This window comes from Cricetulus griseus, chromosome 2, assembly GCF_003668045.3.
Source record: "Cricetulus griseus strain 17A/GY chromosome 2, alternate assembly CriGri-PICRH-1.0, whole genome shotgun sequence".
In the NCBI taxonomy this organism is placed as follows: domain Eukaryota; kingdom Metazoa; phylum Chordata; class Mammalia; order Rodentia; family Cricetidae; genus Cricetulus; species Cricetulus griseus.
The window spans coordinates 155,086,452-155,158,540 of NC_048595.1; positions in this window are offsets into that span (position 1 = coordinate 155,086,452).

Genomic DNA, 72,089 nt, shown 5'->3' on the forward strand with positions numbered 1-72,089 from the left:
GCATCATCGGGGTTCACTTTTTTTCCTAAACCTGAAGTGAAGCAGTGTTCACTTTCTGAAGTCAACGTGTATAGAATGTGGCAATAAATATAAATCCTACTGACAGCAATGTCCTTGTTGCTGGGCCTGGAAAACAAGCTGACTTCACAAATGAAAGGTTTATGTATGAAGGGTTCTCACCAGTCATCATTCATTCTTTTGAACTGCAAGTATTTATTTTTTAGCATCTAAGTGTGCAAGGCATTGATTTATAAGAATATGAGATAGACTCTCTGAACAATAAAATAATTTTTTCTCATTACAACTCAAAATAAATAGATAGGGGAATACTTCATAAAATGGCATTTAAAGGTAACAAATTATTTTGTTTTATTTTTGAGATTGTAATTGCATCATTTTCTAAAATTCATCTGGAACCACAAAAGAACCCAGATAGTCAAAACAATCCTAAGCAAAAAGAACGGTGCTGGAAAGATTACAATTCCAGATCTTAAGATTTGTTACACAGCCATAATAATAAAAACAATATGATTCTGGCACAAAAACAGACATGTAGACCATTGGAACAAATCAAAGACCCAAACATGTGCATGCTTAAACTCAGGCATTTAATATTTGCCTAAGACACCAAAAACTTACGTTGGAGAAAATAAAGCATCCTCAACAAGTGATATTGGGAAAACTGGATGTGTGTATGCAGAAGAATGAAATTAGTTCTGTATCTATTTCCTTGTACAAATGCTCACTGAAAATAGATCAAAGATCTAAATGATAACCTTTATAAAAATAGATACTGTAGACTAAGAGGAAGGAAGCACAGGAGCCTATGTACTGCTGTGATGAGGGAATATGTGTTTTTCTTATTGGTTGATAAATAAAACACTGTGGCCAATAGAGGCAGGGCACTAGGCGGGACTAGGAGATGAGGAGAATTCTGGGAAATGTAGGCAGACACAGTCACCATGTGAGACCACTGCACTGCTGTGTGGAAGGAAGACGTTTCAGTGTGTTATCTTTTGAGGAAATAAAAGAGATAATCTCATGGTGATGTCTCTCCAAGGGGAGGATCATATGCACAGGCCCCATGGAAGGCAGGTACTGAAATTATCTGTGATAGAGTAAGAAATGGATTGCAGTTGGTGCCCATGAGGAAAAGAAGTGAACGTCTGGAGATGAGCCAGTAATCAGGCAGAGATAAGAATATACAAGGCTATGTAAGATGTTTGGGCATTGGCATAATGCTTAATAAGAAATTAAAAGTGATTTTGTTTTCATATGTTGACAACTCTTACAGTTCATGACATGAATTTAACATTCAGTTTTAGAAGATGCATTATCTCAGTTTTTTAAAATTTTTTTTAAGATTTCATATCTCTAACACTTACAAATACTCAAGAAAGGTGCAAGAAATTGAAATTCCACCAAATGATTTCTTTCCAAGTTTCATTACAACTTCTGTCTTCTACCACTGGGCTAGGGTATGAATGAGCACTCTCTAAGAAGAGCAATAGCCATTGGGTTTGCAGTACTATAGCTGGATTGGCATACAGCAGGAAAATACATGAACCAATTCAGTTGAATGTACTTGATGCTAAAATCACTGTTCAGTCAAGTAAACATGTAACAGACCACAGAGCAAGGAGGTTATTGACTTTTTTTCTTCCTTTTTTTCGGGGGGGGGGGGAGAGGTAGATTTGCTACAAATTTAGATTTACAGAAATATGAAATTTAATCAGAAATACTTTGCCTAAATTCACCCCTCCTTTTGAAAATGACAATTAAAAACATTTTAAAGTGTTTTTTCCTCTTTTTATTTGGCAAGGGGATAGTGCTTTATAACACATATGGACCTCACATTAGCCTAAAACAGGAAGCTTTCAGTATAGATCAAACAGCCCCATTTACTCAGCATATTGTTGGGAAATATTGATGGAGAGAGGGATTTGAAGACAAAAGTATCAATTTGTACAAAATATTCATTTTATAAAGCCTCAAGTAATCACCTTTTCCTGTTGTTGTGCATAGCTAGTTGCTCATCCTGGCCCTTCTCTCTACAAGTGTCTCTGAAATGTTCAGTTCTACCCTAGGGCAGAAGGAAATACCCAGCAGTTAGTAGTCTATGACTTATAGCCATTACTCCAGCATACCCACACCCTGTTTGTGCCCAGGCATGCCTAATAGAGGAGACATTGTGGTCTAAACTGTCTTCTTTTTATAGAGTATAAGTGACATGCCTTGAAAGAAAGAGTGAAGCTGCACAGCTGCCTGACAAAGCAAGGGCAGCCTAGGTAACACTTGCAATGGGTATGGTATGAGTTTGTGGTGAGAGACATAGTAGAGCATGGGGTCCAGAGAGGTTGTAAGCAGGATGATAATCTCAGATAGACTGAACATCTAGAAGATTTCACATAATTTCTACAAATGAGAAGGGGATAGATATCAGGTTCAAATTCTGGCAGTTAGACAAAAGCTAGCATTCCTCAAGAAGCTGATTCTCTTCTACCAAAGAGGAAGGGACAAATGACTATCTGTGGTGACTATTTGCCAAAGCATACACTGGCCTCCAGGCTCCCTCAGTATTGAAAGTACTTATTACATGTTTCAGAGTCCAAGGCTCTTCTCACCTAATCTCCACCTCACCCCTACCACACTTTGTCCAGCTCAGAAGCATCGCTGCCCCATTTCTCATTCTTATAGCCCTGCTAGTTCAGCTATGCCTTCTCTTGATCCTCTCTCTATCTGACTCTCTCGCTCTGCCCTCTACCACTCCACTCATGGCCAGGTAGTCTACTGGCCATGTTTAGTTGACTACTTTCTGTCTTTGCTCTGGACTCTTCCAGATGTCTCTGGCTGTTCTTTCCCTCATATCTACAATTATATCTTTACCTTCACTGTCAACCCTACCTTGAATGGGTCATGTCCTATGATTTTACATCTAGTGCTAAAACTTTCAGTTTATACATTAAGGTATTCCCCCAAAATAATGGACAACACTAATAGGGCAGGCTCAGCACTACTCAGAAATAGAAAAACACATGATCAGCTGTAAAACTTCAGTTACCAGAAAGAGAGCTGGGGGTGACTGACATGTTGGCTAGAGTGAGGCCAGATGGGTAAGGCTTGATGTAAGAGGCACAACTCAGCAGTCAAGGAGCAAAAGGAGAGGCATTGGTGGCAGGTTCCAGGCAGATGTTTAGTACCTTTTGTCAAAGATATGAAACCATGCCCTTTCTCTTGGAAATCTCATCAGATAAAACTAACAGTGAGACTCATTGATGCATATCAAAAGCTATTGTGTCCTTCTCAAGCTGCAGTGCCCATCACTACATAGTGTGGATAATTTTCACTCTGTAACCCTGTCTCTCAGCATTTATTATTGCTGCTCCCTAAGACATTTATCTGAAGAGTTAATCCCTATCCCTATCCCATCTGAGTTATGTGCATTTCACTCAGGCACTGTTGGAAACAACTCACTGTGCCACACGATTGCACTGGTGGAATTTCATGAGCCAGTAGGCCAGAGAAAGGAAAAGAGAAGAAATTCCACTGGGAGATGATAAAATTAGTTGTCAAAATCTCCAAATCACCGCAACTTCATCCTGATCATTGAAAGTCACTAAAAAAGTAACTAAAGCTAAACCTGATCATTGAAAGTCACTGTAGAAAGTCCTTCCACTCCATGCTTGGCAACAGAAACGTTGGTTCTTTGCATTCTGTATATCCATTGACTGCTATAGTATGTGTTTCAAGACTGAATCCCAAAAAAGCAGCTGTACAACCCATCAGTATTTGTAACTCTGACATTTGGCAAGGAATTCTGAGTCTGCCCAAGTGAGAAGCAATAAAACTCCCTTTATGACAAATTGCTTTGGTATTGAGGGTCACTGCTGGGATGTGAGCATAATAAAACTCAGTCAAGTAGGTAACTAAGGAGGCTGGAATGCATTCCTAATGGCTATGCTTTCAGGGCAAGCTAACTTATTATCTAAAAATCAACTTATCACTTCTGATCTATCCTGATGAAGCCTGAGGGTACACACAAGGTGCAGCTTATTAATAAACTATGGTTTTATCAGTCATTTCTTTAGTGTGTTTTAATGATAAAGACATTAAAACATTTCCTATCAAATACATGAAAATTCAGATTGCACTTATTTCTTTATAGACTTAACTGAAAACTTAAAATGCATAGGTGGGATAGGATCCAAAGACATGTAATGCACCCTCAGGGATTCTGGCTTAACAATGGAGTTCAATATTAAACAGAACAAGAAAAGGGAGGGCCAGTATAAAGCAACTGGAAACAAGATTACATTTTAAGTGATCTAGGAAGAAGAATATTCTTTGCATCTAGAATGATGAGGAAGAATTATAGAGGAGGACATAAGGGACAATGGGGTTTTCAAAAGATGTTTTAAGAATGATAAGACTTTAGAAGACAGAATGTGGCCTTTGAACTGAATATGGCATGTGGCACTCAGGACTGTTGAAGGATGATCTTTGAGGTTTCTCCCATCTTCCCTTTCTTCTGGAGTTCTTAGCGTGAAAACCATGCCACTGCAGCCCACTTGTTTTCTTCAGATTCCACTGGGAAATTTCAATGACAGATAGAGGTTTTTTTGTCATTCCTCCAAGGCACAGAATTTGCCAAACTCTCTCAGATGGCAACATACTGCCCCTGAGGGTCTCAGTGTTTTTACTTTACCAGTTGAATTTCTCCTTTCTTGTTTGTGTTGTTATTTATGCATGGCAGATACGTGTTCTCCTTCATCGGATAACCCTTTGCTGTTTGACCATTCTGTTCTTAGAGCAGGGTGAGACAAGAACCTGAGATGGGTAAGCAGACCATGTCAGAATCATTCAATACCGCTTCCTGCCTCCAGTTTTAGAGATACCTCTGTGTTATGTATCTATGGGCTCCCTGCATCACCATGTCCTTTTTAGAGATCCCTCTGTGTTATATATTTAAGGGACCCTGCACCACCATGTCCTTTTCTCACTCAGTACCATTTTTGTTTACTCTCAGGATGGGCAAAAAGACACGGTTGTTATTATCTTAGCATTACCCTGTCCTGCCATCTGTCTCAGTCATTGTTCAAAGTGCTCATTATATTATTTAGTATTATCCCTGAGGTATACCTGGTAATCATTAATACAACTTTATGTAACCAGTTTTAATTAGGACTAAGTGAATTCCTAAAATTTGAGTGACAGATATTCATAACACTACCAGGAATTTTCAAAGGAAATCTCATAAAGCTGTTTTCTATTTTTCATTCTTATACAAACATTTAAAACAAAAAGAACCTGAGGTATGCTGTCTTGAAGGTGAAGCCTTGAGGCTTGCCCTACTTTATTGGGGTGAAGAAGGTGAGTCACCTCATCAAGTATGGGGTGCACTAATGTTTTATTAGAGTTGATACTTGTGCTTATACCCCTAAACCCTTGGAATGAATATATATACATATATATATATATATATATATATATATATATATGTATATATATATACAGCTTGCTCACTGTCCACAGATGTGACCATTCATCAAAAAACTCTCTCTCAAACTCCTCCCCTACTGGGCCACATAGCAATGGAGCCATCTCATATCAAGGTAATAATTTGTATTGAGAAATAGTTTCCTAAAATCATTCCTCTTTTGTCTCTATAGGTCAAACAATTGTGTGTGCGTTCATGTGTGCATTCATGAGTTCATGTTTGTGTGTGTGTAAGTGTGTGTATATATATATTTAAGTGTGTGCATATGTGTGTTGGTGTGTATGTGTGTGCGCATGTGTGTTATACATATGTGTTTGTGTGTGTGCATATGTGTATATACATGTGCATGTATGCTTGTTTTTGTGTGTGCATACATGTATGAGAATGTGTATATATGTTTGTGCATGTATGTGTGTGCATATGTGTATATACGTGTGTGTTCACACATGTATTTATGACAGAGCTAAGTGCTCAAACAGAGAACAAGGGGACATACTGAGTACCTTTCTTTATCACTCTAACCTTATTCCCTTCAGATAGAGGCTCCTGTGAACCTAAAACAAGGCTGGCAGATCACAAGTCCCAGAGATACACCTGTCTCCCCCACCACATCTCTGCATTTACAAGAATGTGGGACTATCCCCAGCTTTGGTGTGGGTTTATGGTTTTGAACTCAGGTCCTCATGCTTCCTGAGCAAGTGCTCTTAGCAGCGGAGCCACCTACCCAGAACTGTTTTAATTGTTTGAGCTCTGGTGTTCATCATCATCTCCAGTTGGTTTTAAATGAACAACAAATCCTGTACTCCCTCACACCTTTGTAAATTATTTTCATTGACCTGCTTGGGTAAGCTGCTTGTTCATTTCAAACCCTGCATGAGGGGTATGTAGCTGAAGCCAACTAGGGTAGCATGACTCTTGCCAGCTTGTTGGCTTGATTTCATTCACAGAAGCAAGCCTTCTCATTCAAAGTGAATCTTCAGCAATATGGACTACTTCACCTTTGCAAATTCTGCATCAAATCTGTCCTCTGCTTATTGGGCTTGATAGAGCTCTGTATACTAAGCAAAAAGATGGTTTGGACTTTGCTTTTCCACCCAAGTCCATACCCTTTTCCTATTCTTCTTTTGCAGTAGTTGATTCAGTCTTGTTCCCATTTTGCATCTCTTTTAAGATAACCTATATAGTTTCAGACCTCCTAGAACTGAAGAAATGACAGTGGACGGAGCTGCCTACTGGGAATGATTGACTCACACACTGTTCCCAACTAGCCCTTGAATGAGGAGCACCCTCATAATTATTAATGAATCTTTGGGCTTGAGAGTATTCTGAGTCACTGGTGGCATGATATCAGAGTAGCAAGAACAAAGATTTGGCATAGAAAAGTTTTCCAGTTAGTGGCTCTTTGCTTCTCTATCACTAATTAGTTAAGGCCACATCCTGGTTGCCCTCTAGCCAATGGTTTCATCTATCTAAAGGCACCTTTAAAGTATTGAGGACCATAGGATAAAAAAACTGATCTATTTCCCAGTAGTTCTTACTTCAGAATTTTCTGCAACTCTATTCTCACTGGTCCAGCAGTAGTGAATGTTTCTGGATTAACTTATAAGTTTTAACTTTCAAATGGAAATTTTGTATCTGGTAACTGGACAAAATATTGAGTAAAGTGGTGTCTAAATACCCTGAGTTTTGAGTGTAAAACTTGGATTCATAAAGGATCTGAGAATTTTAGTGAGTCAGTAAGACTAATCATGAAGCATCTCAAAGTGCTGGCACTGTTTTGGCTAGGCAAAACCAGAGGACAGGGGATAGTAGAAGTCTTCTGGAAAATGGAGGACCTTAACCTATAAAGCAAGCCGTGCATAGAATAGACAACAGTGAGGATCTCTCTGGGCTCTAAGACAGAATCTTCATGTTTCCCTAAGAGAATATGAGATATATAAGATAACTATGGCAAATATCCTTTGGAAAATGTTTGGGCTATAATAAATTTGAAGAAGTTGCAAGAATCTTACACTGGGGAAGAGAGAACCCAATGATGAATAAACAGATATTTCAGCATTTCTCACCATGAAAGGACAGCAACAATACAGATAGTGCTGATATCAGACATTACATGTGATTTTGTGGGATGTATACATGTGTTGATCAATAGGCAGGTGCTTCATCATACTTTGTCCCACCCTCCTTGCTAGTGTGCTCTTAACTCCATGGTAGTTTGAATGAGAGTGTTCTACATAGGCTCATATGTTTCAATAATTGCTTGGGGGAAGGATTAGGAATTGTGGCCTTGTTGGAGGTGTGTCATGTGGTGAGCTTTGAGGTTTCAGAAGACTCATGCCTTTCTCAGTGTGCCCTTCCTCTGCCCCCTGCTTGTGGTTAGAGGAGTGAGCTCTCAACTTTTCCTGCTTTCATGCCTTTACTCTTGGACTCTAACTCTCTGAAATCACAAGTCCAATGAAACAATGTTTTTATGAATTGCCTTGGTCACAGTGCTTTGCAACAGCAATAGAAAGTAGCTAACACAGACAGAATTGCTCACAGGGAGTGGGGTATTGCTGTGAAGATCCTGAAGAATTTTTTTTTTTGAAGGATTGTGGAAGAGCTTGGACTTTAGGACAGGAATGTTCCCGAATACTTCAAGGTTGAAAATCAGCAGTTCTGAGAACAATGTGGACTGTGTCAGCCCAGCTGAAGAAATTTGGGAAGATTAATATCAGCAACAGGGGCAGAGACCATTCTTGTGGTATTTTTGCAAAGAATGTAGCTGCCTTTTGCCCTGTCCTAAGAATCTGCTTGAGGCTAAATCGAAAAGTAAGGGACTAGCAGATTCTTTGGTGGAGAAGATATTAAGATAGCCTAATATTGGCTCTGTCATCTGACTATTAATAATTACTCTTCTGCAGGTCTACAATGAAAATAAATGAGCAGGGAAAAAAGAAGTGTAAACTGTGCAGTGAGAAAAGAACATGACAACAGGGAAATTTAATACTTGAGCTAAGGTTTGTGCTGAAAAAGATAGGGAGATTAATAAAACTACCAATCTGCAACTGATAGAGGGAAGTATGCCCCTGGCTAAGCTTCCAGCTTGTGAGAAAAAAAAGCCTACTTACTTGTTTGTTGTCTATTTTTACTCTATGGGTCCTTTGCAGATATATTATGGCTTCTAGTTCAGTATTTTTATGGAATTCTAAAGTGTAGGAATGTGAAGTCTTTGTTTCTTGCGCCCTTTCTTGGCATCTTTTCCTTCTGTTTTGATGTTATTTTGTGCATTTCTAGTATATTAGATTTTGTTCCATCTTATATTTAATTCCATCATATTTGGTGGCTGTCTCCTAGAAGCCTGTTCTTTTCAAATGAGAGACATTCAGGGGCTGGATCTGTCTAGGTGGTGAAGAGGAACTGGGAGGAGAATGGGTATAAGGGGACCATAGTCAGCACATATTATGTGATAAAAAACGTATTTTCAATAAAAAGAGTGAGAAAAAATGGAAATAGTGAAAACATGCTGTTGAGTATGTATGACATTATGAAGAAAGGTATGCCATTTTCCATTATTTTTGAGCATTTATGAGAATGAATTGAGTTCACATCTTTGTATCAGAATACTTATTATTCTGATTAATTCATTAAGTTAAGCTTTTAAATGTTAAATGGAACTCAAAAAAAATAAAACAACCTATCTTATCTGAGGACATGAGGAGTACACAGATGGGATCTCTGTGAATACCAGGCCAACCAGGTTGCTGTGTGAAAACAAACAAGCATTCAATACATAGAATTGTATCTAATCTATTAGATTAGATAGATAGATAGATAGATAGATTAGATAGATAGATAAATAGATAGATAGATAGATAGATAGAATCCCCAAGCTCTAAAAAAGATTATCAAAGGAACAGTTCAGCAAATGTGATTCAAGGGGGCAGGTTCCATCTGAAATTGGCAGTGTCATCCAGGTGGTTCTGGCTTTAAAGGCATTAGGATATAATATTAAAGGGATTGTGGAATCTTCTTCCACAGTGAAGTGAGCAACTGATGGCAGGCAACATGTGGCAGGGAAGTCAAGGCACGAAGGCACTGAGAGGGCAATAGGCCTTGAGGGGTCATTTGTTGATGCCTGGATTGGATTACAGCCCCAAAACCCATGGGTTATTTGCCAAGGAGAGCTGCACACAGGGAATGGAATCATCCCAAGAGAGAGAGATATGTGTTGCAGGCTTGAGAACTGGAGGGACAAAGCCAGCTGAACCCTCTGACTTTGGAGTTTGCCCAGCTTTGTTTCTGTCTTGTTTTGTCCAGCATTTCCTCACTATACCCTTTCCTCCCCTTTGGAATAGTAACATATACTATGTGCACATTGGAAGTACATGAAAGATCATTTTTGTTCTAATTTTATAGTGGTCACAATTAGGAGACTGCCTTGAGTCCCAGAAGAGACACTGGACTTTTTTTTTGAGCTAGGGTTTCTCTGTGTAGCTTTGGAGCCTATCCTGGCACTTGCTCTGGAGACCAAGCTGGCTTTGAAATCATAGAGATCCACCTGCCTCTGCCTCCGGAGTGCTGGGATTAAAGGTGTGAGCCACAATGCCTGGCTAAGACACTGGACTTTTAAACAGTGTCAGAGTATAGAACAGCATGGGGATTTTGAAGTTGGTGTCAATGCATTTTTCTGCTTGGAGAAGTGGGGAAGGGAAAGACTTTGTTTATGCTTCCACATCACAGTCCATGATTGAAGGCACTCAGGGCAAGAACCTGGAGGCCGGAACTGAAAAGTGATGGAGGAGTGTTGATTACTGACTCACTCTGCATGACTTGCTTAGTAGGCTTTCTTTTTTTTTCTGTCAATCATCAAGCTTTTATTTTATTTTAAGGATTTACTATTGTTATTATTTATATTCTTTTGTAATTGAAATCTATGTTTTCACATAATATGTTCTGGTCATGGTTTCCCCTTCCCAAATTCCTCTCAGACCTCCCACCTTCTCATCCACCTAAATCCATACTCTTTGTATCTCTCATTAGAAAACAAATAGGCAGCTGGCAACAACAACAAAAACAGAATAGGAAAAAATAACAACAGAATAAAAGAGCCAGACAAAAGGCACACGAAACACCTACAAACACAGAGACACACAATCGTCCCATATAGAAATTTCATAAAAACAGAAACTATAATATATAAGCAAAAAATATGCAAGACCCAAAAATAGCCAGACAAAGCATTATGAGACAAAAATCCTCCAACATACCATGGTGTCTGTTTTATGCTGGCCTTCTACTTCTGGGCATGGGGCCTGCCCCTAAGTGTGGTTTGTATACCCAGTGGGACTCTTTTAAAGAAAGTCGACTATGAAGATAGCATCTTTGTTTGAGATGGGGGCTTTTGTCCACTTCCTCTCCCAATGCTAGAACCCCATCTGACTTAGACCTGTCCAGACCCTGTACATGTTGGCTGTGAGTTCATGTGTGCCAGCCCTGTTGTGTATAGAAGGCCTCATTTTCTTACTGTCTTCCATTCCCACTGTCTTTTACAGTGTTTTGTCTTCCTCTTCCACAGATTGCCCTAATCCTTGAGGGGAGGAATTTAGTCTCATTTACAACTGAGTGTTCCAAGGTCTCTCCCTCTCTTCACATTGTTCATTTGTGGGCTTCTATATTCGTTTCCATCTACAAAAGGAAGAGTGTGAAGAGTGTTTTCTCATACTACGAACTCTAGCATGTAGGGGTGAAGGCTCTAGATAGGAATCAGCTCAACTTCTCCACATTTAATGAGTTATCCAGTTGTTGTCTTCAGGATTTGAACCTTACTATTGCTTTGTGGAAAACTACTGATAGCCTTGGCAACAGCTTGGGTTATTTAGGGATTTCCAGTTGTCCCCTTTGGCCAAAATACCAAATAGATGTATATTTCCCTGGCATTAGAGGTTTCATTTGATGGTGAGAGATGTATATTTGGGGCTTTGTCTCTTCCATCATTTGGTGGTTCCATACGACCCATATGACCTCTCAAGTGGCTTTTAGTTTTATCTGTCACACCCTATATTCCTTGTATTACCCCATCTTCCCTCCTCCTCTCCATTTAATCCTCTCATTCCAGACTCCCTCCACACCTCTTCCATCCATAGTTATTTGTTCTATTTTTGCTTCATCCTGAGATTCTTCTTGTAGCTGCATTTTTCATTGGGACTGTTGGTTCATCAATAATGATACAGAGATTCATTATTAATTATGAAAGCTCAGCCAATAGCTTTGGTTTGCTTCTAACTAGCTCTTATAACTTCAATTAACCCATTTCTATTAATTTACTTTCTGTCTGTTGGCTTTATTACCTCATCTCTGTATTGTCCATCCTACTTGGTCTGTGTTTCCTAGTTTCTCTGCCCTTCTTCTTCCAAGTACCCTCTGTGATGGAAATCCTGTCTAGCTATTGGCCATTCAACTTTTTATCAAACCAATCAGAGTGATATACATCTTCACAGTGCACAAAAAGATTATTCCACAACACCTTCCCCTTGGCACCTTGTCTAATTCTAACTCTGTATCTAACCAATTGGTTATATGTATTATAGCCTGCTTATCAATGACTCAAAAACTAGAATCCACATATAAATTATTATATGCCATAATTGTTTTTGTTTTTGTTTGCTTGCTTTGAGGGGATTTACCAAAGAGTTGTATAGCTGGATCTTGAGGTATATCTATGTGGCAGACTTAATAGAAATGGCCCCCATAGGGCTCTTATATTTGAATGCTTGATCATTAGGGTGTGGTGCTACTTCAGAGGGATTAAGAGGTGTGGCCATGTTGGAGGAAGTGTGTCATTGGGGATGGACTTTGAGATTTTAAGAGCCCAAGCCAAGCCTAGTGTCTCTCAATCTTCTTCCTCCATGTAGATATGGATTTAAGCCTTTTGGATCCCTTCTCTAGCACCAAGTCTGCTCACATGTCACTGTGTTTCCCACCAATAGAAAAGTAAATCTCTGAGACTGTAAGCAGGCCTTGGTCATGATGTCTCTGTACAACAGTAGAACAATAAGTAAGACAATCTATCCTAATTGGGCTTGCTGAGGAAATGCCATACTGATTTCCATAGTGTCTGTACAAGTTTATACTCCCACTGACAATGGATAAGTATTCCCTTAACAGCATGAGGTATCATTTGTTTTATGATCTTGGGCATTCTGACTGGTATGAGATGAAATTCCAAACTTATTTTAATTTGTGTTCTCTAATGTCTAAGGATGTTGAACATTCTCAGATACTTGTGTTTCATCTTTCAAGAACTCTCTGTTTAGATCTCAATCATATTTTTAAATGAGTTATTTACTTTCTTGATTTCCAGGTTTTTGACTTTTATATATTTTATGTATTAGCCATTACTTAGATGTGTAGTTGGTAAAAATCTTTTCCCATTCTGCAGCTTTCCTTTGTCTTTCTTGGTAGAAGCTTTTTCATGCCATGAGTCTTCTCAATTAATTATTGATCTTAGTGCCTGTGCTAATGGTGTTCTGTTAAGAAAAGCTTCTCCTGTGTGAACACGTTCCATACTATTTAGCACTCTCGTTTTATCCTACCAGATTCAGGGTATCTGGTCTTACATTGAAGTCCTTAATGCACTTGGAGTTGAATTTTGTGAAGGGTAGTAAGAATGGATATATTTGCATTCTTCATGTACCCATCCAGTTTGACCAGTACCATTTATTGAAGATATTGTATTTTTTCCAGTGTGTATTTCTAGCTTCTTTGTAAAAATTAGGTGCTGGTAGGTATATGTACTTATGTCTGGGTCTTCAATACAATTCCACTGGCCAACGTGTTTGTTTTAATGTCCATAGCATGCTGTTTCATTGCTATAGCTCTGTAACAAAAATTTGAGATCAGAGATGATGATATTTCTAACAGTTCTTTTATTATTCAATATTGGTTTAGCTAGTGTGTGTGTGTGTGTGAGTGTGTGTGTGTGTGTGTGTGTGTGTGTGTGTTTGTGTGCGCACGTATATGTTTCCATATGAAGCTGAAAATTATCCTTTTAATTTCTGTGAAGAATTATGTTGTATTTTTGATGGGGTTTGCACTGAATCTGTAGATTGCTTTTGGTAGGGTCACCAATTTTAATATATTAATCTTACCAATACATGATCATGGGAGATCTTTTCATCTTCTGATATCTTCTTTAATTTCTTTCTTCAATGTCTTAAAGTTTTATTATAGAAGTCTTTTACATGCTTGGTTAGAGTTACCATAAGGTGTATTTTGGGGAGTATTATGAAAGTTATGACATCAATGATTTCTTTCTCAGTCCATTTGTCATTTAGTGTTTTAATTTTCTATATAGCTATGAATATATGGGGACTAGGGAGTATATTGCTTTAGTTGAATGAGAATAGTCTTCATAGATTTATGTGCTTCAATACTTGATCCCCACTTCATGAAATTTGGGGTGAAGATTTAGAGGTGTGTCTTTCTTGGGGAAAATGTGTCATTAGGAGTAGGGATTGAGATATCAAGACTCTTGCCATTCCCAGGGTGTGTCTGCCTCCTGCTCTCAATTTTGAGATGGGAGCTCTCAGTGAATTTTGCTCCCATTCATTTGTTCAGCCATGATGGACTCTAACCCTCTGGAACCATAAGCCCAAGTAAATGTTTTTTTCCATAAGTTGCCTTAGTCATGATGTTTTATGATAGCAAGAGAAAAGTAAATGATGTACCTCCCTTCCCTGAAAAACCTTACATCCTATCCTAGGATAGAAAAATTCTCTGCTGATGGCTAAAACACCAAGTTTAGCACAAATTTAATAAGAATTGATTCTCCTCCAGGAGTTTGAATTCATATGGTAGAGAAAGTAAATCATAGAAAATAATTCTTATTCCAGTATACCATGTTTGTAGTTAATTAAACAAGTGACAGATGATAATTCAATGAAATAATACACTTGTGAGATTGGAAAATTGAGTCATTACTTAAATACTTAATGATGAAGAAATATAAAAGTCATAATTTTGTTGACCATTCTGAGTAAACTCACACTTTCAAAATTATTCAGATATATTATTATAATTACAAATATGGTTTGTTTCTTATACATCTCTGGCACGAATTTGTATTCAGAGATCCAAAATGCTCTTTAGAACAAATTTCAGGGAGGAGAGTCTTCAGACAGAAACTCATTAATTGTTTAAAGCCATCGTGTAGGCTTTTTTCTCACTCAGATTGGTTACCTTGGGAACCAATTATGGCCCCTGAGATTTGAACTTGAATCCATCATGTGACTTTCAGGAATTTTCCTTTGCTGCTAATGAGACAGTCTACTTTTTTTCTATGATTTTTAACCATGTAAGCACAGGAGAGAATTTTGCCTGGATGTTCATCATGAAGAGTCTGTAGGCCTCAATAATCTGTTCCAACCAGAAAGGCTGATCCTGGCTGCAGAGTTTGTGATGAGGCGATTATATGATAACTTCAAAGCAATTTAAGTGGTCATATCTATCATTTGAATCTGAAATAATATGTTAATGATGTGTTCATGGCTGAAGATAGTTACTCTCAAGTGAAATCTATTCTGGTTAGAATTCTATTTTATGCAAGCCATTCTATGTAGTCTGATAACAACCTCAATGCCATAAGAGTTAGGATATTCCAAATCAAGAAATTTATGGTAAGAACTTTGAGCTTGTATCCTCAAAAATGATTAATATTTATACACAGAAAAACTGAAAACAAACTAACACACAAAACATGACTTAACCTTTTTGGAAGTCTAATCACACCCAGCCATATAATAGCAATTTCCCTATGTGCTCAAATAAGAATTTCTCACATTAGATATTAACAGGAAGATTTCAGAACCATGAAGCATAAGGGATCAGGTTTTAAACTTCATACTGGAACAAAATAAGTTACCTAGAAGGAAGCACCTCAGAAAATAGAGTTTTTAATTGAAAGATATTGTTAAGGATTTCCTGTCATCATTGCATCCTGCATTTTGAAAATAATGTCTATTCCCCAACTTCCTGATCAATTAACATTTTTCCATTAGGAAAATTATCTCTGTGGCATGTATTATTAAAGAACATTACTGTTTTCTCTCACTCACTATTCACAAAGTCCAGAGATGAGCCATAAGGGGAAAAGCACTAACTCCCTTAACTGCAGATGAAGCTGTAGTCCTATTGCTTCATTCTTAGTAACATTCCACAAGAAAACAAGAAAGCCATGGAGAAGGATGACACATATATACACAGGTGAAAATCCACAATCCTTGATTAATGATGGAATAAGATTTGACATCTTAATCATACAGGTAGAGATATATTGCTAATTCAAACTCACTGGTTCAACAATAGAGGATAAGTGCAATGACATTGTGTACAATCAGACTAATGGGAGAATAATTTTTTCTAACAAATACTCTCTACCATTTTCCAACTGTTGCGTTCCTAATGATGTCTCATAATTTGAAGCTTTGCCATCCAAAATGATCTAGCTAAATCAACTGCAGCTTGAGGCTTCTGTGAGAATTAAACTTAGAAGCATTCCTGTCCTCTCTGCATTGAGAACAATTCTGTGGATGTTCTGAAAGCAGGAAATCTTATAAAAGAGAAAGAACTGATAGTAACTGTGTATATATCAGGGATCCCAAAATCTGATTCTAAAGCTACAGCTGCTAAAAATAGAAAGTCTCTGGGTTATTCAGAATAATTGACATGCAGTCCCTTTGTGACACTTTTGTCTGATGAGAAATATTGTACAGATCACTCTGAGATTATGCATGGAGAAACTGTTTAATTACTTCTGTTGAACATTTCTACACTTTAATGTATTTCTTTATCCCAAGTTTCTTCCTCTGTTTCTAAGTAATTGACTGAGAGACTTCATACTATAATACATTCCTTTTGAATCCAAGAATTTAGGTACATGGGCAAGTATGAATAGTTTAAGAGCATATGTGAGTGAGAAAGATATTTTAGAAAGCATCAGAAATCCCTGGTGCTAGCTGGGTGTGTCTGAGTTCATCCGGTACCAAATGAATGTCCTTAAATATACCTTCTGTTCTCTCTAAGGGCTTCAGACACCTATCCTAATAGAAGTGATGTTTATACAAAACTCATGGTATTCTCATTTCAAATTTTGATAGCATTCAGCAAACAGTAAACAGTTTCAATATAGACTAGTCATTGTGTCAAAGGAACTATGATTGGTCACCAACTATGCCATCTAGTTTATGCCAACTTGACACAGGCTAGAGACATCTGAAAGGAGGGAACCTCAATTGAGAAAATACCTCCATAAAGTCCAGGTGCATGGGTTTTTCTTAATTAGTGATTGATATGGGAAGGCCCAGCCCCTGTGGTGGTACCATGCCTGGGCTGGTGGTTCTGGGTTCTATAAGAAATCAGGCTGAGCAAGACATGATAAGAAAGCCACTAACTAGAACCCCTTCCATGGCCTTGGCATCAGCTCCTGCCTCCAGGTTCCTGGCCTGCTTGAGCTCCTGCCCTTACTACTTGTCTTAGTTTGGATTTCTATTGCTGTGAAGAAACACCATGAGCATATAACTCTTATAATAGAAAACATTGAATTGGGGCTGGCTTACAGTTTCAGAGATTTAGTCCATGGTCACCATGGCAGGGCATGGTGCTGGAGAAGATGAGAGTTCTAAATCTTGATCAATAGAAAGCATGAATAGAATATTACACTGGGCCTGGTTTGAACATCTAAGACCTCAAAGTCCATCCCCAGTGACACATATCCTACAACAACAACATATCTACCTCAATAAGGCCACACCTTCTAATAATGCCATTTCCATGAAGGCCATTTTCTTTCAAACCACCACACTGTTTTTGATGATGAACTGTTATAAAAAGCTGTCAATGAATAAACTCATTCCTTCCCAAGTTGTTTTTGGTTGTGGTATTTCATCACAGAAACCGTAAGACACCAACTAAATCATAGAATTGGTGACTCATAAACCAGAAAACTGTATATACTTCATACAGCTACCTGGAACATCTTAGAAAGAAGTACTCTGCATTTTTAACCAAAGCAATGTTTAGACAATTTATGATCACACATCTCTGACTTAACTGCCTGCTGTTACTTTATTGACATGACTCTCAAAAGCACATCTGTTCACTCCAATACCATGTGCTATTTGGCTCTTATCTTCCTGTCTTTTTTATGCTCACACCAATGCTGCCATTATGAAAATTCATCAGCTACTGTTAGGCAATAATGAATCTAAAGAGTTATGCAAAAAGCTGTTTTACTCCATTGAAATAAATATTGAATATTCACCATATACTAATAAACATAGAGAAACATGTGTGCATGGCAAAATAAACATTAGTGTAAATCTAGTGCATATGTTCAATATGTTATATATTTTAAAATGAAGTATAAGGCCGATGCAAACTCTTCAAATAGTCAAAAGATTGTTAAGTATCAACAATCTTCACTTCCTACAATGGAATAAATTTATTGGATTTAGAACTGATAACTACAAAGTAGGATATCCTTTAGGGAAATGACATTCTTATTCATTCCTCTTCCCAAATGAAAACAGATTATTTTTGTCTAAATTAAGCATAACTGCTACTTAACCAGTCACTTTGTTCTAAAGTTTGTGATACACAAAGCATGAAACCATCCCATAAATGCAAATGCCCTTCTCCTTGATGTGACAGAATTGAATACTCTTGGCTGTCTTTCCTGGGGAACAAAAGAGAAGTACAATAGACTGAAAACAGGCTATCTATGGAGACTTGCCTATTTCCAAAGTTTAAAGGCACGAGAAATAACTAAGATTTAACTAAAAGTGATACTTCTCTTCAATGCCTGGGTCAATATTGTCAATAAGCTTCAAAAAATTCTCCAAATTGCTTTTTGTTTAGATTCATCAGTACTCTGCATTCAGGCCATCCCATTATTTAGAGATGCTAATAGACACACCCAAATAGTCACTAATGTTCCCTCAAAAATTAAAATGATCTTCTCTAAGCATGATATACGGGAATAACTAACTATGGATGAAGCAGCCCCATGTGTAATGATAGATGAGCTTTTTCTTTTCTTCGTGCTCATCAACATTCTCATCTAGACAGGAATGGAAGTACATGCTGGTAATACCAGTGCATGAGTTATCAGCCAGCCTAAGATCAACTGTCAGCTCCAGTCTAGCCAAAGCTACAGATACAGATATAGGTCAGATATAGACATTATCATCAGTAGTATTTAGGTATGAATATGATCTTTCAAAAATCACTTGACACTTAGTGTCATAGCAACAGAGTTCCATGTTAGGCAATCATGAGAATAGAATTTGAGCTTGAATGGAGTGACAGTGAAAGTGTTTGGAATTGCAGGTGGAGAAGAGAATGGAAACTGAGTCAAGCAGTAAGCAACATAGTTAAATACATTCAAATATCAAAAGCATCTATAGAGGGTTACCAAGACCTATTGAGGAAAGCAGAAGAGATAATTTGACCTTAGCACCACCTTTCTCATCTCTGTTCTGTTCTTATAAATACTGCATGTTTAATACATCACCCCATTGGTTTGCCCCTCTTTGTGTTCAGGCCCCCTGCAAATTACCAAGGTTTAAATTCTAAACCCAATCTCAATTTTCCCTCTTGCAATCTACAGTGATTCCTAGCTGCAATATATTTCACAGAAATTCAGAGCCTTTCACTGGTCTCAAGGAATAGAATAGTCCCGGCTCATTTCAAGTTGTATCCTCTGCATTCATGCAAGGATTTCTGATGGAGCTGCCTGAAGGAAACCTTTGTGGGAGTTAACCTGAGATGCTCTCTGCAGCAGCCATGTAGCTCCACTGGCTGTGAAATCCAGAGAAGAGTCCTTGTGATCTACATTTATCAAACTTTCTAGGTAAATTTTAGAGATGAACGTAAGAGTCATATTGGGTACTTTGCTGCCTTCACCCCAGTCTCTGCTCCTTAGTGTTTCTGGATTGTCCTATTAGATCTGGTGCTCTAAAATTAAGTTGTGGAGTGGATAAATTCTCAGTAAAGAATACTTCTCCATAGTACTGCTGAGAATGCTTCTCCATATAACTACAGTGAATGCTTCTCCACAGTACTGCAGAGAGTACTTCTCCATAGTACTGCAGAGAATGCTTCTCCACAGCACTGCATTGAATGCTTCTCCACATTACTGCAGTGAATGTCTCTCTATAGTACTGCAGTGAGTGAATGCTTCTCCACAGTACTGCAGAGAGTGTTTCTCCATAATACTGCAGAGAGTGTTTCTCCATAATACTGCAGAGAGTGTTTCTCCATAATACTGCAGAGAGTGCTTCTCCATAGTACTGCAGTGAATGCCTCTCCATAGTACTGCAGAGAATGCTTTCCCTTAGTACTACAGACAAGGCTTCTCCCATAGTATTGGAGGTGGAGAAGTCAGAATTGCTAACAGATTTGGTTTCTGGCAAAGACCCTTTCCCTTTGGAAGACATCTTCCTTGTCCTCACATGAAAGAGGCATAAACTACCTCCCTTCTCAATCTTGCTTTTACAATCCAGGCTCCAAGAACTTACTGCCATCATCTTGCTTCTTCCCATCAATTGTGCTGAAATTACGGGCATGTGCCATGAGGTCCAGTACTAAACTAGCTCCCTTGCATTTCTCTTTTAAAGGGACTGTCCTGAGCCCAAGAACAGAATCATAATGTCCCAGTCATCTCCTAAACATCCCATCCCTTGATATTTATGGACTGAGGTATGAATTCCAGCACATGAGTTTAAAGAGCTGTAAACCGACTCTCCTTACCTTCTCCCTGAAATGCCTCCCCACATCCCTATCTCACAATTAGTGCATTCATTTGTTCTGGACTTTCCCTGAAGTTCACTTCCAACTCCCACCTAGGCTTGTTCATTGTTTTGGAAAATTGGTTACAGACAGGACTCATATCATACCTGTGTGTGTATTCTCAATCCCAATCATGCTCTATTGTAATGAACAGATCATTGATCACTGCTTGTACAACTGAATTCTGAAAGGCAGTACATTCATGAATCACACAAGAGTCTGGGAATAATTTTCCCCCAGGGTGTGTGGCACTGTTTCATTGGCTGATGTTTATTTACAGTGCTTATGCTACACATGAAAAACTTCCTCCAGCTGTGACAAATAGTAACATTTCTTCAGGGTGAGAACAATGAGTGAGTGGGTAGACTTTAAGACCCCAGAGAATGGAAAGCCTTAATTGGACATAATGTTTCATATTTTCTATTTTATATATTGTGTGTGTTGACATGTACACATATGTGTGCCTGGTTGTATGTGCCAGTGAGTGTAGAGCCAAAATCCAAGGTTGAATATCTTCAATCACTCTTCACTTTACTTTTAAGAGGTGGGTGTCTCACTGAAACCAGAGTTCACTGATTTGATGATTAACTAGACTTGTTACTGGTGATCAAATTCTGGTCAGATATTCCAAGTTCTTGGTCACTTATCCAAAATATTGGAAATAAGGGCTCACAGAGATTTGCAAAGGAAGCAAGGTAACTTTATTTAAAATGAAGCAATAATACAGGTTTGAGATAGATACATTTTCAAGAACAGCAGCAGATCATATGAGTTTTTTGGGGGCTTAATTTTATAAGGTCAGGAGAAGGGGGAGTTTGGTTAGTTTCTTAGTCAGTGTTCTATTGCTGTGAAGAGATGCCATGGCCACAACAACTCTTAAAAAAGAAAGCAGTTAATTGGATCTTGCTTACATTCAGAGGCTTAGTCCATTATTGTCATGTCATGGCATGAAGCATGGTGGAAAGCATGGTGGTATGAAGACAGATATGGTGCTGGAGAAGTAGCTGAGAGTTCTACATACTGATTGGCAGGCAGAAGGAAGAGAGAGACACTGGACCTGCTTGATCATTTGAAACCCAAAACCCCCCTCAGTAACACATTTCCTCCAATTAATACCACACTACTTAATCCCTGTGAAGTAGGAATACTCTAATGACTAGGAATTCAAATATTTGAGCCTTTGGGGGCAATTCTTAATCAAACCACCAGTTACTAGGGGGGCATAGCATGAGAAGTTCTCTATTTTGATTGATAGATAGGTCACATAACCATCTTTTCTACTGCATGTCTCTTTTCATACTGCATCTAATTTTAATCATATGCATGACTAATTGTGCATAGGCATAAGATGGTAAGTAGAGGATTCTCTTTAGAAGTTTACTAGTAGATGCTTTTTTGCCTTATTGTAAATGCTTTTTAAACCAGTTCAATCTGGAGCATTCATTTTCATCATCCCGTGCCAGGATATATTGGGAATATAAATATAACAGGGATATTATATTGATTTGAGTGTTGTTAGGAGTAGAGAAATTTACACTGACATTCAGACAGTAGTGCTTCTGTAGTCTGATACAGGTGGGAGTCCAAGATGAGAAAAATGATCACAAAGTATATCCCAGTGTCTTAGTTAGGGTTCCTATTATGTGAAATGACACCATGACATGATGATGGCAACTCTTATAAAGGAAACATTTCATTTAGTCTGGCTTACAGCTTCAGAGGTTTAGTTGTGGAGGAGGAGCCCAGAGAGAGTTTTACATCTGGATTGAGAGGCAGCTTGAGGAAAGAGAGCCACGGAGCCTGGCTTGGGCATTTGAGATCCCAGAACTAACCCTTAGTGACACACCTCCTCAACACAGCCACACCTCCTAATGACACCCCATAAACATTCAGATATGAGTCTATGGGGTCATTCTTTTTAAACCACCACAGCAGGTCAAAGAGCTGGGCTGCCAAATATGTTTTAGAAGAAGGAGGTATATATCACCCAAATCCATCAGAGTCTCAGCTTACCTAACTATTTTCTATGCTCACTAGCGTTAACCTCAGACTGGATTGCTGGAAAGGTCCAAGGCTCTTCCCATCTCTGTCCCCAGCATCACTGAAGCCATGCCAGATCTAGATTAATGTCCTGATGCTTGAGCAGAAGGCACTTTGATGATTCAGACATCTCCTCTGGCCCAATATCTTGATTTGTAATCCAAGCATCCTTTCATTTTTTGATTAAAATTCTCCCTCCCCCTCTCTCTCTTTCTCTCTCTCTTTCTCTCTCTCTTTCTCTCTCTCTCTCTCTCTCTCTCTCTCTCTCTCTCTCTCTCTCTCTCACTGTGTGTGTGTGTGTGCAGATATATGCTTTATAAATGTTCTAAAGATTATTCTGTAAATTTGGACTGAATTGGCCTTTGAAGGAGGACCTTAAAAGACAGAAACTTTAATTATGCAGCCGAACGAAGTAAAGGACACAATGCATAGAACTGATGCAAGAGTTAGCCCATGCATGAGGGAACTGACTGTTAGTAAGGGAGTTTGTGACTTCTGTGTGCATTGCCAGTGAGGGTAAAACTGTGTTGCCTTTGTAATGAGATTTTCCTCAGCCACTTAGAGATCGAAGGTGACCAGAAATCCAGCTGGCCGGTTGTGGTCACACTTTAGGCTGCCTTTTTGAGGTGGTGTTGAGTATAGATTTGGAAGAAACATTAAATCCCATTTTCATTTTAATCATATCCACAACAGAAAAGAGGGATTTATCCCCACAATTTCCTATAGATTTTAAGAAGACATTTTAAAAATTTTATGGGGAAAAATGTTATTCCACCAAAAGATGTCTTCTTCTGAATTCCCTCTAATCACAACCAAGGGTGGACAAAGCTGTCCATGTTTATCTTTGTCATAGAAGAAAGGGAAAGATAAAGCTTGTGTTCCCAAATGAGAACTGAATGAATAGAGTAACAATGGTACCACCCTCTTCATTGATTGTCCACATGCAGGGTGAACCCTTTCCTAGAATAGATGAAATCTTTTTTGAATTTATTCCACTACAATTATATGCACTAAATGCAAAAGCATGTATGTCCCCAAGGGTGAGAAGATTACGGGGGGGGGGCAATTTGCTTATGCATGCTCCTCAGGGAGCGATCTGCTGGAGCTAGCCAAGGCCTGCCAAGACTGGCTTTTTTTGTTTCTCTCAGAGCCCTGTCTTCCTTCTTATCTCATTAGGTGGGATATCTCATAGCTTAGCTTAGCTCAAATCCTCTTCTTTACCATCCCAAAGTTTCCAACCTCTCCATTTCTACCCTGACAACATTTGTTTTAATCCTAGCAAACTCCACATCCTTACTTTAGGTAGTTTTAAAACTCCTATACTAGAAAAAATAAGTCATGTTGATGTATAAGAAAATAAAATAAAAGCAGTTATTTTTTTTTTCTGAGACAGGGTTTCTCTGTGTAGCTTTGTAGACCAAGTTGGCTTCCAACTCAGAGAGATCCATCTGCCTCTGCCTCTGCCTCTGGAGTACTGGGATTAAAGGCATGCCCCCACCACAGCCCATCTGAAAGCAGTTATTCTTAAATGTTTCATTGTATTGCTCAAGCTAGATTCATCTGAAGAGGAAACCTATGAGAACTTTCAGGTGAAGAGAGTATTCCTTTAATTCCCTTATTTTAAAATAGCCATGGTTTCTATGACAACTGTGTGCAAAAGCATTTTAATTAAATACATGTCATATTTGTTTTGTAACAAAATACAGGTGGTATAAAGAGAAAGTAGATACAAATTAGTATCACATTTGAAATTGCTAAATGTTATAAAGAAAATTTCTACAGGTAGAAAAAACCAATAATTGATTTTAAGGATGGGTCTCCCTATCTATCTCAAGCTGGCCTGGAACTGGCAATTCTCCTGCCTACACATCTTGGGTGTTAGATTATAGATTGTGGCCTAATTGCTAAAAGCTTCTGTTGGTTTTCCTTCTAGTGTATGAGGTGAGCTCTCCTTTTCTACCACCTTTTCTAAACTTCTTCTCATGAGCAATTAATGATATAAAATGATACATTTAATTTATGTTAATGTAATTTTTGTAATCACTGGCTACCTGCCTATGCTGCTGTGATTGGATGGTTCATTTTGAACAGGGTTTCACTGTGTAGGTCTCACTGGTCTTTAACTTGTAGCAATTCTCCTGCATCAGGCTCTCAAGTTCTGGAATTATAGATATGAATTATTGCATTTAACTTACATGATTGGTACTTAGGAACTAAAAGGCATTTATAAAAAATAATATTGTTTTTGAGCAATTCTGTTTCATTAGCAACCCCTAAAACTTCCTCCAGCAAACTACTTGATAGTTTCTGTCCATGTCTTTCTCTTAAAACCTACATCAGATCGTGTCATCCTTGTAGGTCTCTGGAAATGGTGGAGAGGATAACCTAAAAGCCCTCCCCCTAAAATGAGATTGATGACTACTCTTTATGCCATCCTAGAGCCCTCATCCAGTGGCTGATGGAAGCAGAGACAGACATCCACAGATATACACTGAGCTGAAATCTGGAATTTAGTTGAAGAGAGGGAGGAATGAAGATTGAAGGGGTCTGTACCAGGTTGGAGAAACCCACAGAAACAGTTGGCCTGAACAAGGGGAGCACATCGACCCCAGATGCTGTCTGGGAGGCCAGTACAAGACTGATCCAGACCCCTGAACATGGATGTCAATAAGGAGGCCTGTGCACTCCAGGAAGCCTCTGGTAGTGGATTAGCATTTTTCCCTGGTGTTAGAAGGGACTTTGAGAGCCCATCCCATGTGAAGGGATACACTCTGTCCCTGGACACATGGGCAAGGGCCCAGGCCCAGCACAGGAAAATTTGGTGGACTATGCAGAGCCCCCATTGAGGGCCTTACTCTGCTTGGGGAGTGGAGGGTGGATGGGGTGGGGGGTAGGTTGGGGATGGGAGAGGAGGGATGGGGGTGAGAGGAGGGAGAGGGAGAGGGAGAAGGGAATTACATATGAAACAAGCTTGTTCCCTAACTTGAACTAGTAAAAAAATACTACATCAGTGTTTAAATTAAGAAATAGTATATTTTGTTACTCAAAAACATTTACAAGAAACTTGTGACCAGGATGGATTCAGTTGGAGTAATTTCCTGACTCTGTTTCTTCAATGAATGGTTAATATGTTTTCTAGCACTTATTTTGTGCACAGTCATAGCAGCAAACACCACTGCGTCCACAGTCTACCAAGGGAAAACTTATCAAGTTCATTGTGAAAGTACATGATATGTATAACCAGAGAAGTGTGTGTATAGAAGAGCTTTCACAGCGTGGTTTTCAGCATTCTGCTGCTTCTTTCATGGCTGGTTGGGCAAGTAGGACATTTTTATTTTAAGCTACTGATAAATGAATAAAATATTTTGTGATTTAAAAGAGTACAGTTTGGAAGTATCAACAATATGGAAGACTCTGTGAAGACTTTTGATGTACTGAGGGCTCCTATCAGTCAGGTTTCTTAAACTACTAACAAGATACTTCTACGTAATACAGTGCTGAATTATGTATACTCATGAAAGGATCTATTTTAAGAAATACTGAAGTCACACACACACACACACACACACACACACACACACACACACATATGATTCCATATATATGGAGTCAATTTAATTGTGTGATTGAACAATTTTATCAAATAGAGTTGTTTCTTGATGTCTGAGAGTGATTTCTCCTAGGAAAGCAGATGTCCAAGTCCCTTGTATGGAATGGCACATTGCTTTCATACAACCTGTTGGCAGATACCTGAATACTTGGATTATCTCTTGTAATTGAATTACACAATGTAACTTGCAATATATAATGCAATGGGAATGCCCTTCATATAGTTGTTACCCTGTGTTGTTTAGGGGATGATGGCATAGAAAGGATACTACACAGTCAGTAAAGATGCATTGATTTTTCATTCTGGGTAATTGCTAGTACTGACATAAAAGGCAATTGGTTATACTTTCCTGATAAATTACCTTTTTATTTTATGACAATCTACTATTTCCCTAATAATACTTGCTTTCCATTGGTTCACTTATGTAATATCAGTGTAGTCATGATTGCTTTCCTAAGCTTGAATGTGTTAATCTTTTCTTCAATGTTGATTTTAATGATTTCTTTCTATTTAATTTGTCACTCATAGAATGTACAAGTCATGCTTTTAAATAAGTTTTTACAATCTCTATTATATGATGGGTGTCTTATATCAGTGATTTTTAAATTATTGTTGATATGGTTGAAATTAATATATCTCCTTTCTATTTAGTCCCTAACTGTCTCTTGTTTTTGCTGTGGATGTATTGCTTTACTGCACTTGGAAAGTTAAGTATGTTCTAATAACCCAATTTAATCCTCTGTTTATTTACATTTTGTTTGTTTGTTGCACTAGTATTAAAGAGAGAATCATGACTCATCAAAGTCAAGACCACACTGTGTTCTGCTGACACTTCACAAAGAATTACGTAAAATTTATACTCATCTATCCCTTTGTGCTTTCCCAACACACAAAAAAATTGTGTAACTTCAACATTTGTTGTACAAATTCTCCATGCTCTGAGTGTCCATTGACCTTGATGATGGTGATGATGTGGATGATGATAATAATGGTGATAGTGATGGTGATGATGATGGTGGTAGTGATGAAGTTGAAGATGATGCTGATGCTGATGGTGATGATAATAAGGTTGATGAGGATGGTGATGATGATAGTGATGAGGATAATGATGATAATGATGGCTATGATGAGCATGAGGAGGAGGAGGATGATAATGGTGAAGATGAGGATTATGAAAAGGATAATGATGATGATGGTGATGATGTGGATGATAATAAGGAAGATGATGGTGATGATCATGATGATGAGGATGATATCTTGAAATCTTTCTAAATGCTGTTTTTCTGTTTTAAATAGATAATGGTCTTATAAAGAAATTTTGAGATGAAAAATAAATCCTCGTATACATGTATCTTCCTGCATGTTGTCTTCTTGTTGTGAAATCTTGTAACTTTTAGTTGGTATCTTGTCTAATTACTTATAAGGCTGAAAAGTAGCCTCATTTGTAGATTACTGATAACAAGTTCTCTTAACTTCTGCTTACATAAAAATTTTAAAATTTCATCTATGGGTTTTTAGCTGTGCTTTTTAAATGTATTAATATAACATCATACTTTCATTATGGTTTGTTTTTATATATGTAAGCTTTTATACTATGTCCTCACCTGTTCATGTCCCCATATAGTCTCTTCCCATAGATCTCAAACCCTTCTGGATTTTCTGCCTTTTCCCCCATGTTTCAAACTATGACCATCTTTTTCATATCAGATAATAATATAAAGAACACAATAATGGAATTGTTATCTGAAGTGCATTAGATTACTTCTTAGGGTTTCTCTAAGAACCAAAGGTAAAATTGAAAGCCCATTTTAAGTATTAACTTTATGCTGTGTTAATAGATATTTAAAGACAACCACTGTTCAATACATGATTGATGTTGCTTAGTTCTTAGAGATAGGGAGCCCATTGTTTGTCTTTCCAAAGAAAAAGAAGTGGGATTATGTATTTGGTTACTCTTTGTATTCCCCATTAATTTTAAAATACCCCCTCTATTCTCATTAGCCACTTTCTAGGTCATAACCTATAAACACACACACATACATGTGGGGGACCAAATAATTCTGTTATGGAATATTTTGGAGCCCAGTCTCTAGCTCCAGTAAACATGGAGCACCAAAAGCTCCGGCCTCACCATTGTATTGTTAATGCCAGTAGGGCTACTATTGTTTACCATGGCCTCAGGGTAATATGCCTCCTAATTTGTATCTCTATGTTCCTAAGCATCTGAATAGGCCCTCACCTGGGCAGAGGTGCTAGAGGTATATGAGTAACTTGTGAGGAGGGAAGGTTAGGAGTGAGGGGCGAGCAACCAGAGAGCAGAGACAACAAAGAAAGTTGATTCCCTCGTGGTATTAGCAGGATGGTTAAGAAACACCAGAAAAGATGGCTGATAAAGAAATGACTCTAGTTCTACAACATGGAACTGAGAGCTCTCTAAAGGTGACAAGATGCCTGTGTTTGGTCTTTATCGCCATTGGGTTGCTCAGAGCTTCCAGGTCCTCACACCCCACTCAGGTAGAACCTCATGGACTAAGGCTAAGACATGCTGGGTCATAACAAAATGGTGCCCAACGTGGGGCCTGAGAATGGGGGAAGAAGCCATGGACACCACGAAGAAACGGACAAGGCAGAGGCTTGAACAATTCGAAGAGATAGTCATCGTGGCGAACCGGTTGGAGAAGAAGCACGTGCAAAAAAAGGAAGAAAGAAGTGGCCGAATGTGGTGAGTGAACAACGTTAAGTCAGGAATAAAACTGTATATAATTGTAGAAATAGGAAACAGATATATGTAATATAAAATAAGAAGATGTCAGCCAGCAGCTGACAAAAAAAAAGATAAATTGGGTTATTTAACCCTTAAAGCAGAAATGTGCACAAAATATAAGACAAAAATGTCAGCCAGCAGCTGACAAGGAAGGTAAAGCGGGTTATTTAACCCTTAAAGTAATGGAAGATGGGCAAATGAGAAAATGTCAGCCAGCAGCTGATGAAAATAGGTAAATCAGGTTATTTAACCCTTAAAATAAGAGAAAATTGTACAAAGAAGATATGAGACTGAAATGTCAGTCAGGTGATAAAATAGTAAAATGTAATATGTTAAAGTCCAGAATAAAAAATACAGGTAATTGTAAATATGAATCAGGAATATTAGCCAGAGGTAAAGAGAAATAAATTAGCCTTGAAAGTAAAAATGTATATAGTTAGAGAAATCAGGCAGGTAATTGTTAGTCAGACGATTGTATATTTGTTTACTTGGGTATAGTTTAATAGCTAGGAGACTAAAACAAAGTGAAAGCAAGTACAGGAGATTTTAGAGTTTAAGAGTTTTAAAAGGATCCTTCCCGCTTACAAAAGCCACCGCCATGATGCAGCATTTCGAGTTGTGCAGGGGCTTGGGAAGACATAGGTACGGCCTCACATACATACAGGCCCTTGGGAGATATCTAGAAATGTAATGGAAAACAGAAACCTCCACGCCTACTTAGGGGCGGCTGGATAGTAAAGAATACACAGGACCAATGATTGGGATCAGCAGGGAGAGACAATAAGTACCAAGATGGAGGGAGCCTTCACCTCCTTCTTTCATTTTAAACTGGAAATACAGAAAGGCAAATACTCAATGGTAAAATTCAGTGAGAGCTAAGAGAATTGGAAATTTTAGGGAAATTGCTTACAGGAGATAAGAAATTTACAGGTTTCCTTGGATCAGAGAGAATGGCTAGGGGAACATAGCAGGACGTATGTGCCCATACCATTCAAACAGCTCTAGGAACTAATAATGGCTTATGTCCAGTATGGACCAACAGAGGCTGATAGGGAATATTGCTGTAGAAACCTTACCCCTAGAAAATTGAAAGCAGATAACTGGTCAGGAAGAGTATATTTATTATAGAGAGCAGTCAGGGACCTAGGGAGTTAGTTAAGAATTGATTTCTAGGCCTGTATGGACATTATACAAAAAAGTTAGAGACACTGGTGTTGAAACTTTGATTGTGAAACAGCTAGCTTATGAGAAGGCTGGTACTGCATGCCAGGCCACGCTAAGGAGGGCCTCACAGAAAAAGGACTGATGTAGGCGAGTTCATTAAGAATTTTTCAGATAAGGACCTAGCTTACACTCAGGGATTAGCAATGGTGGCTGACTTATAGGAACTTCGGTTAAAAATAAGTTATTCCTACACAGAAAGCAAGGATAGGGAGGAAGAAATACATAGAGCCTTCTAGAGGTTGCTTTGGACATGTTCAGGAAGAGCACCAGGTCAGACAGAGTCCCAACAAAAGAGAAAATAAGGGATCAGGCTTATGCCCAAAATACAGCCTCAGATTTTTCAGCGGCCCAGAGAGCATAGTTGAGCTAAGGCCAAGGTCAGCCATGGCAATGGCCTCAGTCTGCCTGCCCTCAGCCAGCGGCTTCATGCCACTTGGTGCAGGCGTCTGTGGCAGGCTAAACAAAATGGCTGCCAGGACGGTGGACAGCCTGCCTCCTCGGGGTAACTTACAGCCTTGGGAGATGCCGCCATGGCTGATGCTAATCAATATATATAAATGCTATTGATACAGCCAGCCAGAAACTGTTTTTGAGACTTATAAAGAAGAAAGGGCAACATATTTCAAGGATTAGAAATTTCAATTAGGGATTTTCTTTTCAACAAACTGATCATAACCTAGTCAAAAGGAAAAATGTGAGACGTATACAAGTTATGAATGAACGATATGGCCATACCTGGATGCATAATATGATTATGAATTTATGAATGTGGATGAATGGAAATGCCTAAATTGCCTTGGATATGATTAGAGAGATATTTACACTGCCTCGGATATAGTTTTAAAAATATCAAAATCACTTTAATATGGTTAAAAAGAGCATCCAGTCAGTCAGTCAATGTCTTAACAGGAAAAATTATGATTTGAGCCCTAGGAGATAGTCAATTAAAAGGTTAGCAAAAGCCAGAGACATGAAGAATCTATGGATGATTCTATAAAATTTGGCAGATGAGAGGATACAAGTCTTACTAAATTTTTATGGTTAAAAAAGGAAATCTAAAAAATAAAAGTTGATACATGATTTTAAAAAGGGTTTATAAAAAGCCACAGGAGAGAGCCATCCTGTTAGATTCACAGCTTGAATACGTCTTTACAAATGCAAATTAAGGCAGGTCAGCTAAGATGCAAATGAGTTCTTATCAGCTTGTCAGCTTCGAAGGTTAGATTAGAAAAGGCTACTCAGAAACGTTAAATAAATGTAAAAAATTGTTAAAGATATATGTTATATTCTAAAGAAATTAAGACTTAATAGATAGCAGTTAAAAAGATAGTTTAAAATCTTTAAATAAGTTTTTTAGAAATTGTTATTGAAAGACCCCCGAAGAGGTACTTTCGTAGAAGGAGACCCGTACCCAGGAATCAGCGAGACCACGAACTTGGATGCAAAAGCAAGAGGCTTTATTGAAAACACGGGTACCCGGGCGACTTAGCTTCTGTTAGGCCAAGCGCGCCGAGCCAAGGGAAAGGGGTCCTTATATAGGGAAAAAGGCGCAAGCTAGAAGCAGGGATTCTATTGGATAATTCTAATGAGGCATTGTACAGAGCTATTCCCATTGGTCAATGTAAATGAGGCGCTATACAGGGTTATTCAAATGAGGCGAAGTATAGAGTCATTCAAATGAGGTGAAACACAGAGTCTTTCAAATGAGGCGAAATACAGAATCATTTCTATTGGATGGTTCAAATGAGACACAGAGCCATTCCAGACCAGCATATTCTCAAGGTCTGGTGTCTGGTACAACAGACTCAATTTCCCCCCCCCTCCGCGTCCAGATGGCTGACCTTAGGGGCGGAGACCTTGGGACGGAGTGTTTCTCATCGGGCGGGGGCTAGGCCGGCTCACTTGGTGTTTGCTCTCGTGCCGGCCCACCTGGTGCTCGTTGCTCGGGCCTCCTCGCGGGCTCCTTGCTCGGCCCCAGCCCCAAGGCGCGGTGCCAGGCGGGGCGGGCCGTGGGCGCGAGCCCTGCCGGGGTGAAGGCTTGGGAGGACCCGGCAGCTCCGCGGCCCCTGTGTCCTTGGCCTTGGAGGCGGCTCCCCGCTCGCAGCTCCTGGACAAGCAGCACCGCTGCTCTCCCAGCTCAAGTTCCCCTTCCAGGCGCCGCCCGCGCTGCATTCTCCAGCCCCTGGCCGAACCCTGGCCCTGCCCTGCTCAGTCCCCGCCGCGCTGCCCTCGGTCAACTGCTCCTCCCGCCTGCTCCAGAGAGAACACCCAGCACCGGCACAGGCGGGGAAGACAGAGGGGCAGGGGGCATGCAGAAGCATTCCGAGCGGGTCTTTCATTATAAAATATTCATTGGTTAAGTACCTTTTTTGGGACATCAAATGAGGATTTAAATCCTTTTAGTAAGATTCTATACGGAGATAATGATCCAGATGTACCCAGACAGCTAACTAAGAAGGTAGACAAGTTCTATAATTAGAGGAGGCGATTCAGCATCATCAGATATATTGACTATGCAAAACCATGGGAAACTTATGTGCTCCCCACAAAGCATAGTCCAACTTCTGTTCTATGGCAGAAGGAACCATTACTATGTTTGCGCCTACCCATTTCACCAGCCTAAATATTTTAAACCCTTATTTTAAAGCATTAGCCTACATAGTACAGAAATGCCATATAGATTCTAGAAAGTATTTTAGGAGAAAACCAAGTATGATACATGTCCCCTACTTTAAGCAACAGTTTAATTGGTTATTTCAGAACAATGAGTCATGGGTGACTGCCTTTGCTCAGTTTTCAGGAAGAATTGATAATCAGTTTCTAGCTCATGGACTGCTACAATTTGCACTAATGCATCATTTTGTATTTCCAAAATTGTAAAAAACAATCCTATAAAAATATACTATGTTAGTTTTTACCAATGGTTCTATTGGGAGAGTCACTTACATAGGTTATTAATAGAAAGAAATAGATAGAACAGACAGCTCTGGCTTCAGCTCAAATAATCAAACTGCAAGCTGTTGCAATGGTCTTTCAAATCCCTGGTAAATCATTCAATTTGTATACTGACAGTCACTATGTCTTTAAGGCTCTTGAGGTAATAGAGACAATTTCATCCATAGGATCCAATATTAGATTGAAATATTATTTGAGCAAATTCAAAATGTTATTCATCTAAGAGAATTACCATGTTTATGGTTCTGGATATACTAGCAAAGCTTTCCAGCAATTTTGTGTTTAATGGAAAATTTGATCAAAAAACATGTATTCCTTATATATCCCCAAGGCAAAGGAATAAGAGAGTGGGCCCATAGTGCCCTAAAAACACAGTTTGTAAGATAAAAAGGAGGGAGCTGTGCCCCCAGTCTCCAGATGGTGCATTAAAGAATACACTGTTTATCTTAAACTTTTTCAATATGGATGCCAATGAGCAATCTGATGCAGACAGATTCTGGCATGAAGGAACTCAAGCAAATTTTGCTCAGGTCAAATGGAGAGATGAATAGAGGGGACCAGACACCATAATTATTTGGGGGTTGAGGGCATGTCTGTGTTTTCTTGCAGGAGGAGAACAAAGTGCGCTGGCTACTGGAAGGATTGGCGAGATGCGTGGAACAGAGAAAAACGGGACCTGGGCCCACAGGAGACCATCTGAAACAGCTGGAGTGAAACCTCCAGGAGAATAGCATCTCAGCTCTCGTGGCTGCAAACCTTCTCCTGCAAATGAAGACATGTAAAGGTTTAAAATGGCCTTTTAAAATCTCTGTGGCAATGCCTCTAGTGCCTCTGATACAGACCTTATTAAAGTTTGCTCCCTAAAACATACTTCTATCCTAAAGCTTGTAAACTGCATGTTACATTCCTGTAAGAATGAACTCTGACTTCTAGTTTCTAATAACATTTGCATAACACATATAGCAATATCACAGATATTAACAATTCCATCATGAACATACATTAGGGTGAGTTACAAAGCAATCAAAAGACAATAAGATATTCTCACAATCTGTGGGGTGTGAACAATTTCACAATTCTAAACCCTCTTTTCTTTATTCCCTGCCTGGGACCCAATGCCCCTTGAGCCTTCCTATTTCTTGCTCAAAGTCCGAAGTTCTAACATCAGGTTTGTAATATCAGTCTTTGAAAGTTAACTAAAAAGTCTTTTGTCCATGTCTTGTTTAAGCATTGTGAAGGAGCTTCTGCCACTCTGGTTTATGTCAGTATCTGACTGTCCTAAATGGGTCTTTTTTCCCAACGGGAAAACTGGCAAAACAGTTTTGTGTGTCTGTTTGTGGCAAGAAAGCAAGCTGTTTGTTGTCAAGTTCTTAGCCTGCTCTGGAATGAGCACTCATGGATTCAGAAAGGTGAATGTAGTCCATCTGTAGGGAAGCTAGAACTCTAGAAAGCATCTCGAAACTGGAACTGGGTGTGTCTCCTTACTTCCTCTGGCTGTAAGTCAGATGTACTCAAAGTTCAGGAACATAGGTTCAGTGTTTTATTCCAGCTGGTTCAGATGGTCTCCTGCGGGCCCAGGCCTAATTCCTATCTGCTCCATGCATCTCATCAACTGCTCCAGCTGCCAGCATACCTCGTTCTCCACCTTCGAGAAAATACAGACATGCCCTCGACCCCCAAATAATTACGGGGTCTGGTCCCCTCTATTCATCTCTCCATTTGACCTGAGCCTTAAAGACATAGTGACTGTCAGTATACAAATTGAAGGATCCCCATGGTATTTCAGAGTGCCCAAACAGTAGGAAACAGTTTGGAGAGAACAACACCCACATTCCCAAATACTGTTTATAAATGTTTGTGTTCATTTAAATGGAGTTGGCTATAAATGGTTAATGATCACAACCAATCTCTTTTTAAAGGAAAACGGGGGGGGGGGGGGAATGATATAGAAATTAATACTTTGCATTGGTATTGGTATTATTGGTACAAATTTAAGGTCAACTTTGTTATATATAAATTTCTCCTCTTGTTAGGTTTTGTGTTTATACATATTTTTTTAAAATGTAATGCATAATTATGTACATAATTATGTATATAGTTGCCTATAATAGTCAAAACTTATAGTAAGGTTAGTTAGGTTTTCTCAATATTTGACATGGATAGATATTCTTCAAACCTTTCAAAGAGCTACAGAATATGGCATTTAAAATGGTTTAGGGTTTTTCTTGACAGTGAGATGCAACTGCTCCTGGCACACCAATTATGTCTGAGAGGAAGATGGGAATGGAAGAAACTTGTTGTGGAGTTTACTTTCAATGTGGCCATTGAAACAAGACTAGCCATTTAGGCAAGAAACTGCTCTTGCCTAGACTGTTTGACTGTATGCTGTATAAATTAGACACACAGGACCCACAGGCAAGTGACTGCTGAACTTGCAAAACAAAATGAAACAGTCCTGAAGGGTTCCTTCTTCATGGAAGAGTCTTCCAGACATTCTGAAGGACACAGAAAAATGACTGACAAACTGCCAATACAGGCTGACCTTTTAAAATTTCCTGCTTTACTGAGAAGTCTGGCAGACACACTGTGGCCTGTAGGCTGAAGATGGATGCCCCAACATTACAGAGGGACTTTTGGTGACTGTCCAGGTAGGAAGATGTCTCTGGCAATTCTAGAGTTTATATGCTATCCTTCTGTGGTCTTTGATGGAGTTAAGGACAGATAGTTAGGGTTATGGTTTCATTAGTTATGATAATAGGTAAGTTACATATAAGATTTAGACTCACAAAGATAAGATAGATGATAGAATATTTTCTTTAAATTTTGCTAAGTGTTAATGGACTAAATATTGTAACTATAGTTCTTACTTGATAACTGTTGTATTATATATAATTTTACTATGTTAAAGTTAAAACCCTTCTTTTTATTTAGATAGAAAAGAGATGATGAGGAAAGTTCTTCTGTGTATATCTTTTATTGGCTAATTAATAAAATACAAAATTGGCCAGACAGGAAGTAATGTAGCTGGGCAGAATCAAGATATAAGCATGGACAAACAGAAAATTGCTCTTTTCTCTATGGAGACACTGAGCAGTTATCATATAGCAGACAAAGGTGTTGCAGGTCCAGCATTCCCAGTAAGCCAAGACTACATGGAAACACATAGAACAACAGAAATGTGTTAATAATTAAGACAGAGATAGCCAATAAGAAACCCTAGTCAATGGCCAGCAGATTTATAATTAATATAAGTCTCTGTGTGTTCATTTGGATCCCAATGGCTGTGAGACCTGCTGGGTCAGAAAACTCATGCTTACAATTGCCCATTACTCTGTCCCTCCTCATACTGTCTACATTCTATCCCTCTTCTCTTGCTAACTCTCCCCATGGCATCTTACTAATATCCTGACTTCTAAGGATATTTCCATTTAAAACATATGTCTAATGATCTAATTACATTATCTGCATTTGAAAGAGACTGTGCTACATTTGTCTTTCTTGGTCTGTACTACCTCACTCAGATTTATTATTTGCAGCTACATCCAATTATCTGTGAAATTCACAGTATCATTTTTCTTTGTAACCTGAATAAAATCTCATTATGGGGATGTACCACATTTTCATTTTCTGGTCATTCACACTGTTCTCATTTCCTACTTACTGTGAAATGGGCAATCATGCATATGGGTGAGCAAGTAGCTCTATTGGAGGATACAGAACCTTTGTGTAATAAACCTGGGAGTGATATGGATGGATCTCCTTGTAGATATATTTCTGGCTTTTTGAGGAACCTCCACACTGATTTCCATTGTGGTATCACTATTTTGCACTCCTACAAACAATGAATAAAATGTTTCCCATTCTTCACATTCATACCAGCATTTGTTTGCCTTTTTAAAAAAATGCCTTAGCCATTTTAAGATGACGGTTTTTATTTACATTTCCTTGTGAACTGTTTATCCAATTATTCTTTATCAATAAAAACTCAGAAGTCAGATTTTGGGGTAAGAACCTGCATGATCAGAGAATCCGTGGAGAAGCAACCAATGACCTCCTCTCTTTCACCTTCCTCAGTCCAAAAGGGGACAAGATTCTTTCTAAGCTCCTCCCTACTACTTCTTGCATTTCTCTATCTGTCCTTAGTCCTCAAAATCTCTATGGTTAATTTTGCTCAGCTAGTAGCTAGCTCTGCCCTCTGATTCAAAATAAACTTTGTTGGCAGTCTTGGGAATGTCAGAGTGATATCAAAATATCCCATAACACTTGCTAAAGATGTTGAAAATGTAAAAAATCAGTATGTGGCAGCCATTTGCATTTCTTCTTTTGAGAATTGTTTAGTTTAATACTATAATTTTCATTCAGGCTGCTGATATCCATGGTGTTTAGTTTTTGTGTTCTTCATATAGTTTAGATACTAACCCCCTGGTATGACTAGAAAAGACTGTTTTCACCATTTTGTGGACCTCTTCAGTCAAATTATGGTGTCCTCTACTGCACAAAAGCTTATCAGTTTCATTGGGTTACTTTTGTCAATTTTTGGTCTTTAATGCCTGTGCTACCAGGGTCCTATTTAGAAAGCCCTTCTGTGTGCCAGTGAATTCAAGAGTGTTACCCGCTACCTCCTGTGATAACCACAGGAGGACATCACAGCTTATGTTTAGGTCTTTCACCCATTTGGTATTGAGTTTTGTGTATAGTTAGAGATATGAGTCTAATCTTATTCTTTTATATGTAGCTATCCTGTGTAATCAGCATCGTTGATGACTAACTTATATGCCATCCTAGATCCTTAATCCAGCAGCTGATACAAGTAGAAGCCGAGACCCACAGCTAAGCACTGAACTGAACTGGAATCCGGCTGCAGAGAAGGAGAAGTGATGAGCAAAGGAGTCAAGACCAGGCTGGTGAAACCCACAGAAACATCTGACCTGAACAAGGGGGAGCTCATGGACCCCAGACTGATAGCTGGATAAACCAGCATAGGACTGACTGATCCAGACCCCATGAACGTGGGTGTCAGTAAGGCAGCCTCAGAAATCAGCTGAGGCTGATCAGAAATCTACTCTTTCAGCCTAGACACATGGGGGAGGGCCTAAGCCCTATACCAACAGATATGACAGACTATGAAGATACCCCATGGAAGGATTCACACTCCCTGGGGAGCAGAAAGGGTATGAGATAAATAGGGTGTTAGTGGGACACAGGGGAGGGAGTTGGAACTGTGATTGACAGGTAAAGCAATCTTGTTTCTAATTTAAATAAAAAATACTTTAGGCTAAGAAGAAAAAGCTAAGATTACTTTTCTTTCAAGAATTTCTTTTTCTTGCTAGCCCACTGAACCTTGTATTGCAACAGATGCCCCAATGTAACCACACTATATTTACAAAAAGTACAGAAAATGATAAGGAAAAGAAAACATGAATCTATATAGGCATACATAAATAAAAAGAACAGAGTTCTCATTCCTGAGAGTAGTGTTCCCTCAAATACTCATGCTGTAACCCTACTGTATTGTAACATATTTTTACTTGTTATTTAGTAGTTTTCTGTTCATGCTATGTAGGGGAAGCTGCCTGCTTAGGGGTGTGCCTAACCACGCCTGCGAGGGCATGGTCAGGGTGATGTAGAGTGAGAGTTTCAGGTGGCTGGGTTTCACTTTCGGTTTCACCTTTTTCGGCTTGCTGTACAGACGGCTGCAGCGCCAGCTGACTAGGTTGCTCTGTAAGTAAGGCTTTTCCCTATTAAATACCCTTGTATTTCTACCTGACTCTGTATTGGTAATTTCCCACTTTAATGCTGTGTCATATTTCTACAAACAGTAGGTTAAAACAACAAAAACATTATCCTTTAATTACTATGGGTATTGTTTCCAGAACCAAACTGACATCAAATGCAGTGGATGTGCATACCCCTTATGTCAAAGTGTCAGGCATGAGAGGATGACTAGGTTGCTGCACATGAGGACATATGTTCAATTCTCATCATTCACAGAGAAAGCCAACTGCAGCAGCATGTGCCTATCATTCCAGCACTGGGGAAGAAGAGACGGGATAATCTCTAGGGGTTTCTACCAGTCAACCTATCTGAATTGGTGTGATTCAGATTAACCCAAGACCTTGTATATTGTCTGTTCATGAGATCTTAGCACGCCTTTCTAATGGGCACTATAGTGGGAAATTACCAATATGGAGCCAAGTGGAAATGTGAGGGTATTTAATAGGGAAAAGCCTTACAGAGCAAACTAGCCAGCCAGCATGGCAGTGGTTTGTACGAAAGCCCAAAAAGTGAAACCGAAAGAGAGATGCAGTCCCCTCCCAATCTTGCTCTACGTCACCCTGACCACACCCTCGCAAGCATGGTCTGGCACATCTGTAGCCAGCCCCTAAGTAGGCATGGCTACAGCTTCCCCTACAATTCCCCTTTTAGTCTAAAAGAGGATTAAAACTTAACAGTGTAAAGTATCCAAAATTTAACAATCATAAAGGTAAAATATAAGAAGATACAACAATCTGCTTATGCCACATCCTAACTATGTATGTTAACTAAACCCTAAAGTCATCTGAGAGAGGTATCCAAGCCTGAACACCTCCTTCCAATCCCAACCATAAACAATAGGAAGCTATCCCTAACTAGGTATATATAGTATCCTAAGTGACAACAATGGGGAAAGGGGGAGTAGCATCCTCCAAGTTACTTCCTGCTGAAATGGGACGATGATAGTCATGTGGGGTCCTGTAGGAAGAAAATGTAGTAAAAGTCTTGAATGGATTGTATCCAGTCCATGTTAGATGGGTTTCTCTTGATAGAAGATCTCACTTGAAATCCTCTACTTGATTGAATTCAGTATCCGAAGCTTTGGCCGGAGTGTCCGTTGAAATGGAGCAAGTTGGATCCAGTGCAGTTGAGAAAGTATGGCCCATTTACTTTTTAGGGTGTCCAGGGATTGCTGTCAGGCAGGTCTGCATTGGCTGTGTGGGACTCAAACATAAACAGCAGAGAACTGTTTGCTTGTGTATGTACACATGCTGGGGAATGCAACCATGAAAGCATAACAATTATGAGAGGGTGGACACCTTCAGAGAAATATCCAAGAAAAGACAAAGACAGTATATATAATTTATTGTCTTGTTTCTGGATCTGTTACCTGTAATTCTATTGCCCTAGTTAATCTTTGTAAGAAGTCCTGGAACTGTTCTGTAGGTCCCTGTTCTATTCTGGTATAAGCTTCTAGGCGTTCACCTGGCTCACAAACCTTATCCCAGGCATTTAATGTTGCTTTCCTGCATAGAGACAGTATATCATCATCATATTCAGCCTGAACCTGTGGGTCAGCATAAATACCCGGACCAAGAAGCTTATCTAGAGGGGCTTCAAAACCTTCCTTTATGCCCTGACACTCAAGGAGCTTGGCTTTTTCCTTACTAATGCCTTCCACTGGATTTTCAAGTACAGCTGCTACCAATCGTTCCCAATCTGTGGGTGTCACCCTGTTAAAGGTTGCCCATGAATGTAATAGCTGTTTTACATATGGGCTATGGAGACCATATGAGATAACTGATTCTTTAATATTCTTAAGATCCTTCAGCTGTATAGGTTGCCATTCATAAGCCATCCGTCCATGAGGGTGTTTCTTAGAAGCTGGCTTTTCTACCATGGTAGCTGGGTACACTAATGGTGTATGAGTAACAACCTTAGAAGAATAGTCATGATACCTGGGTGGAGTAGGTGCCTGGGATTGAAGTGATTCTGCTTCTGAGGCATCCCAATGATCTTTAAGCCTAGTAATGATATCCTTTTGAAAAGTTTTAATCTCCTTAATCATAAAAGATTCCAAGCACGTTAGTGAATCTGTAAATTGCTCTAACTACTTATCTACATGTTTTTCTAGGTCTTTAACACCATCATCCTTAGGCAGCATCTGGATGGCATAGAAACTGCCTTCTAGGTATTGAAGTCTAGATTCGAGGTCATGATTTGCTGATTTTGAATCCTCAGCAATCGACCTATGGACCTATGTAATCTGTCAGCTCTGTACTGTAAATTATCTTCCAAACATTTAAATCTAGACTCAAATTTGTGATCTGCTACCTTGGATGCTTCAATAATTGATTGAATGGCCAATTCTTCAACCCTATCCTGGGTATTTTGCACCGTTGCATCTAGTTGCTGGGTAACATTGCCTATCTGATTTTTTAGCTGGCTACAGATATTCTTTAGCTACTCATGGTCTTCAGACAGCCTAGCCTCTAAGGCCTCAGACATGGAGGATCTCTCAGTGTTTATCTTATCTAAATACGCTGCATTTCATCAGACAGCTCTGTCTTTAGAGTATTGGACACAGAGCCAAGTTTATCATCCAATTTCTGTTTCACTTGCTGTACAATTGTGGTCTGACCTAATCTGTTCTCCAAAACCTCATTGCCTAAAGCTGTTATTTCCTGTAAGTAGATGGTGAGGTTATCCTTATCCCTATTCCTCAGTCCTCTGGCTAGTAATACTATTTGTACCATCAAGCTAACTGCCATTATGGCATAGAGTCCAGTAATTGGCAAATTAACATCCTCCTCAAACAGTGAATTCACATAGTAAGCAAAAATATTACCAATTTTAGTAAATGATAAATAATCTGCAATAATTTTACCTGATTTCTACTCCAGATACAGTAAATATATTTGACCAGCAGGTAGCACAGGCATTCAGTTACTCCGCGGCATTTGGCAGCAGTCAGTCAGCAGTGGAGAGAGGTCATAAAAGCGGCTGCACTTATCTTAGAGAGTATACTGTCTTGCAGTCGCAACCACTGAAACAGATGCGGCTTTACTGCAGCAGCGGCCAGTAGAAGCCTCTGATGAAAGCCGAGGCCTATGTGACTCTAGGCACCTAGAAACTGTCTCCGAGCTGGGTGGATGGTTCTGAATAGCTCAGCTGCAGCAGGTCGGCTGCTAGCCAGGAGCACCTGTGGATAGAGGGCGCTTTCCGGGCCTAGGCCGCATGGTGGAACCCACAGCCTGTCCCAAATGGGGTGCAGATTTCCAATATCCCACTCCTGACACCAGATATAGTGGGAAATTACCAATACGGAGCCAAGTGTAAATATAAGGGTATTTAATAGGGAAAAGCCTTACTTACAGAGCAACCTAGCCAGCCGGCGTGGCAGTGGTTTATACACAAGCCCAAAAAGTGACACAGAAAGAGAGACACAGTCCCCTCCCAGTCTTGCTCTACATCACCCTGACCACACCCTCACAAGCATGGTCAGGCACACCTGTAGCCAGCCCCTAAGTAGGAGTGGCTACAGCTTCCCCTACAGGGCACTGTACTATTTGGATGCTGGAGATCCTTACATCTCTATGATTGCTGATGGAACTGTCAGGCTCTCAACCTTGAAGATACACTTTTCTGAAAAAAGCTAAGTTTTGGTGTGTATATGTTGATCCAAGCCTTGGTGAAGGAGTCATGACAGCCCATTAGAGTTCTGGGGCTTCCCCTATGTAAACACTTCTCTGTTCTCCAGATTTCTTCCTTGAAGACTCAGTACCAAGCATCCTTGTTATGGTCTTTGAAAAAAATAAAAATGGAAAGGGTGTAAAATTTTTATATAACTTACACATTTAGACTTCTCTTGTTTCAGCTGTCAACTTGACGAAAACCTAGAGTGACCTCAGAGGAGGGATCCTCAATTGAAGGATTACCTGCATTTTATCACAGCAACAGAAGCAAACTGGAACACTAGGTTGTTCATAGCACCTTATATATTATAGTGTAAGTACTAAGTAAGTAGATATAGGAGTTGTCTGGGAAATAATGACATGAATATCAATCCGTTCCTATCCAGTACATTTGTCTTGTTTTGAATATTGTCAATCTTTAGTTGGTCAAATCAAAGTATGCAGAGTTCACAGATATGGAGGGCCAACCATCTCATAGCTGAGAAATCCTACCCTCAAGGTTTACCAGGGCTGTAGTGTTTCCAGATGTTTCAGGAAGAATTTGCCTCCTTGTCTCCTCTGATTCTGAACATTATATGCATTCTTCAGCTCTTAGATCATTTTATTCCAATTTTTTTCCTGGCTTTAATCTTCTTGCTTCCCTTCTTGTAAGGACTCATGTGATTACTCTGATACCCATCTGGTAATCCTAAATCCCCAACACACAGGTAGGTTTTTTATTTATTTACATTTATACCCCCTTTGCCATCTCATAGGTTCCGGGGTATCATAGATACTTTATGGGGGGCACAGATTATCTATGAGTTTGTAACAATTATAACAAACCATTTTCTAGGCTGTTATTATCATGTGTCTCCATCAAAAGAAATGAAACTCCCCACCACTTCTAATCTAAAGTTGAAGTAATTACACATTGTGCCATTTAAGAAGTCAAAGATTACCAGATATTTGAGGATTGTTCCTTACAAATTCCTTTAACCCTTATTTATATTAACATAAAATATAAGATAAAAGGATGGAAGAAAGTGTAGAAATGTTATGTAAAATGATCTCATTATATTTTTAAGGTTCTATCTCACCATTTTTTTTCCTGAGGCACATTAAGAAGTTTTAATATTATAGAGTGAAAAGTGTGGGACTATGCTCAGCTTATTATTCACACCTTGCTGTCACAATAGAAAAATGTTTGCCAAGATCATCACAAGAAAAGTTCTTCTAGCTTGTCATTTAACTATAAATTGCAAATATCTTTTTAGAGTGAAATGCCCACACATAGGGATAAAATGTAGTTACAATGTAAGTCTATACTGTCAATACCTAGTTTGTTCTCAAACTAAACCTAATATTATAATTTCAGACTAGTTTACACTTTATTTATCAACTTGGAATAAACTGAATAATTGATAATTTATTATTATGTAGATTCAGTATTTGCTGCTGAGAAGTCTGAATTAATGAATTCATTAGCTGAATTTTAATGAAATCTTTGAGATCATACTGTTCAATATTTTAAGTCCTCTAATCTAAAAACTCTTTTTATTATATACCATGTATTCTCTACAAGGGAACATAAATCATAATGAAATGGTTTATGAGACTAGACAATTTTGGGAATGGTGATATAGGATTATAGGAACTAAAAGAGCATCTTTAGATTAGCAGGGAATACCAGATTAAGGACTATTTCCTGCATTGAGTCCAGAAGCAATTGGATGTATTCAGCAATGGATAAATGGAAGGGAAGAGATTGGGAGGCCATTTCAAGCATAAAAGACAGCATGAGAAAGGTTTATACTGAGGGGACATTTCTAGATCATAAAGAATAGTGAAGGGCATATGGATGGCATTCAGCTGGTAGAGGGCTTATGTAGTATGCAGAAACCCTAAGGTTGACTTCCAGCATAAATTCAAAGTCACTTTGAATAGTGAATTCAAAGCCAGCCTGAGATACAGAAGAAACCAAAATGTAAAAAAGGAAAGAAATCTCACTAATTTAACTGAGACTTGCAGATATGGTAGGGAAAGAACATGTGTGGTCTTATACGTCACTCTAAGCTTGACTTCGTTACTTTAGAGATGGGAGAATAAGACCATTACTATAGTTTGTGTCTTTAATATCTCCAAGTGACATTTTTAAAGGCTTGGTCTGCAGTTTAATAGCTAAATTAGGATGTGGTGAAACACAAGGAGGTAGAGACCAATGGAAATTTTTTTTCGATGCAAAAGCAATGAGTCAATGGACAATTTTAAATGATTGGAAGTATATCCACAAATAGGATTGTGGGACCCCAGTCTCTCCCTCTCTCTCTCTCAACATAGGCACACACACACACACACACACACACACACACACACACACACACACACCACATACCTCTATCTCTTTCTACTACTTATGTGATTAGCAACTCCACTATGCACTATGCACTCTTGTTGTGATGTAATGTGCTTCAGTAAACAAAAGCTATTAATCATAGATTGAAACCTTGAAAACTCTGAGCCCAAAACAACTTTCTTCATTTTAGGTCGATTTATAATGGATATTTGTTACAGTGACTGATTGGTGACTGTGAAGTAACCAATAGGGAGATGTATGGTTTTGATGAGTCACTCTACATATTGTTTGAAAAGATTGTTAAGAACAGACATAAGAATGTCATCCCTACAGAAAGGAATCTAAGGAGAAGAGAAAGGTGGAGGTTAGAGACTCCAGGAGTTAATACTGAAAAGAGAACATGATGGACTTAGGTGAAGAAGAACCAAGGGAATGTGCCTAGGTTTCTAGATGTCTATAATAACCAGGAAAGCAAGTCAATGAGGTAAATGGCTTACATTAACATATGCTAAGACATACATGTTTTAGAACTTTCAGGTCCTAAGAAATGGTGGTCAAGAAGACCAATATCTTAGTTAGGGTTTCTATTGCTGTGAAGAGATACCAAGACCATGGCAACTCTTATAAAGGAAAACCTTTGATTGGTTGGCTTACAGTTCAGAGGTTCAGTCCATCATCATCATGGTGGAACATGGTAGTGTGGAGGCAGATAGGGTGCTGGAGTGGGAGTTGAGAATTCTACATCTTGTGCAGGCAACAGGAAGCAGTCTAACTCACTGAGGGTGGTGTTAGGATATATGAAACTTCAAAGGCAGCCTCCACTGTGCCACACTTCCTCCAACAAGACCACACCTACTCCAACAAGGTCACTCCTCTTAATAGTGTCATTCCCTTCGGGACTATTTTTTTCTAATCACAAGGACATAGGGAAAAATGAAACTTTTCTTTATCACTCCCTGGATAGCATCCTAGACCATTAATCCATCAATGAAAGTAAGGTTTGATACCTCAGATACCATTAATAAGATTTTAAGGATTAAGTTTTTGATGAATGGAGGGGATTGCTTTTAAAGCCCTTAGCTTGGAAAATTAAATCAAATCTAACATGTCTAGCAAAGTGTAGATGTTCATTAAAATGACACCTAAAATGTTCAAGAATCTATAAAAGATGTAGTACTCTTATTTAAGAAGAATACAGTCCATTTCAAATGTAATCATAGCTTCTTTACCCATGGATGCATTTGATATATTTCTCACATGAAAAAAAAATTGAATTACAAATTGCTTTCATTTTGTTCTTATAAAATTTTCTGTAAGAATTTGTGTCATGAAAACACCTCCTATTTATTTTCAAGTTCTAATGTTTTCTTTATCTCAAAGCAATTTCTTGCTTTTAATAATCGCTGCTGTAGCCTTGTAGTAAATTTAAAATGTAACTTCAGTGGACCACATGTTTTTCCTCGACTTTAATGAATTCCCCCAAATATCACAATGCCTAACACAAAACATTCAGCATCTTGCTAACCAAGTGCTTACAATGATTACATTTTGTGAGCTATCTTGTAAAGCCATTCGGACTTTCTATTTGTCACAAATTTGCTTCTTGAAGCTCTGGCTTCATATGTAGATTTTGAACCACTCCCCAAATGGGGTCATGCCTTTCATTTCACAGAAGCTATAAAACTAGTTTCTTTTCATTCTCTTAGTTTCTTTACTCAGTAGGACCTTATATTTTTCGATAAATTGGATTCTTAAGTTTCAGCATTCTTGATATTTATGCCTTCTGCAAATAGGTAACAGAGTCTGAATTCACATATTCCTTGCAGATAACTGCACAGAACAGCAGTTTATTTCTAAAAAAATACATAATTAAGCCCCAGTAGAGAGAAAATGGTTAAATTTCTTCTACCAACCATATGTTGTGCTTATTTCCAGGAAAAAAATGGAGAAAAGCAGCATATTTTAGCTATATAATAAAATACACAGGTGACCAGGGAGGATAGCACTTTAGAAAACACAGCCTCAGTCCTTTCTGTGCACATCCTCATGAGTAAACTGAGAAGTAGCACAGTAAATAGCTATATGCATTCATGTTCAGCATGCACGTGCAGACTGCATTCCAGGGAGCTCGGCAGGCTGGGTGCAGGATATTTACTAAGGGGTGCTCTTGGGATGCACACAGGCAGAAAGGAAAAGAAAAAAGTGGAATCAGGCAGAGAAGAGACGGAGTGTTACACAGTCCTCTGTGCAGCAAAGACCCTCTGCAACTCGATGGGAGGGAGCAAGACAGGGAACTGCAAAGCTCTTTTAAATGGCCACAAGGTTCAGCCTTTCTGCTCCTTTCTGCTTCCCGGAAGCACTCAGCTGTGGAGCTCATCCCAGGTTCCTGTCAAACAAGCATCTCAGAAACTGTGGTGAGAAGCTGTCTGTCCCTGATGGCAGATCTGAGTAGAGTACCAAGCAGCCAAGATGTTAGAGAGAAGGGTAAGCAATACACACTTAAGTTCTGGAGTCTTAGAGTCTAAGAGCATGGTGCCAGCCCCTGCTTGGTGTCCCGTGAAGGTCTTCATATTGCATCATTGCACAGCTGGTAGAGGTCAAAGCAGAGCAAATGGGGTTTGATTACTTCTGATTACCATTTTCATGAATTTGGGGGTTAAATTTTCAAAACGGGAGCTTTTGGGAGAAGACATTCATACCATCCTTGAATTTAGGTATCGAAATAAAGGCAGACAGCAAGAGTCATGTCTGAGTCCTACAGCCTGGGTCTGTGTTGTTATCCATGACTTGTGTTACCACTGAAGGCCATTTGAATGTCTGTGGTCTGTGCTGTCATCTGAAGTCATGTTGATGTCCATGGGCAAAGGTGCCACCAGGGGCCATATTGATGCAGGTGGCCTGTATGCCACAGGGGCCTATGGTGATATCTGGGTCCTTACAGAAGCCCAGGGCTAAGTCTGGGTCTGTGGTACTACTGCCACTGGGGGTTGTGTTCATGATCTGTGCTGTTACCAGAAACCATATGGAGGCTCATGGTTCATGCTTTTGCTGACTCTGAAGAGCAAGGAGGCTACTTTTGCTGTGATGTCAACGACTCCAGATACAGAGTTAAGAGGGAAGGACATGGAAGGTTTCTGTGACAATCCCCAAACCCCGTGAGCCATCTGAAAAAAAAATATCCTAGACAGGAAGAGAACTTTTTAAAAAGTGTGATAGGGATGCTGAAGTTAGCTCTCCACAACTGGTGGCTTCTGTCAGGGAGGGGAAGGATTCAGTTCTAATTAAGAGGCAGGCCACCGAGAGTTTGACCATGCTGTAGAAAGAATATAGATAACACAAATGGAACATTTTCTTTTCTTCTTACCATTTTGTTGGGGAGGTCACAAGGGTGAGGGGGCAGACATGGAAGGACTGGGAAGTGAGCATGATAGGAGTACATGTTGTCAAAGACTCAGAGATTCAATAAAAATGTTATGCTGAAAAAAATAAAATAAAATGCAGTAAGACTTGAAAGAAAAGAGGGAGGGAGGGAAGAAGAGAGGGAGGGAAAGAGGGAGGGAGAAAGAACTTTCTGGCAGAGGGAATAAAGTGTGTTTCCAGGGTTCTGTTAATAATTCTTCCTTACCAAGGACCAAAGAAGTTCATTTTGAAGTACACAGTGAATGCTGATGCTGATTGGGCACTTTCACAACTCTTAGGCATCTATTGATGATAAAATAAAAGAAGTGTGTTACCCCCCCACGCAAGAGCTGCATCTTAAGAGCCCATCTTTTCTCCATCCTTCACAGAGGGCTAAATCCTACCCTGAGTGTTCAATACAACAGAGGTGGCTTCTGCACAAGTGAGGCTGGCAAGGCAAGAAGCAAGTGAGCATACAGTATGTATGCAAACATTCATACCAATGTGTTGGGCAATTAGACCCACATGCAGTGAAAAGCAGAGAGAATTTTCTTTTCTCTGTGGATCTATATTCCATCCCCTCACAAATGAGCAATAGGTGACAGTCTAAAGATAGATATCTCCCATGAATTATTGGCTTTGCACTGAGAAGCAGTCACCAACACCTCTCCATGGATTCTGCTTCAGTTCCTACCTCCAGGTTCCTTAGTTGAGTTCTTGCATGACTTCCTTCCATGGTGGACTACAAGCTATAAACTGAAATGCAATGTTTCTCCCCAAGTTGTTTTTGGACATTGTGCTATGACAGCAATATAGAAAGAAGCACACTAAGTCATACACTAAGGATTCAATCAGTGATTCATGTGTATTGGGTTTCTGGATAAATATGTGAGTATGGGGGTGTGCATCTGCATGTATGTTGTATATTTGTGACAACAGGGGTATGCAAGAATGTGTGGCCTGGGCAGATAACTCTTTGGAGTCAGTTCTCTGCTTCCAGTGTTTGAGTTCTTAGGACCTAACTCAGTTCAGCAAAGCTTGCATGACTTTGACCTGCTGCACCATCTTGGTGGCCTGAGATTTAGTTTAGTTGTGTTTGCTGATAGAAGTCTGTTTTCTTACAAAAGTGTTCTAATTCAGCAGTAATCAAGAAGTACTGCTGCCTGGGAAGTCAAACCTCTCAATAACCACTTTACACTGGTTAGGAATGGCTTTTGTGTAGGGATCCTATACAGTTTGGTGGCAATTTTATTCCTCCAAAAATTAAAAAAAATATATGAGTCCTGGATTCTTGCCATCCTGGAAGAATTTATGGAGTTTCCAATCATAAAAGACTAAACAAAATAACAAGCTCACAATCTTGAATTCCTATCTTTTCTCTACCATAACCTAACTCTAATGAAAGCTGTAACAATTTGTTCCCAAATCCTGTTCCTTCTGACTTCTCTCCTAGACCACAGTTTCAGAGGCTGTGTAGTCTTTTATAATGATAGTTAAGGGAGAAGTTTTAATGCCCAAATCTTTTAGACCTAGTCTTTGTTGTTGGTCCTCAGGGACAGTCAAATCTAATACCCATCTTGTACCAGGACATTGTAAAACATCAAGGAGTCAGATTTGATCTTTATTTTGATGATTTTCTTCTCCTTTAGGCCTATGGGAGATACTCTTCCTTCTCCTAGCAATGCTTTAGGATTTTAAAACTTGATTTTTGACCAGAGGCATTTGTTCATAAGTACTGAGGGAACAGGGGGAATTTAAATAATCAAGTCTACTAAATTTCTGAGCATCTTCAGTGACACTATTAAATGAATCTATAATGGATCCATACATGACTATAAAGTTCATTTACAAATCCTCTTATTTCTAGAACAGGAATAAATATTCCAGGAACACTTATGCTTACTTATCTTCCAAGGCATGTATTAGCCCTGGTATTCATGAAATGTGTTAGTTCTCCAAAACTTGATGAAAACACCATAATGTTCACTTCAGAGAGCATGCTACTGAAACACTCTGGACAGACTGGGCCTGTCACTTGCATGTATTATCCAAACCTCATTGTTAACAATATGAGAAACTTCCTGGATTTATAACTATCTTCTTACTAATACAGTCTAAAAATGGTACCATCCGGGGGTCTCTATTGGGTTTGTTTTCTCTGCCAGTTAGAGAACAAAGGCCAGAAAAGTCTGAAATACAACAGCTAGTAGCAGGCGATAGCTCACACCACAAACAGATTAAGCAGTTAAGAAAGATATTTATTCGGGGTGAGGAAAAACACATGTCTAGCAGAAACACAGAGAAAAACTCCCTATGCAAAGCAGGGTGGGGTTAAGGAGCAGAGCTGAAAAGTCCGGAGTTTTCCTCCCTAATTTAGGATTGGTCAGTTTGAAGACAAATAGGATGGTTGACTGACCTGCAACTGTTGTATGAAATGTCTTGATTCAGCTTCAAACTTACTGAGCCAGTCCATCGTTAGGAGGTGGCACATGGTGGGGGACAAAAGCTGTCAGGCTTTTGTTTCAAGTCAGGATGTTGAGGAAGAAGCTGGGCATCTTGGGAATTCACCATTTTGTTACCTAGCCATGGACCCTCTCCCTCTCTATCTATCTACAAGGTAGTCTGCTTAACTCCTGGCCTGGAATTACCATTAGGTAAATTCATTTTCATCTGTTAAGATTCTATGATTATGAAAAATAAGAGAATATGGCAAAATACAAGTTAAAAGTGACTCCATCCTGAAACAGAGAATGAGGCTCTGAAATAGGTAGAGAATTCTAAGTGTGTCAAATTTGGTTGAAGGATTATTACAACAAGCCTCCTTCAGAGAAAAAGGCCAGGTCATAAATAATTTCAAATGCATTAGGAACTATTACGATCTTTCTTTAAAAACTCAAGAGTTTTAGTTGACTAGGTCAAGAAAACAAGTAAGCACAGATGCTGGTGTGAATACAGAGACAGGATTCTCAGTTAAAGGGGTTACAAACTGCTGTGAACTTAGAATGAAATCAGTGAGGAGAATTCTCAAAAACCTAGAAGCACATCTACTAGATGGCCCAAATGTACCTACTACTCCTTGGCATATGCATAAAGGACTGGATATCCTCTTACAGAGATTCTTGAACATTCGTGTTTATTGCAGCTCTATTCATATTAACTAGAAATTGATACCTAAAGTTGCTTCAGGTGATGAACGGACAGTAACAATGTGACACATGTACACAATGACATTCTAAAGAAAATCAAATTGTCACATAACTGGATTGTGGTGGTTAAAATAATAACTGTCACCTATATCTTACATATTTTAACACTAAGTATCCAATTTGTGGCACTGTGGAGAGGCTATGGAACTTGCAATAACCATTGAGTGGGGCTTTGATAGTTCATAGCCTGAGCTCACTCCCTGTTTGCTATTTTCTGTTGAAGATGTGATATCTTAGTTTTCTTGATCCTGTTCTATTACTGCAAGAAAATCACTCTCTGTAATCATAAACCAAAAAAAAAAAATCCTTTTTCCACGAGTCACTTTGGGCCATGGTTTTATCGTAACAACATAAAAGTAACTAATACAAGGGCCTGGAAAACATTAAAGTGAGAAAGATAACCCAGACACAGAAAGACAATGGCACATGTTCTCTCTTATTTGTGGATCCTAACTTGGAATTCTTAGATTTAAGTATACATCCTAAAGTAATGAAAGAAGGAAGGCAGTATAGGGATGGTAGGGGGACAGGGGGAATCTCTATGACTGGAGACTAGTAGGCCATGGGTGATGAAAAGGAGGAGGAAAAACTCTGGTATAGAGATTCTAACAGGTCAAGCAGGAAAAAAGGATAATACAGAGAAAGAGAAGACAAAGAGAAAAACCATACTTAGGTTGTGTGAAAAAAATGTGGGGAAACCTAATATTTTATAAGTACACACACACACACACACACACACACACACACACACACACACACACACAGGTTTTATAACATATAGGGTTATAATGTTCCCTGCAGAAACCATAAACTACCTAATAAACCCCAAGAAACAGGTATTTGAAGTTTTTTGGGGCAAGATGGTCCCCACACTTTAGATGCAGGACATAGAGGAATGCAGCTAAACTAACCTGGAAGCAAGCCTTTTCCTTGAAGATCAGCTCTCATAGTATCAGCAGGTGCCATGAAGGTTGCCCAGGGAGAAAAGCAATCAATAGTCCTACCCAGTCATAAAGCCAGTGAGATACAACAGTGATCAGCATGCAAAGATATCTCCACTGGTGGAATCCTGGCACTTTTAGCCCATGGTAAACAACAACTGTCTAAATGGACTTAAAGTCTGCTCAATAGGAAGGAATTTACGTCTAATAATTTAAACCTAGCCACTGTTTCCTAAATAGTTATCCTATGCCCACAGGTAAGTAGATCTCCTTCCTCATCCAAGAAGCATCTTTTGCAGCAGATGGAAGCAATTATTGAAATCTAGGACTGGTCAGTTGGAGAGAACAACTCACCACAGGATGTCCAACTCCAGCTGACACATCTACAACATAATCTAAGGCTCAGGGAATGTAGTAAAAGATGAAAGATTGTAAGAGCCAGAAGGAGAGGACACTTACTGTGAGATAGTGTCTTCTAGACCTGACAGCGAAGCTTCATCCATGACATCTCAACAATGTGGTTGCCTAAGCAGGACCTACATGATGATAATACAAGTCCACGTGCCAAAATGGATGGGAGAAATTTCACAAGTATTCATCTCTAAATAAAAAGCAACAGACAATAGTTTCTGAAGAGGAAGAATCAATTTTTTTCCTAAGGCTGAGCCACCTGAGAGGTGTCGAATCACAGATAATATGACCTAAACACTTGTATATGTTTAAAACACTAAATAATACCTTTATCAGTTATACAAGCACACTCTCACACACATGAACACCTACAAGCACACACACACTCACATAATATTAAGTAAGAAGAGGGAGTCATAAGTATGAAAGGAGGTGGGGGTAGCATAGGCATAGTTGGGAGGGTTAGAGGTATGGGTGAACATGTTGTCAATGCAGTATTTATATATAAAAGTCTTTTAAAAATTCAAATAAAAATCCCTAAAAATTTAGTACTCTACATAGGTATATATTTGTGTGTGTGTGTGTGTGTGTGTGTGTGTGTGTGTGTGTGTGTGTGTGTGTGTGTGTGTCATAGTTTGGGTTTTATTGCTGTGAAGAGATGCCATGACCATGGCAACTCTTATAAAGGAAAACATTTAATTAGGGTTGGCTTACAGTTTCAGGGGTTTAGTCCTTTGTCATCATGGCAGGAAGCATGGTGGCATTCAGGCAGACATGGTGCTGGAGAGGTAGCTGAGAGTTCTGCATCTGGATCCACAGACAGCAGGAAGAAACAGACTTGCTTGAGCATTTGAAACCTCAAAGTCCATCCTCAGTGACACACTTCCTCCAACAACACCACACCCACTCCAACAAGGCCACACCTCCTAATAGTGTTACTCCCTGTGGGCGTTTGTGGGCCATTTTCTTTGCAACCACCAGACATGGGGAAGGCATTTGTTATCTCTCTTTGACAAATGGGGAAATTGAAGTTCACAGGAGTTAAAGGCTTTCTCTCTCTGTAGTCAAGCAGCTAATACTGTTGCTGCTAAATCTAAAATGCTTACCCTATATCACTCCCTTTGACCTTGAGTGGCCTTCACACTGTAGACAGGTATAATTTCTTTAAATATGAATTATATTCTATATTTCCTATGGCAAGTTTTTCTCACAGTTTATTGAGAAAGAAAGCCAGTGATCTGCAAATATAAACTGTCTTTTTACATTTGAAAATGGAAATAATATTGAGATTTAGTATCTGAAGTAAAATGGCATGAGGAACAATTTATAAAACATATAAAGGGCTGAACTTACAGGTGGTTAAAAGTGATGCCTGCCCATATTTGTCTGGCTGAGTGTTAATCTTCCTTGCGGTCTCCTTCAAAGTCAGGAGTCCATGAAAGTCTTATGGTATCCTTCTCCAGATACCTCAGTTTTTCTGATTGACTGACTGACTGACTGACAGATTAATTAATTGATTGATTGATTAACTTGAATCAGGAATTTGATGCGTATGTATCCTCACCTGACTGTGAACTCACTGTGTATGTAGCCTATGCTCCTGTCTCAGCAGTCCAAATGCAGGAATTACAGGTATACCATACCATAACCTGCTTTTGATTCTACTTTGGTGAGACAGAAATTATCTTTCTCTAATTTCAGCCGTGTTTCTGTGTCTCCCGGGATTATTTAAATTGTTCCTTCCACCCACTCATGTTCTTATTCTTATATGAGTGGACCACTGAGATAAATACTTGGCAAAGGATCAACACCTGATGTCATTGAAAGGAATCACATTGGTTTTTTGGGGTCAGCAAGTTTTATCTGTCTATATTTAAATGAGTCCATCTTCTGAATTACTGCAGTAAGTGAATATATAGTTTAAACTTTGATGATCTCACAGACCCATTCAGTATGCAAAAATCAATATATTTAATATTTGCTTAAAGGATTCATGATTAGAGCCAACATTTTTCCTCTGAGGCAGCCTATACATCTTAGCATGTGGCATTACAGACAATATTTTTAGTACTAGGCTACCATGCTGTTTCTATGCATTAGACATTACCCAAATCAATCAAGACAGATACCATCACTCTCAGTTTATAGGAGAGGAAAGTGATGTCACACAGTGGGTGGGTGTTAGAGCTTCAGGGACACCTTCATATTGTCATCCTGTTCCCACTCAGCCACCAGAGAACTGAAGCAGAGTCTAGGTGACAATCACACTTGGTTTTTGGATAAAAAAAATCCATTTACAACAAAAACCATGTCAAAAATAGAAGGAACATTAAGAACTGTGTCTTAGTCGCTGTTCAAATTCTGTCAAGAGACACCATGACCATGGCAACTCTTACAAAAGAAAGCACTTACCTGGGGCTTGATTACAGTTTCAGAGGGTAAATCCATCATCATCACCATGCCGGGAAGTATGGAGGGAGCGTGAAACACACAGGCAAAAGTGGTGCAGGAGAAAGAGCTGAGAACTACATCAGCAGGGAACAAGATGCTGAGATACCACAGCAGAAAAAGGTGATCAAAGTATTAATCCAATGACCCAAACTCCAGCCAAGGGACCCACAGATCCCACAGTAGAGAGAACCAACTCCTGAAAGTTATTCTCTGACTTCCATATCTATACCATAGCTTGTGTGTACATATACACACAAATAATACTAGTAACAACTTTTGAAAAAAGTAAGTAAAGGCTCTGGGGAAGGAGAACTGGAAGAGACTGTGAACATGGAGTATGTTCACAGAACCTCCCTCTTTCTGCCAGCAGTGGAGATGAGACTTTTTCAAGCTCCCCATTCTTCCTAGCAGGAATCTTGGTGCAATAACATTCAGAGAGCACCCTTGTCCTGCATAAACTACCTGTCCCCTCCCTGCAACAAGAAGACAGCTGAGACTCATCCTCTGACCTTGAGGAATTGACAACTGAGCTTCTTCTCCATTTTACCAAGCAAAAGGAAGGTAGGAAGCACATTATTTATACATCAATGAATAATAATTGTGTTTAGAAGCCTCAGACCTAGTCTTGCCCTGTTGAAATCCCTGTCTGGTCCACAGCCTCTTTATAGTGCCTTGAGTGCTGCTTCCCACATTATGCAGACATTGCCATGGGCTGGAAGAGTGTAGGCTGCCCCTCCTGCAGTGGGCTGTGGTGCACTCCTTATCTGAAGCATTTTCATCCTTCAAGGGACCTGAGTGATTGCTTCATTGGTTTATTTTTGATGAGCAGCCAATCTTATAAGCTGTGTATTTCTTACTTGGAAGGTAAATGTGAAGTAAATAATATAAAAATTTTTGAAAACATATTTCTATTTAAGGTTGTGATGTGGGGGCGCTTATAACATCTTTCCAAGTTCTTTCTCCTTAGTTTTGGTGTTGATCTCTGTTCTAACAACAAACATGTATTCTATGTGTTATCTCTTTTCAGTGTTTTTGTTTTGGGAATGACTATTTATAAGCTTGGAGGCTTCATCTTATACTGTTAGGAAATGTGGGAAATAAAACTGCTAAAATAATTTGACACTGTAAAATAAATCAAACTCAGTTATTCCAATGAAGAAAATGTTAACATTTCTTGAAAATTCTTCTTCTTTTGAGAGCATTTGGAACAATCTTGAAGGGTCATATGCTTATACCATAAATCAGTAATACTGAAATTGTTTATGTACTCTGTAGAGAAAAGTTTGGAAATTTACATACTACTGCATATCTTTAAGTTAACATCTGATTTTTCATCATAAATTTGAATTATCTGATAGTATGATAACTTGGGTATGATAAATACTAGTGATTTTAAATTATAATTTCTTACAAATTAAATGCATTCATGTGACTTAATTAGCATATTTTACCATAATTCCAAATGTTTACATCTCAATATTTAATGGTTTTCAGAATACCATACACAAGTGCTATATTTGTATCACTTCTACCCCTCCAACTCCTCACATTTCCCCAAATCCCTCTCAAATTCATAACCTTATCTTTAATTATTATTGTTTTACACACATACATCTTAGTCCATTTAATGTTGTCTATATGTATAAGTGTTTAGGGCTGACCACTTGGGACTAGATAACCAATCAGAGGTCTTATTCCTAGATAAAGCCCATTCTTCCTCTTTCAGTGGCCATTAACTGCCTATTGTTTTTCATCTGGAGGTAGGGCCCCATCCACACTGATATATGTGTGCCTTGTTTAGGGAACCATATTTTTGAGATTTTATGGTTTCAGCTTTATATCATGTCTAGAAGACACTATCTCACAGCAGATGTCCTGGTTCTCTGGCTCTTACAATCTTTCTACCCTCTTCTGTGATGTTCTCTGAGCCTTAGGTGTGGGGTGAATTGTAGATGCATCAGGTGGGGTTGGGCATTCCATGGTCAGCTGTTCTCTGTACTTTGACCAATTCTGGATCTCTGTAATAGCTTCCAATTTCTGAAAGAAAAAATATTCTTTTGATGAAAGGAGAGACCTACTGGGTACATAAGGACAAATGTCTACTCAGCTCATATCACAAACCAAAGACAAACCAAGGTGATGGCTATACCAAAGGCAATCTGGAAAACCAAGAGTCTATTGTGATTACTTATAGGAATGCAGTACAGGAGTTACTTAAAGGAGTGTGGTCCTAGGGTATCACCAAAAAGCCTATTGGGTAATAACTCACAAATGCGTGTCCCTGGTGCTCTCTGTATGACTTGCAGACAGCTTGTTTGTCTGCCTAGTATCTTCTAGCCAGCAAGTACTGCTGCTTGTGTAACCTTGGGGAGGTACCTTGTGAATCTGGTAGGCTTCAACACCTTTTTGAGACTTGGAGTCTGGTAAGTTACATTTGATTCTGGAACCTTAGAACTTTCCTAGTCCTGAGAAACCTCCTCCAAGGTTTAATGTTTTAATTTGGAGGAAATTGTTACACAAGAACATTGGGTTACTATACCATAGTACAGTCTCCAGAGATCAGCCTCTTAGTCTCTGCAGTATACTTCCCTTTGCCAGAAAAAATTTCCTTTTGGGACCAACTGAGGTTGACCAGAACACTAATCTATAGGCATAAGCACAAATATTTAGAAGGAAATACAACAGGCCCATTGCATCCATTTAACCAAAGAATGCCAACAGCCTCCCTAATCGCAGCATATCATCTCTTCAAGCATAGGCTGTTGTCCCAATCTTACAGTGCTAGATATGATTCCCTTCATGTAGCAGCCCTAAATACAACTTAACAGCAGTGTGGTATTGTTGAAATGGCAAGCACATCTTGTCTGGTGTGTTGGTACTGTGTTGGTACTATTCAAGCAAGGCAGGAATAAACTTTCCCTGACACTGGGATCTCCATTCAACAACCAACCCTATCACTTCTGAGAATAACTTCCTACTCATACAGAGCTCCTTCACTTGAGACCCTTAAATGTTGTCTTGAATGTAAAACAACCATGAGATAGCACTATATAGCACTTCAGAGTGTGGAAAGAATATCTAAAGACTTATCATCCCCCATTCCAAGTAAATGAAGTTGGTCTTTAACAGCTAAGGAGATACTAGAAATGAATCATTAGTAAGGTCCATTGAATGACTGAACCAGGGCATGAGAGTTAAAAATGATTTATTAAAAGTCAGATCTGAGGGTTATCCTCTATGACTTCCTTCTCATTTGCTTCCCCCTCATTATCTGACTTTGCCCAGTGGCTCAGTCATTTTGCTTCTGAAAAGTTTTTTTTTTTTTCATATATAGCTTGTACTCTCTTTCCCTTGCATTCTATAAGCTGTGAGAAATGGTGAGCCAATATCTATTTCATCTTTTCACTTCACTGTCAAGTCAGAGGTGATGTGGAGGCTAGCAATGCCACCTCCTCCTATTGTGATTCTTCCCTTATTCATCAAATTCTTTCTAGGAAGATACTGAACCCTGTCATGTGCTGCATCACCCAAGTGCCCCACACCTTACATTGTTTCCTGCTTATGATCTAGTTCCTTGTATGCTACTTTCAGGGATTTCCATACATCCCTTAATCTACCAACACTTTGGAGGATATCACTATGCTCACAAGGCGGACCCCACTCTCCAAGGAGGGGTACCATTCCTACTTCTCTCTCCTGATTTTTTGGTTTATGTTGCTGGTGTGTGTGTGTGTGTGTGTGTGTGTGTGTGTGTGTGTGTGTGTGTGCGCACGCACGCACGCACACGCCTGTATGCATGTATCTGTATAGGTGTGTTTGTCAACATGACACAGTTAGAATCTGAGAAGAGGGATCCACTATTGAGAAAATATGTCCATAAGTTTGGCCTGTGTGATAACCTGTACGGTATTTTCTTCATTAGAGATTGAAGAAGGAAGGCACAGCCTACTGTAGGCGGTGCTGTCCCTGGTCTGGTGGTCTTAGGTACTATAAGAAAGCAGGTTGAGCAGGCCATGAAGAACAAGCAAGTAAGAAGTACTACTCCATGGCCTCTGCTTTACTTCCTGTCTACAGGGTTCTGCCTTGAGTTCCTGCCCTGACTTCCTTTGATGATGAATTGTGATGTGGAACTGTAAGATGAAGCAAACAACTTTTCTCCACAAATTGACTTTGCTTGTGGCGTTTTACCACAGCAATACAAACCTATGAAAGACAATACTATACAGTAAAAGATGGCCACTTCAAGATTCCTCCCAAAGAAATCGCATTCTCTCCCTTGTTCAGGTCAGCTGTTTCTGTGGTTTCACCAACCTAGTCTTGTCCACTTTGCTCATCACTCCTCCTTCTCTGCAACTGGATTCCAGTTTAGTTCAGTGTTTGGCTGTGGATATCTCCTTCTACTTCCATCAGCTGATGAATGAAGGCTCTAGGATGACATATAAGTTAGTCATCAATCTCATTATCAGGGTAGGGCATTTAAGGTAGCCTCTCCTCTGTTGCTTAGATGGTTAGTTGGTGTCATCCTTGTAGATCTCTGGACATTTCCCTAGTGCCAGATTTCTCTTTACACCTATACTGGCTCCCTCTCTGATGATATCTCTTATTTTTCTCTCCTCTGTTCTTACTCCTACACAATCTTCCTGCTCCTTTATGTCCTCCTCACTCCTCCTCTTCTCCCCTTCTCATTCTCCTAGCTCCCTCTCCCCTCTGTCCATGTTCCCAATTTGCTCAGGAGATCTTGACCCTTTCCCCTTCTCCAGGGGAACATGTATGTCTCTCTTAGGGTCCTCTTTGATGCCTAACTTCTCTAGTGGTGTGGATTATAGGCTGGTAATCTTTTCCTCTATGTGTAAAATCCATATATGAGTGAGTGCATACCATGTTTGTCTTTTTGTGACTGGTTACCTCACTCAGGTTTCTTTTAGTTCCATCCATTTGCCTGCAAATTTCAAGATTCCATTGTTTTTTCCACTGAGCAGCACTCCTTTGTGCAAATGTACCACATTTTCTCTATCCATTCTTCAGTTGAGGGGCATCTAGGTTGCTTGCAGGTTCTGACTATTACAAATAGTGCTGCTATGTACATAGTTGAACAGATGTCTTTGTTGTATGAGTGTGCTTCTTTTGGGTATATGCCTAACAGTGGGATTGCTGGATCTTGTGGTAGACTGATTCCCATTTTCCTGAGTAATTGCCATACTGATTTCCAAAGTGGCTGTACAAGTTTGCACTCCCACCAGCAGTGGAGGAGTATTCCCCTTTCTCCACATCCTCTCCAGCATAAGTTATCATTGGTGTTTTAATTTAGCCATTCTGACTGGAGTAAAATGGTATCTCAGAGTTGTTTTGATTTGCATTTCCCTGATGGCTAAGGATGTCAAACACTTTCTTATGTGTCTTTCAGCCATTTTACATTCCTCTGTTGATAATTCTCTATTTAGTTCTGTACCTCACTTTTAGATGGATTATTTGGTGTTTTGAAAACTAGATTCTTGAGTTCTTGAGCTCTTGTCCCCCAGACTGATCACTGGGAAACCAGCATGTAACTGATCAAGACCCCATGAATGTGGGTGTCGGTGAAGAGGCCTTGGGAATCTATGGGGCCTCTTGTAGTAGACCAGTACTTATCCCTAGCATAGGAATGACCTGGGGAGCCCATTTTACATAAAGGGATACTCCCTCAGCCTAGACACACGGGAGAGGCCCTATCCCAAAGGATATGACTGCCTCTGAAGACCCCCCATGGAAGACCTCTCTCTCCCTGGGGAGCAGAAATGGTATGGGATGGGTAGGGTGTTAGTGAGGAGCAAGGGGGGAAGGGAGGGAGAGGAAACAGGGTATGACATGTAAGACAATTTTGTTCCTAATTTAAATAAAAAATGGAGGGAAAAAAGAAATCACATTCTCACATAATTTTACAATGATTTCATGACCTATCTCTCTTCCTGGGAAGCATGCAGTCACCACTATGGCAAGAATCCATACTATCTCATACCAGAAGGGAAAGATGACTCTGTTGGAATTGCCCAACAGATATTCTGATCTCCTTAGTTGCATGTTTCAGCACCTACTGCAGGGAACATGTTTCACTCGTTCACAATTCATTTTCAATCTATTTGTCCTTTTCTTGGAGCTGATTTTGTTATGTGACATTTCCTATGGAAACCTGAACAAATGTCAACTCAGACAGAAATGTCAACTCCAGATAGAAAACCAAAGATGACCATATGGAAGTCTAATTTGGCAAACCAATGAATTCATTGTGCTTACTTACAGGAAGGAGTATGTGAATGGAATTACTTGTAGGATCATGGGTGGCAAAAGCAGCCACATAACCTATAAGCATAACCCAGAATTAGTGGTGAATCATGAAAACTGTATCCATGGAACTCTCTGAATAAGCAGCTCAGCTACTGGTAGGGTATCTCTTCTGCTGAGCAATTAACTGCTGCTGCTTCTCCAACCTTGGAGAAAAAGTCTTGTGAATTGTATGCATTTTGGGAACTTTTGAGAGTTGTGAATTGTTTACTTCATGAATCTTAGAGATATTCTTCTAGGAAGGAATATTTCCATTTGTTTGAAATTGCTACACAAAAATTACCATGGTTATGCCGCTTGCATGACTGAAGATTGTGAATTCTCCAATGAATAGATGCTAGATAGACAGGCAGATAGAGCACAAATTTGTGCCTGAAGCACATCTGTTAGAGATCAGGGCTGGTAGCTCTGTCTGCAGCTGACCTTCTGGATCTTCATGGCCTCTGCCTTATAGAAATGCAGTCTCTACCAAGAAGTGATACTGTGAAACATGAAAGTCATTTGTTTCACCCTTCAGCCTGCAACAGAGGCCAGCATTGGAGCCTTCTAAGAAGGTTTAAAATTAGTTAGTCTTTTTAAAACTCATAAATTTGTATAAAGTAGGAAATAATAAATAATAGTGGGTCTCATAGTCTCTAGGGTTTTTATATTCCAGACTCTTACTGTCCCAGAGACTTTTGTACCCTTGGGACATTACACCACATTGCTTCTAGGGAGACAAGTATGCCTTTTTCTAGTAAGAAAAGTGTACTTTGCCTAGGAAAGTAGAAAAGATTAATGGCCTCATTCCTTGATTGCAGACATTTCAGGAAAGTGTAATATGTATTTTGAAGATTTCCTTGTTCACAGAACTCTTCAATAGAATTTAATTTTAGACAGGATCTCACTATATAGCCCAAGGTAACCTCTAACTCATAATACTCCTGCCTTGGCCTCCAGAATGCTAGGATTACAAAGGTGTGCCACTAAGCTTAGCCTTTATAAAACTCTTGGAAAGTGTTTGTATATTCTAAGTACAAATAAATAATTCCAATTTGAAAGTCATAGCAGGAAAGTATAAGGTAGGATATTTCTGAATGTGATTTATCAACAACGTACAGTATTGTTTATTGAGTAGGATTTGGGAAACTCTGAAGCCGAGAAAGCTTTGGGACATCAGAAAACCCTAACATTTCATGTTAGATTTTGAGAAAGTTCTCTCAAGAGTTCTATACCAGTTTCTGTGCTCACTGAGAAATAAACAACAAAAGTCACAGGTGCTGCTTCACTGCTCTGAGCCCTTCTTTGGATTTGATTTGATTTAATTTCATTTAAACACTATGAAAGAATAAAAAAAGGAAAAGAAAAGGAAATCTGGAAAGTTTGCTCACATACAGTACTGCCATTTGAGGATCCCACCAACAAGGGAAGCCTCTGAACAATGGAGGTTGTCACTTTTCCAGATTTATTATTTGATTTCTCCTCAGTGAGACGGCTGGAGGTCACCTGGAAACTCTTGTGAGGGTAAAGCATTGAAAAAAAATTGAGTGGTTGAGGTGACCTCTACTCTCTCTTTTCTATCCTATGAGGGTAGATTTTTAAATGATCTTTGAAGAGACTTATCTGAATAAAGCTATATTTGCATTGTATCACTAGCCTCTTCTGTCTCTGTATATAAGAAAGAACAACTGCAAGATTCGTGTCAATGCCCAGTTGATACTCTCATAACCAAAAGATAAAGTGCATATTTTATTAAATTAACATAAAATTGTTCAGTGAAAAAGTTACAAACAAATTAATTTTGTTCACTACAGTGAATTATATTAAAATCACAAAATATTCAGACAAATGTAGGTAACATTACAAGTTTCTACATATTGTTTATATTCCTAGCCTACAGAAAGCACAGAATTAAGACAGCTTTATCACTGCAACACACTTATTCTGAGCTTGTCCTAAGACACTGCTTTTGTGTGTCACATGCTTTAGTATTCAGAAAGATTACAGAGAACTTTCCTAATATCCCTGAAAGACAAATATACCATCTATAATCAGACACTGTGAACATGTTGTGATCACTGCCTCACAAGGCACTGTGTTCAGCTATGGCATTTCTGAAAAATTTGTAACCTATAATTTCCCCCTATAATGAAGTATGGAGAATTGGTTCTTTCCTACACATGTGATCCTACCAATAGAGGGCAATTAGTATTTTAACAATAAAATAAAGGCCTTACTTAGGCTACCTTTTCATCTCCTATTTATTCTTCAACCTGTGTATTTTAGTTTTTGTACCTACCAATTTACCTGAAATTGTCATGTCAACAGTGACCTCCTGGAAGTCACATGTCTGACAGACAAATCATAAATAGCTTTCCAAAGCTTAAACTGTCATCTTCCATGATGTTTGTCTGTGCACTGTCTACTTTTGTCCAATATGTATCTCCAGTGTATAAACTGAATGAGGAAAAATAGATTTTAAGATGTATTTTTAAAATTGTGTGTAGCTCAATCAAAAAGTAAAAGCCCAATTTAAAAAATAGAACCAGAATAAACCTTAACCCAAAGAAAGTAAATTATCAACTAATACAAGAAAAGTGGTTTATCTTATTAGGCACCAGGGAGGTACAACTGAAACCTACAATGGAACACTACTACATGCTCCCAGGAAGACGGATATAAAGAAATAAAACAGACTGTGATAAGGATTTCCAAGAACATGGAAGAAGAAAAATTCATTTATTGTTGATATTGATGAAAACTGGTTCTCACATTGGAAAATAATAGTTATCACAAAGTTCAGTATCAGGTTTCCATATTATGTGGCAATTCAGTGCTTGAGAATTGAAGGTCAATTCACCTAAGAGAATGAAGATGTGGTCACACGTAGCTTGTATGAGCACTTTCAGATCAATGCTATTCAAACCACACTCTATCTGGTTCTAGCATGCTCCCTCAAAAACAAAAGCTGGAAAAGAGTTGTTACATATAATGACCATGATATATGCTTTAAAATGCATGAATCCATTTATAATAAATCTACTTCCAAAAGCTCTGTTATGAGGTGCTTGTCTGTAATCCTAACATTCAGAAGGCCGAGGAAGGAGGACTCCCATGAGTTCAAGACCAACTTGGTGTTCTGTAGCAAATTTAGTGGTAAAATGGACTATGTAGCATATACATAAAAAAGAAACAAAGGCTCACTCCTTTATTCTGCTTCCTTTGTGCCATTTTCTCCTCTAGTCTTCATGGTTTATCTTTAATTTTCTTCTTCACATGAATAACTTTTATAAGGCTCACTTGACTAAGAAAACAAAACATTAATCTTCCCCTTTACGTAGAGTAGGAATTCATGAACCAAGAAGCAGTGTGGTCTTTATTCAATTTTTCTCCATCCACCAGCTGGAATTCAATTATCTAGAGACTGAACCAGAAATGGAGAGTTTAAAATAACTTGGACACATGCCTGTCAATTTAGAGGTGGTACAGGGGTTTCTCCAAGGTTACTTGCCTGTCTTTGTCACATGGTAACTGGTTTGGCCCAGAGCAAGTGAATTAAGTGAATGCTGTCTCTTGCAAGAATCTAACCTTTACAAAAAGTCCAATTATCTTTATACCTGCTTGTTGATTCATGATCTTGGGAAACTTATAGTTCCATATAAGGAATAGTTCTAACATGAAGCAAAGAAAAAACACCTGTGCAATATTTAACTCAATGATCATAACTGAGGTGAAGATCACATGAGCACAAATGACTGTCATGCCTTCCTACGTAAACACAGCCTGTGTTTCCTCTCCTCTTTCCATCACAGTGCTATTAGTATGTTTGTTTCACTCTGCTTTGTACAATTTAGATTTTTAAAAAATTAGTTTAACTCCTAAGACTAACCTGTTCAACTTCAGGTCCTTGGGTTGAGCTTAACCTTCCAACTTGCCTAAAATCATTTTGAATTTCGATTGTTTTTCTGTAGTACAGACATGTAATATCTATGATAAAACTCTTGCCTAAGTGTAATAGGGCTTTTCTCCATGGTACAATTTCAGAGACCCAGAGAAAGTTCAAGAGATGCTCATAAGTGCCAGTCTTTAAGGCTCGCTGTTGACATTCACATCTGCTCTGGAGATCTGTGAGCAGCTATGTTCCCTGAGTAGAAACCCCTCTTCTGCTTGTTTCATTGTGATAGCTAAGGAATATGTGAAGTGTTTGTGTGAAGTGTTTCTTCCATACAATGGTTCCTGGCTATGGACTTAAAATGACACTGAGCCTGCCATTAGAAACAAGGAACCAACAGCCAGGAGATGCAAGAGCATTTTGGCTAAAAGAGTGGAAATAAGATGAAGGTAGGGCTGAAAGACAACCTAGATATTGTGTCTGTTCATTTCACAATGGCATAAGCAGATGGTTTTGCATTATGACACGCTATTCCACACAATTTTACAACACTTGTTTTGTTCTGTCAGTTACATCATCTACTCATCCCATGATAATGTCTATGACACCTGTTACTAGACCAGAGCAACTTCTACTTCCTCCTAGACTCAAAATCCATTTCTTGGCCATATTATCAAGTATTGTATTGAGTAATCCACTACCTCTGAGCTCTTGTGATATTGAGCACCAGCTAAATAAGTCCTCAGAATGAGCGGAACAATATATTGTAATCAGACTACATCATAACAGGGGTTTGTCATGAAATAGCATTCACTATGTTGCCCAGGCTGGTCTTGAACTCATGACTTTCTTGCCTCATTATCCCAATTCTGGGATTATACGAATGCACCACCCACATTAAGTTTACATCATAACTCCTTGCAGCTTGCTGCTGTGCCCCTTTGCATTTTTGTTAGGTTACTGTGGAGCTGTGGTAATAAGAAATGCAGGATCTCTTTGTTGTAGGCAGTTGTGTCTCACTGTAATTTAGGAACTAAAGGAGCTATCATTTTTCAGGAAGAAAGAAATTAAGTGTCAAAAACTGGTCGTTTCCTCCATATGCTCTAATGTTTTCTCTTTCCCTTTTTCTCTCAGCAAGTAAACCTGCGATGATTTGAGTGCAATAAAATGCACACTGGTTTCTAATCTCCGAACCAACTTGAAGAAAATGTTTTCCATTGTTTCCTGAGACCATTTAGCTCTAAAAGGAGATGATCACAACCTATTGTTTTTTCCGCTTTAGTAGCTTTGGAATGGCCTCCATCACCAGCAGCTATTGCAGGTTTAAATCAGCAGCATAAGCCTGTCTCTCTCAATGCACTGTTAAATATAAAAGCTAAAGCAGAAGAACATTGTGGTAACTGCAATGCTTTTTGACCATAATCCCAGAATAAATAACTGTCATACAGTTTATTCCTATCATATCAACAAACATAGCATACTGGAGTACCTCAGATTCCATAAGAAAATTCATTTAATATAGATTCCAGGATTCCACAGTAGTGGAAATTTTGAAATTAAAAACCAAAACCAAAACCAACAACAAAAAATTCTCCAGTGATGTAGTCAGATTACTGAGACACTGAAGTGACCAGTTATCTGTGGGAAAGGTAGAATTTGAACTAAGTTTTTATTGAGAGAGATAGTTTTGACAGAATAATGAAAGAAGTGCATTCTGGATAAGGATGTTGAGAAGATACAAAGCACGGAGACAAAAAAAAAAAAAGTCTATACTCAGGATAGCTGCTTGATAGATGGAAGGGAATGTCCAGCCAAAACTAAGGAAATTGGAGAATGGTAGGTAAACAGAGTAGGGGAAGGTCCCATCTGGCAAGTGGACTACTGAGTTGCTAGTTCTCAAATCAAAAGCACCTTCAGAAGGAGTCACCAGCTCCTTGAGTATGTCTTTGAAGCTGCTCATAAACTATACTATACACATAAAATTAATGACTAGAACAATGTGAGAACTGATTATATGTTTACTAGTGACAAACCATTGCTGTGCTTATTCATGTGCTTATTCATGATCTTGGAAGTCTATTCAAGGAAGTTTGAATGACTAAGGAGTTTTTTGTGCTAGATGTTTAGTCCTTACTGTAGAACATTCTAAGATGGAGGGGCTTTTAAAGATGGTTTAGCTAATTGAAGGCATTGTTCTCAGAGGGTTAATGTCATTCTTATGATACTCAGGTTAGTTCCCACAAGAGTAGGTTATTATTGAAAAAGTGAGCCTGACACCTGAATCCCTCTGATGAACTGTCTTAGCATGATCTTTCTCCTTATGTACACTGCCACCATGAAACCACTCGGAATGACAAGCACTACACTTTTAGACCCTCAGGTACCAAGATAACTCACCAAACAATTCTAGTTAAACTATTTAGCCTCAAGTATTTTAATATTAGCAACAGCAAATGAATCAGTAATATACAATGGAGCTTGGAAATCAAGGTCTAACACAATCGGCATGAATAAGCACAGCAATGGTTTGTCACTAGTAAACATATAATCAGTTCTCACATTGTTCTAGTCATTAATTTTATGTGTATAATATAGTTTATGAGCAGCTTCAAAGACATACTCAAGGAGCTGGTGACTCCTTCTGAAGGTGCTTTTGATTTGAGAACTAGCAACTCAGTAGTCCACTTGCCAGATGGGACCTTCCCCTACTCTGTTTACCTACCATTCTCCAATTTCCTGTCCTTGCAAAAAAGGATGGTTCATTTTCATGATGAGACCTCTACTCAGGTACAACCACTCCAGAAAAGCACTGCCCTCAGCTTCAAAAGCAGGAATTTTCTCCTTAGCTCCAGTTTCTGTGATGCCATTTCTGTGTCACTGGTTTGTTTTCCTCTTCCTCTTAAGAATACAAGAGCTAAAGCAATTACAGGTCCTGCTCAGAACTCCATTTACAGCATTGATATCATAGCCTGACATATAATAAATGACCACTAAATGTTTGTTAAATGAATGTAAATTTTATGGTCTATTCCTCCTTGGCTTCTCGATTAAGTAATTACTGTAATTCTATCCTTCTTGACTGTATTGTTTAAAGAGAATAAGAAAGGAAAACATGAGAATAAAATTCTATTTTAGAGACTGTTTTCTACATACTCTGACACTAAATACAACGGTCTATGGTTTATCAGTTGAATCAAGAAATGTCACCATGGTAAAAATCTTGCCTCAAATTTGCAAAGAAATTAGCATGTATAGTCTCACCTATGTTTGCCACTAATTCTCCTACGAGACAATAGTCAAATCACTAAGTTTATCATCATGACATGGATTTATTGTCTCTTCCTTTGACCTCAGCTTCCTTAAATATAAAAGTAGAATTTTGGTTTTGAACTTTACCTTTCCTTTAAAGGTAGTCTCTTTTGTCCTACCAGGGTGATTTGGCTGTTTCTGTGTGTTTGGACTTGGCAGTCTACAAAGTAGAAGTGTGAGAAGAGGCCTGGAAACAGTGTGAATCTCAGCAGTTCAGCCCTCTGTTGTAGTCCATTGGGGACATGAACACAGCATGAACTTTAACCCACATGATTCAAGGACTTTAGTTCAGCACTTTTCGTGAGGTCTGAACTTGCCCAGAACAGGGTTCTAGCCTAGTTTGTTAGGTAGCTGCTTACTATTTATATTTCTCATTCTCAGTATTTATGGGATTTTCTCATTTTTAAATGGCAAAAATGCTATCTTTTCTCACTCTTTTAAAGTAAAAATAGCAAGAGTAGATGGTTATTTTAAAATGATGACAAAGGTCTTCTGTGAGTTGCAGTCCTCAGATCAAAACCCAGTGATTGCTTCTATTAGCAGAAAAGATTCTTAGAACATCCACTGAGTTTACAAAACCTGAAAGGCTAGTAGTAGGATTTCTTAGGTAGAGTTTCTATTGCTGTGATGAAACAGCATGTCAAAAATCAGCCTGATAATGAGAGGGTTTATTTCATCTTAAACTTCCAGGACAATATCCATGGAAGCAAGGACAGGAACTTAAGGCAGGAACTGGAGGCAGAAACTGATGTAAAGGCCATGATTGAATGCTGCCTACTAGCTTTCTCTTCATGGTCTGCTCAGCCTGCTTTCTCCCGGCAGGCATCCAGAACAGCCATCTCAGTGGTGACACTGCACTGCCTACAGTGAGCTGGATCTTGGCACATCACCCAGCTGGATCCTACCACATCAGCCATTACTCAAGAAAATTCCTCACATGTGGGCCCACAGACAATTCTGATAGAAGTATTTTCTCAATTGAGGTTTTCTCCTACCAAATGAGTTAGCTTGTGTCAAATACAGATAAAAGTAGCCAGCACATTGGACCTTTAAATAACTCATTGCACCTCTTATCTTATTTCTCAACCCAGAGTTCAATATTAAAAACCTATCAGTAATGTAACATACCATGAAGAAATTAAAAAATTTTGAAGAAGTTACAGTAACAACTAAGAATTTCATCTTAAATTAGGACATATTCACATTCCACATATTTGGGGAAATACAATTCCATACTCTCTATGCTATTTTAAATTCTATACTACTAGAGGTCAGAGATTGTATATTTGAAGAAATGGAGAAGGGAAATGTGCATGGCAATGTTTGTTTTCAGTTACCAGGGCACACTTCAAAAATGTAAGCTTGGATTTATTTTTCTTCTGTGACAATCTGGAAAGGTTTGTATATTCTATTCTTCCAGGATAAAAGTGGTTTTCAAGGTCATTATTTAGACAGTATAGACAGGAGGAAATTTTAAGAAATGACAATAGAGAGAAACACTGGGACATTCTTTAAAAATAGTTAAACTGAATTCCTATGCAGAAATTTATATTCTCTTTTTGTGTATTGCAAAACTCTCCCAAAGCTATGAAAATAATTTCAGAGCAGGAGGGGAAATCTACATACATTTGTTTTATATTACATGGAACAGCACCCACTTCTTTCAGGTGCTGAGGGTGGCTAACCGCTTGTACTGGCTGGGCTATCACTTCTCAGAGTGATGTAAAGTCAATGTTCAGAAGGGAGATAGGAGCTCTAGTAAATCTCATTGCCAGTCATTCCCAGTTTCTATCAATTTAAGAGAAAAGAAGTTCTGCTTCATAATGTTTTTGCTATTTTCCAGAGCTCCGCTGAAGGTTGCCTGGGCACAAGGCAGTACACAGCACACATAGGTCAGGATGGGGCAGGAATTCCATTTCAAGGGACCACTCTGAATGGTTCAAATCTGCATCCTGGGATACTAATGCCCAGGCAGTAGAGTAAGTACCAAGTCCTGTTGTGGCTCCAAAAGGGTCATACAAACATAATAATGGTGAAAGCTAGCAACTCCCGCTAGAGCAAGCATTTAATAACTTTGCAATTACAAATGCATGGCATAACTTAACTTCCCTGGAAACCAGCTAGAAGATTCCTGGTGAGTTGACTAATGCTCCAGAGAAGCAGCTTTGCCTCAGGTTTACAGCCTACATTTCCCTGTACTTAAAGAAAAGATAATATTTATGCATGTTCCATAATGATTTTATGCTGAGAAAGTAATCGCCTTCACTTAATAGTATGTGTTGTTGAATAAAAATGAGGTTGCTCTCAATTAAGTGGATGCTGACATAGGAATGCTCCAACAGGCATACGCAGATTGCAAAAGACAATGTGTTTAAAAAAAAGCAATATTTCAAATCCAAGGTTTCTCTGTTGTAGGGAACTAAATATAGGCTTTTTGATACTGTCTTCTTGTCCTAACCAGGTGGTTACAAACCTAGTGAGATAACACATAGCTTACATTTTAAAAATTAATAACCCTTTCTCTATGCTGAACATTCTCATCTGCCCTTTTCTGTAAATGCATCTTGCTTTTCTTATCATCCTTCTACATATTTAAGAGGAGAATCAATTGTCCAGTAAGTATGCAAGACCTAAATTATCTTCAAGTTGCTGTTTGAGCAGGTAAAATTTCTACCTGTGTGATTTTCTGTTTGTGAATGCTTCTACCTCTCAAGGCAAACAGCTTTTATCGTATTTTTAAAGACAGCTCAGAACAGTTATGTATAAAGAACGAAAATGCTATCATAGAAAATATTTGGGGAGGTGAGATGGCTCTGTTAATGAAACCACCTTAACTAATTCCAGCATGCTGAGTTCTACACCAGAACACGTGGCAGGAAGGATATCCATTTCCAAGAATTGTCCTCTGACCTGCACACAGGCACAGTAGCAGTGGCACAGATGTGTGCCCTCAACCATGTACGAAACATACATATATACATGCAAATAAGCATGAAAATGGTGTATAATTGGTGAAGAACATTAAAAAAGAAACCCTGGTGAGGATAAATCTTTGTAAGAACTTTTCATAATCACGCCTCACTTTGTACCTAACTTGGAAATCACTTTCTGAATGAGACCAATGGGGAGGATACCTTCTTCCTGAGGAGCTGTAATGCACACAACAGCAGAAGAATGTGAACTCACTTTCTGAAGACACTCTTTGAATCTGAGAATTACATTGACTGTATTGTAAAAATGCTCATATGCCTCAAGTAACAACCTGAACGATGGCTTAATTTACGTTAATTGCACAGTAGGGGAGTCTTTCCATAAACCTGAGTTTAAGCTTGCTGTGTTTATATTCTCAGAAAACATCAGCAGAAAGGGCCAAATAGAGTAAAGAAATTCCAACCACTGCAGTGTGGGAAAAGGATGCCAATAAAATGACAGAATGAGTTTCTGGAGGAAAACCTAGTGCTATGTGTTGCTGAGTGTTGTGAG